Below are 72089 nucleotides of genomic sequence, written 5' to 3'. Positions count from 1 at the left end.
ATAAATATGTGAGAGGAAGCCACAGGGAGGAGGGAGCAAGCTTGTTTTCTGCTTCCCTGGAAACTAGGACACGAAACAATGGCTTCAAACTATGAGAAAGGAGATTCCATCTGAACATGAGGAAGAACTTCCTGACTGTGAGAGCCGTTCAGCAGTGGAACTCTCTGCCCTGGAGTATGGTGGAGGCTCCTTCTTTGGAAGCTTTTAAACAGAGGCTGGATGGCCATCTGTCAGGGGTGATTTGAATGCAATTTTCCTGCTTCTTGGCAGGGGGTTGGACTGGATGGCCTATGAGGTCTCTTCCAACTCTTTGATTCTATGATTCTATGATTCTATAAGGATGTGGTGAGCCACCACGTCCTCATGCTGAGAGGATGGTCTGACAGAGGAGGGCCAGATGAAAGAGCCCAAGGGGGCATATCCAGTCTATGGGCCTAGGGCAGGGTTTCTCAACCTGGTGGTCGGGACCCCTGAGGGAGTCGTGAGTGGGTGTTAGAGGGGTCGCCAATGACCACCAGAAAACAGTATTTTCTGTTGGTCATGGGGGTTCTGTGTGGGAAGTTTGGCCCAATTCTATTCTTGGTGGGGTTCAGGATGCTTTTTGACTCTAGGTGAACTATACATCCCAGTAACCACAACTCCCAGAGGGCAAGGTCTATTTTCCCCAAACTTCATCTGTGTTCATATTTGGGCATATGGAATATTCATGCCAAGTTTGGTCAATGTTTGAGTCCACAGTGCTCTCTGGGTGTCGATGAACTACAACTCCCAAACTCAAGGTCAATGTCCATCAAACCCTTCCAGTAAAAGTAGTAATTTTATTGATTAGCCCTTAGGCCATATCACAATAAGAAACAGAACAACAAGGCCTGACAAGACTTGATCACACTCCATGTAGTAAGTTAAAATAAGATACTTATAATAATACAGTAAATACATATGATAAGACATGATAAAACTGATAAACTGATCAAGCTGAGTATATACATCATATTTCATTATCACCCCTACAATTTAACCCAATCAACCCTACATATGTGGTTCTAAGACATATTGTTTTGCTTAAGTACAGAGCTGTTTTATATGTTATTTTTGGGTCTTGGCCACACATAAAATATGTTGTTCTGATGTGAGAATCCCAATACATTGTTGTTCTGATGTGAGAATCCCAATACATTGTCCCAATACATTACCCTTCCAGTAATTTCTGTTGGTCATGGGAGGCCTGCATGCCAAGTTTGGTTCAATTCCATCCTTGGTGGAGTTCAGAATGCTCCATGATTGTAGGTGAACTATAAATCCCAGCAACTACAACTCCCAAATGGCAACATCAACCTCGCCCAACCCCATCAGTATTCAAAATTGGGCATATCGGGTATTTGTGTCAAATTTGGTCCAGTGAATGAAAATACATCCAGGATATCAGATTCATTTGCATTAAGATTCATAACAGTAGCAAAATTACAGTTCAGAAGTAGCAATAAAAATAATGTTATGATTGGGGGTCACCACAACATGAGGACATGTACTAAGGGGTCGAGGCATTAGGAAGGTTGAGAAACACTGGCCTAGGGTTTGCCCATATATGATTTAAAGCCATGAACACTTGGAACCTTGGTAGTTGATAGTCCTGCATGTTGTTTAATGTTTACATGAAGCCGTTGGAAGAGATCATCAGGAGTTTCGGAGTATGATGTCATCTGTACGCTGCTGATGTTCAGCTCTGTCACTCCTTCCCACCTTTCACTAAGGAGGCTATGCAGGTCCTGAACTGGTGCTTGGCAGCTGTGTAAGACTGAATGAGGGTGAAAAAATTGAAATTGTATCCAGACAAGACAGAAGTCCTTCTGGTCAGTGGTAAGACTAAACAGGGCATAGGGTTACAGTCTGTACTGGATGGGGCAGATGAATGAGATTGCTTACAAGATGTATAAACAACTGTGATGGCTGTATTTCCATTTTTAAACATTTTTTTGTACAAAAAAAGCAATTTGGATTTATCAACATGGATTTATCAAAAACAAGTCATGCCAGACTAATCTGATCTCTTTTTTTGATAGAGTTACAAGCTGGATAGATTCAGGGAATGCCATGGATGTAGCGTACCTGGATTTCAGTAAGGCCATTGACAAGGTCCCCCATGACCTTCTGGCAAACAAACTAGTCCAATGTGGGCTAGGCAAAACTACGCTGAGGTGGATCAGTAATTGGTTAAATGGACAAACCCAGAGGGTGCTCACCAATGTTTCCTCTTCATCCTGGAAAGAAGTGACAAGTGGAGTGCTGCAGGGTTCCGTCCCGGGCCCGAACTTATTCAACATCTTTATTAATGACTTAGATAAAGGGCTAGAAGGCATGATCATCAAATTTGCAGACGACACCAAATTGGGAGGGAGAGCCAATACTCCAGAGGACAGGAGCAGAATTCAAAACGATCTTGACAGATTAGAGAGATGGGCCAAAACTAACAAAATGAAGTTCAACAGTGACAAATGCAAGATACTCCACTTTGCCAGGAAAAACGAAATACAAAGGTACAGAATGGGGGATGCCTGGCTCGAGAGCAGTACGTGTGAAAAAGATCTTGGAGTCCTCATGGACAACAAGTTAAACATGAGCCAACAATTTGATGTAGCGGCAAAAAAAACCAATGGGATTTTGGCCTGCATCAATAGGAGTATAGTGTCTAGATCTAGTGAAGTCATGCTACCCCTCTATTCTGCTTTGGTTAGACCACACCTGGAATATTGTGTAAAATTCTGGGCACCACAATTCAAGAGAGATATTGGCAAGCTGGAATATGTCCAGAGGAGGGCGACTAAAATGATCAAGAGAACAAGCCCTATGAGGAGCGGCTTAAGGAGCTGAGCATGTTTAGCCTGAGGAATAGAAGGCTGAGAGGAGATATGATAGCCATGTATAAATATGTGAGAGGAAGCCACAGGGAGGAGGGAGCAAGCTTGTTTTCTGCTTCCCTGGAGACTAGGAAGTGAAATAATGGCTTCAAACTACAAGAAAGGAGATTCCATCTGAACATGAGGAAGAACTTCCTGACTGTGAGAGCCATTCAGTAGTGGAACTCTCTGCCTTGGAGTGTGGTGGAGGCTCCTTCTTTGGAAGCTTTTAAACAGAGGCTGGATGGCCATCTCTCAAGGGTGATTTGAATGCAATATTCCTGCTTCTTGGCAGGGGGTTGGACTGGATGGCCTATGAGGTCTCTTCCAACTCTTTGATTCTATGATTCTATGATAATTTCATTGAATTTTAGGTAATATTTATTTGTTTTAAATTACCATATTATTGTAGAGGAGAGTGGGGGGAAAGGAGGAGAGAAGGTCTTACTTCAACACAAAGGCAAATCAGGTTCAGTGCACAAGATAAGTGACAGGACCATGGTGATTGCAAGGTATGGGTCTAGCACAAGGAAGCAACAGATCAGCAACAGATTATGCATGGCATCATGTGACAGGGAGCCTGCAAAGGTGATGGTACTGTTCGATGCCAGTTTGCCACCTACATGTGATAAAGTCCTATATTATTCATTTTCTTTCTAACAAGAACAGCTTGGGATTTATCATACACCTCAATTTTGTGTAGATCTAAGAGCAACTAATAGGAGTAAATTATTTGGATGCATCAATATTTCAGAATGAATTTTTTTATTGTGAAGTTTTCATTGTGAAGTTGGTTGGAGAGGTTGAGTGGTAATGTTTTCTTTCTATTGATTGTCAGATTGCATGGATAGCTAGATGCAAAGAAAGCACTCCAGAAATACACAATGAAAGCATCTTGCTATACTTTTGGATATTGTGGCATTTATCTAAATGATGCCTATATTATTAGAATCATTATTGCTTCACTGGGAAGTCAGTGAAGAGGAAACACTGGTATTTATCCCGCAATGTTGAAAAAGTGGCAATGAGAATGAGAGAAATTTGTTCACAAAAAAAAAAGAGTAAGGTTTGACTTAATAAAAAAGATCAAAGTGTCTCTTCTTTCGATTGTGATATGAATCAAATGCACAAATGGTCTGGGAATTCTTAGCAGTATTTGCATATGCAGAAGCAAAAAAGGATAAATCTGTTGTCGAAGCCCAGAAAACTCACAGCAACCCCAGAATCAATCTGTCACATATATTTTAATTCCTAAAATTCACTTACATTTTCCCTCCCAGTGAATATTTTAACAGCATGAACAAGAATAGAAATACTGAATAGAGGTATGCTAGATTGGTTTTACTGGAAAATGCAAATTTGATCTCCATGACTACTATGGGGATAAAATAAGAAACAATGTCAAGAAAAGGGGATAAGCATGACCTTTCCTTTAGACATAGGATACCTAATTATCGAATGTGAAAATTGCCTCTTTTGTATTGTATCTTAAAAGAGAACACCCATGGGAATGGGCCGTTTTTGAGGGGAAGAATCAGGACTTAAAAGCCAAGTGTCACATATGTAACACTTCCCATTGAGGGATCTCGACATGATGGTGTCGGAGTGTATATTAGAGAGCAGGGACACGTCCGATGTTTTCCTATACTATTTGTCATGGTAAATCTGAGAAAACGAGACATGCATTCCCCATAATGCATTCCCCATAATGCATTCGCCATAAAGTTTTCAGTAGAACATGAAAACTTTACAGGAAGAAAATCAAAGTGTCTGAAATGTGGTAAAGGAGAACTCGATGAATATTATGAATTATTAAGAATTTATTTATTTATTTACTTATTTCTCGCACTTTTACCCCGCCCTTCACAACCCCCGCGGGGGGATTCAGGGCGGCTTACAAAAGGCACAATTCGATGCCAACAAAACAATAAGATAAAAATAAACATATATGAACAGTCATTAAAACAATTAAAACAATTATACATCATAATCAATTAAACCAATCTAGTGCTCAACGTTTGCCAGCTCAGAGTCCGTAAATTCATTCCACATTGTCAAATCCATCAATTCTAGTCATCGCTTGTCCTTTGTCTATCTGCCAGATTACCCAAAGGCCTGGTCCCATATTCATGTTTTTAATTTCCTTCTAAAAGAGAGGAGGGATGTCGATGACCTAATTTCCCCGTGGAGTGAACTCCACAGGTGAGGGGCCACCACCGAGAAGGCCCTTCTCCTCGTCCCCACCAACCTCACTTGTGATAGAGGTGGGGCTGAGAGGAGGGCCTCCCCAGAAGATCTTAAGCTCCAAGGCGGGACGTAGAAGGAGATGTGTTCGGACAGATACGCTGGGACGGAACTGTATAGGGTTTTGTAGGTCAAAACCAGCACTTTGAATTGTGCTCGGAACTGGATCGGCAGCCAATCGAGCTGACATAACAACTATCAACTCACCCTCCGCATATGAGGTTCGCTCAGTGATATGGTTTTTGTCAGCAAGGAACCTGCCTGCTGCAGAAATTCATTGACAGATTTGTGAAGTGTACGGTGATACTGTTATGGGTGAAAGCAGTGCATAAGTGGGTACGACAATTCAAAGATGGCCGTGACAACGTCCATAATGAGGACCGCTCCGGTCACCCTTCTTTGATTACAGATGATTTGGTGGCTTCAGTTGAAGCGAGCGAACCTCACATGTGGCGGGTGAGTTGATAGTCTTAAACATTTTTAAAGCACAGAACAGAACCGTACAGGTTAGCTACAGAGCGGAAACTGAGCACAGTTGTTCCCAAGGCATGTCGGTACACAACGCACACGCTCGTTGCGGTATGCGCACGAACTACTAGTGTCTACAACAAAACGGACCTTACTTAAAAAATACCCCTCGTATATTTGAAAGATCCAATAAAGAATGACTGATCATTTATTCTGGTCTATTTTCTTTCACATCTTTTCATTTTAAATTATATTCTATCTGATTATAACATTAATTGTAATATTTATTTTTTAAAGCAGCATCAAAAACTTAATAATACATTTTAAATGTATCTTCTCCTTTCAAGCTATTTTTCTAAAATTGAGTTTGATGAGAAAGAGAAGGAGAGATGAAGCTGTCTATTGAACTGACAACTGTGTCAGAAAGTCCAACAGTACAGACACTGTTGAAAATCACCTTGTATTTCTTGTCCTCTTTCTGGGTCGTATCTTGTATTTACCTTTGTAGAATGAATCATTTCTGGGACTTGATTTTGGAGACACTTTTGCAAAGAGCACTAGAGTCAAACTAGGATTGAACATTATCAGATATATTTTCTTCCAGGCCATAGTATGATTTAATGTGATGAAGTTGAGAGAAGCTCAAGGCAGAAGAAATCTTCTCTATGAGCTACAATTGTCAGACAAATTCAGCTTTAATTTACCAATGGTTCTTACAATTCAGTGCCCTGGGTCAGCAGAATGTCACAAACACACATGTTATATAAAATAGCAATCATGTCAAATGTGCATTCCAACTCAAATATGTAACTGTTTTCCCATTATGCATTGAAAATCAACTGCAAGCTGAAGAGCTTGTGGCACAAAAATATGTATTCCCTAGATTTCTTTAAAATAGATGCCTGTAGGGCAAACCACTTGATTTTTTTTTTCAGAATTTGCATATTTTATCCTATGTAAGTCTCAACTGATTGAATTAACAATTTTAACAATGATTTGTATCACCGGGTGCTCTTTTAATGGCACAAGTTATGTCTGAACATATTTAAGAGTAAAGAATGATGCAAAGATATGTGCTCTTGTCAAAAGTCTTTAGCAGATGATACTAAATTATAATTAAAACAATTTTTAACATAACTTTTTTAAAAAAATGGAGATAATAATGGCTCACAAATTGGAAAAATTGACCAGACCGGGGTATTGGGTGGCAGCCTGTGCTGGACGAGGTTGCACTCCCCCTGAAGTCACACGTCCGCAGTTTGGGGGTCCTCCTGGATTATTCACTGATGTTTGAGGCTCAGGTGTAGGTGGTGGCCGGGAGGGCCTTTGCACAATTAATACTCGTGCGCCAACTGCGACCGTACCTCGGGAAGGCGGATCTGGCCAAAGTGGTCTATGCCTTAGTCACCTCTAGACTGGATTACTGCAATGCACTCTACGTGGGGCTGCCCTTGAAAACGGCCCGGAAATTTCAGATGATCCAACGGGCGGCAGCCAGGTTGTTAACTGGGGCTCCTTACAGGGAGCGGTCAACCCTTCTGTTCAAGGAGCTCCACTGGCTGCCATTCATCTACCGGACCCAATTCAAGGTGCAGGCTCTTACCTACAAAGCCCTTAATGGTTTGGGACCCACCTATCTGTGTGACCGCATCTCCATATATGAACCCACACAATCCCTTTGATCATCCAGAGAGGCCCTGCTCTCGATTCCACCAGCATCGCAGGCGTGATTGGTGGGGACGAGAGAGAGGGCATTTTTGGTGGTGGTCCCTCAACTCTGGAACACACTCCCCAAAGATATCAAACAAGCCCCAACTCTGGCAGTCTTCAGGAGGAGCTTGAAGACATGGCTGTTCCAGTGTGCCTTCCCGGAACAATGATATCATAGCACTTTGTCCTCCATACCACTTTACATTTCTTTAGGTCTGCTAGTGCGCCCTTACAAACACCTTATCTCCTTTCGTCCATGTCCCAACATTATTTCCAATTTTAACTTTATATTTGGCCTTCCCACTGTTTTTAATTGTGTGTTGTCTTAGTGATAATGTTGTATATTTTATTGCCTATGTTTTTTTATTGTGTTGTATTGTTGTTTATTGTCTGTATTGTTGTATTTGGGCTTGGCCTCGTAAGCCGCACCAAGTCCCTTAGGGAGATGGTAGCGGGGTACAAATAAAGTGTAATAATAAAAAAATAATAATAATAGGCTGATAGAAGAGAAATATTTGTTAAACTTCAAGAGAGATTGGAGTTTTACTATCCATAAATTGTGGGACTTAAGAAATTGTAGCATGTTTTTGAATATAGGTAAAGGTAAAGGTTTCCCTTTGACATTAAGTCTAGTCATGTCTGACTTTGTGGGGTGGTTCTCATCTCCATTTCTAAGCCAAAGAGCCAGCATTGTCTGTAGATGCCTCCAAGGTCATGTGGCCAGCATGATTGAATGGAGTGCCATTATCTTCCCACCGTAGTGGTACCTATTGATTTATTCACATTTGCATGTTTTCAAACTGCTGGGTTAGCAGAAGCTGAGCCAAACAACGAGAGCTCACCCCACTCCCCAGATTTGGACCTTCAACCTTTCAGTTAGCAAGTTCAGCAGCTCAGCAGTTTAGCCTGCTGTGCCACCAGGGGCTCTTTTGAATATAGAAGTGGGATTATATAACATTTCTTAATGTTAGTAGAAATAAAAAAAATATATCAGATAGAGGGCCTCTTTGAGTCTCCTTGTGGAGAGAAAAAGCGAGGTATAAATAATAATAATCATAATAATCTGTAGATTAGTCTTTGTGATTACTAATCAGTTTTATATTTGTGTGTACATACATGCATTTATTTGTGTTATTTTGTGTTTATGTGTTTTTATTTTGTTATTTGTAGTAGATATTTCATTCATAATTATTTGATGGAAATAATATTCCCACTCGATTCTGCCTTGGTCTGACCTCACCTGAAATATTCTTTCCAATTCTAGGCATACAATTCAAGAAGGGCATGGAAAAGTTTGAATGTGTCTAGAAAAAGGGTGATCAAAGTGATCAATGGTTTAGAAGCCAATCCCAATGAAAAACTACTTAGGGAGCATTTGAATGAAAAGGTTAAAAGGGGGCATGATAACAATTTTTAAATATTTGAAAGCATGCTATGTTGAGGGTTTTTTTCTGCTTCTCCAGAGACTAGGTTAGGAAAAACTTTCTGGTGGTAAAAGCTTCTGCCTTAAAGTGTGATGAATTCTCCTTCTTTGGAGATTTTTAAACAAAGGCTGGATGGGCATAAATAGTGAATGCTTTGATTGTGTTAGGCCTGTGTGATCAATGAAACAAATGTTTCAATACTCATTACAAAATTAGGGGGTGGGGGGTCATTTCAGAGGTACTTCCAAAATTGGACAGGGTCCGTATCATAACTATAACAAGTTAACTAGTTTCCCATTACTTTTTGTTAATTGTATCAGTGGGAAAACTTCAGGGGCTCCTTTCTCCCTTGTTTTAGAGCTATTGGGGTGAAACTTGCTACAATGGTAGAACACATGTACCACTGCTGGCCCATCAAGTTTCAGAACATTTCACTCATACACAGATTTTTGGGGAATTTTCAAAATCTTTACAAACCACATTTTTAAAACAACTAAAAGAGCTATCTCCTTGATTTTTTTATACAATGACAAAAGCTAGAAAGGCATCCTCCCTCCACTCAAATTTCAGAAAGTTTGATACATCTACTGATTTTTGAGAATTTTTAAAAAGTGCACAAAACATTTTGAGAGCCACAACACCTTTCTCATTCAATCTCTCTCTATATATGATATACAACACAACATATTAACACATAGAACTTCAGTTTGGGGATTGCCTTTCAATCCAGCAAAGATATAACAACAACAACAACAACAACAACAACAGTCAGTCCTCTTTGCAGAATTGTTAACTGTATGACTGGCTGGCTGTTACGACAGAGAGAAAATCCTTCTCCCCTATCCCCTATTGGGGCTTTCTGATGCTGCATTCTGGGAAATGTAGTATAGAACAGGGTCTTTTGAATTCTCTTCCACAGGGTTCCTTGACTTCCCAAACTATATATCCCTGAATTTTCCATTCTCCCATTATTGTTTCCAGCTCATTTAGCTAGTCCCACCCAACTGCTTTCCTCATGGCAAGAGGCAGCCCATCTCTTCCTAATTTAAAGAGGAACAGGAACTCTTTGTCTTCGCCTCACTAGCTTCTACTGAAAATGAAGCTAATTTTGGGAAGCTTCTGAGGATTACAGAATTTAAACAAAAATATTGATTAAACAAAAAAGTTTGATTTTTAAGTTTCTGAAGATATGAGGAGTGTTCATTAAAGATTTCCCCTTACCCACTTCCTGTGGACTGAGAGGAATGAAAGTTGCCACAGTTATTAGTTAACCCTTCTCTACATAGATGCCACCTAGGGAGAGACACTTTTTAAGCAACTGTAAACACCTCGCTTGTACAGCCCGAAAAAACCTACAACAACCCTGTAAACACTTCGCTTGTAGAAGTCAACAGGTTGCTCCAAAAGCCACGTTGTGACTTCGGAAATCAGAGTCTCATTGGACTAGTTTGTTTGCCAGAAGGTCATGGGGGACCTTGTCGAAGGCCTGAAATCCAGGTACGCCACATCCATGGCATTCCCCGCATCTACCCAGCTTGTAACTCTATCGAAAAAAGACATCAGATTACTCTGGCATGACTTGTTTTTGATAAATCCATGTTGACTATTAGCAATGACCGCATTTGTTTCTAAATGTTTGCAGACCACTTCCTTAACAATCTTTTCCAGAATCTTGCCTGGTATCGACGTGAGGCTGACCGGACGGTAATTGTTTGGGTCATCCTTTTTTCCCTTGTTGAAGATTGGGATCACATTGGCCCTCCTCTAGTCTGCTGGAACTTCTCCCGTTCTCCAAGAACTCTCAAAGATAATTGCCAATGGTTCTGAAATGACTTCCACTAGTTCCTTCAGTACTCTTGGGTGTAGTTGATCTGGCCCTGGGGACTTGAACTCATTTAGAGTGGCCAGGTATTCCTGGACAACTTATTTCCCAATTTGGGGTTTGATGTCCTCTATTATAACAATAGTAAGACAAGTATCATAAGCAACAACCAGAAATACTTCAAGTATCATTGGGCGGAGGCTGGTGTGCAAACACATGTGCAGATTCAGCATCTTGTGATAAATAGTAGTGGGTCAGGGGAAATCTTTCATGAACTCCTCCTCTCTCCAAATTAAACCAAATTTGAAATTTTAGAAAATGAAAATGTTTATGGGTTGGATGAAGGCAAACTCAATTAAGTTTCATTTAGGCAAGATAGTAAAACTCTCAGTCAGTGCACTAGAACTGATAGAAAGAGGGATTGATCTGTATTGGATAGGATTACATTTCCCTTGAAATGTCATGTTCATCATATGGTTCATTTTTTCAGGCTAAATCTATTGCTAGTAGATTATCAACTAGTGACATTAGCCTGAGGTGTTTTAGCTAATATGCCAGGTGACGGTTTCAATCTATTGATATTTCTCATATATACACACACAGTGTGGAAATAAATTTATTTTCTGTTAACTAGAGGTGCACTGATATTGATATACTGATATGCAAGTATTCACACATGAATTTTCATTTGAAAAATCAATCTAGGAGAGAACCATCTTCCACCAACCAATTCTGCCCACCAATATCTGCTTCCCTCAAGTAGATAGCAAAGTGATCTTGCCTGAAGGGCTAACCACATGCTAAATCTTCATTTTTTTTGTAAAGTCTTGGGGTAAAAGGCAAGTTATTTTTGAGATTGATTAAAGCTCGAAGAGACATACTGCAAATAAATCAGCAAGAACTTCATGTGTCAAAATCCATTTGCCTACAGGTGTGTATGATTTTTGGGTCCACGTAGCTAAGCCATAAAATAAAGTTAAAATGCAATACTTAACATTTTACTAAAACACAAAATTAAAGCAAGAAAAACAAACTGATCAATGCCCTCAATATTTACTAAATAGAATGAATTCCCCAAAGGACTCTCATTCTCATTGAGTAAATATTAGGCCTGGGTAACAACGGAAAAATTTGTTTCTAAAATCGATTCTTTTTTGGGGTTTTTTGCGTTTCGATATTTAAAAGAATTCCGAAATTTTCCTTAAAAAAAGTTTGATATTTACGAAATTTCGTAAATGGTAAAAAAATTACAAAACAATAACGAAACAATAACGAATCGATTCGTTAATGGTGGCCGCGATCGCGCAATACGCTAAAAAAACTTCTGAAACTTCCCTCTCCCTCTGTTGTTGACTGTTGGTGTGATATTATAATTTTTTTCACTAATTAAACAAAAAACAACTATAAAACTTGCCCCAGACATGCGGAAATAATAACGAAACGACCTCAAACCAATAACGAAACGAATACATAACGAAATACGAAGCATTTACGAAACGAATTGTAAAATTCGTTTCGTTTTTAAGTTGCTCCAGAATGGTTCGTTATTGCTTCGTTAAAAAAAAATAACGAATTTTTAACGAATTACGAATTAACGAAACAAAACCGCCCAGCCCTAGTAAATATCATTCTGAAAGTATTCTTTCTGAATGAAGATCATCCTTTCAATGGCTGTATTTATAAATATTTTGTATCTGCCTTTCTATTTATATGCAGAATTCTTGGTTATATGTACTTTGTCTAGTGCATTATCAGATTTGAAGTTTCAGCTAAGTTTCAGATCCTCTTGAAAATGATGGTTTATATTATCATTGTTTACTGGAAGAAACATTCATAACTTGGTTAACATTGTATTGAATGTGGATAAGAAAGTCCCTGTACTGAGTATTTGATTTTACAAAACACATTAAAATCCCATCTGAAACAATAAAATAAAATAAAAATTGTTCTAGATTCAGCACAAACAACCTGGATCTGAGACTGTTCCAAAACACTAGGCCTGGGTAACAACGGAAAAATTTGTTTCTAAAATCGATTCGTTTTTGGGGGTTTTTGCGTTTCGTTATTTAAAATAATTACAAAATTTTCCTTTTAAAAAGTTCGATATTTACAAAATTTCGTAAATGGTAAAAAATTAACGAATTGATTTCCGAAACAATAACGAATCGATTCGTTAATGGCGGACGCGACCGCGAAATACGCTTAAAAACCTCCAAAAACTTCTGAAGCTTCCCTCTCCCTCTGTTCTCGACTGTTGGTGTGATATTATAATTTTTTTCACTAATTAAACCATAAAACTGGCCCAGACATGCGGAAATAATAACGAAACGACCTCGGAACAATAACGAAACGAATACAATAACAAAATACGAAGCATTTACAAAACGTATTTAAAAATTTGTTTTTTTTAATAATTGCTCCAGAATGGTTCGTTATCGTTTTGTAATTGGAAAAATTAACGAATTATTAACGAATTACGAATTAACAAAACGAAACCGCCCAGGCCTACAAAACACATTCAAAAACTCTGAAGCTACACAGTCCAGAATAATCCCAAAGGCCAGACCTCTACTAATACTCTTGTCTAACAGTTGACCATATTATCCACAGATTCAACCGACCATGTTTTGAAAATATCCCCAATCCTCCACAAAATAAAACCAAAAAGGAAAGCTTGATTTTTATATAAAGGGAACTTTGTTAATACCCCAGAATATATAATAAGGTTTGGGCAACCATGAATTCTGATTTTCCTGGGAATCCTGGAATATAACCCTAGTGGGTACAAAGAGTCCATGGTACTCAAATCCAATTCTTGTTCCCAACAAAAGCAACATTAAATGAATGAGACTTATTAATTGAATAACAGCATAAGTTCCATTCATTCAAGGGGTGTATTCTAATTGGAACTGATATTAGATTTATCCTGCAAAATTTGAAGATTACTTATATAGATTCATATTTTGTGATCAATTCTATAAAAACGAATCTTATAAATCTCCCCCCACTGCATGCTGAGCCTATTTCTAATTCACCCAGGGGGAAAGATCTAGCATTTCCAAACACTTACTGTGATACACTTTTATAGATAATTGACATTTCTTGAATAATAAGTATGGCTTAGAGCTACAGCTATAGATATTTTAAAGCCAAGATGCTGAGTGTTGCGTCATTTTGCTATAATGAACATATTCCCGGCAATTAGATATTTTACTTCTGTTCTGTAATAGCATAATTAGCTGAATGTAATTTTAGAAAGGGAAGTATAAAAATAAAGTGATTTCATTTGTGTTACATTATTAATCCAACCTTCAATGAACACTGTATTGCAAACATTATGTACTTTACAAAGATGAACTTTAATTTATCAATTAGTTTTAAAATCTCAGTATCCATGGACCTTGGAGGCACTTGGGATATACGGTACTTTCCAGAAAAATTCACTTTTATGGATACACCCTTCTTTAAATTATTGGACTTTTTCTCCATAGTAGAGCTTTTTCTACAATTGCCTTGACATTTAGTTTTAGATGGAGACTTTAAGAACATCAGTGCCAAGGCCTAAATTTTAATTAGGTTGGTTGATATTTTAGGCAAGGGGAAGGGCAATCAGACCAATATCATACCAATTAGGTTTTCATGCACATTTTGCTCCATTTTATTCTCCATCCTTTGAATAATATGTTGGGTAAAAAGTGTCTCCCAGGCCAGTTTATGATAATTCCAAGGAAATTTGATATCAAAGCATGTATCTGGAACAGAAAAAAAATCACTTAATATCTGCAAACATGATGTGTGAAGTTCCTGCCAGAAACTCTGAATCACTTCTGCCAGTCAATCACTAAATTGACCACAGAATAGCTCAGTGATGCTACAAGGCAGTGGTTCTCAACCTGTGGGTCCCCAGATGTTTTGGCCTTCAATTCCCAAAAATCCTAACAGCTGGTAAATTGGCTGGAATTTCTGGGCGTTGTGGGCCAAAACCTGGAGACACACAGGTTGAGAACCACTTGTATAAGGCATCTTCCTATGTTCCAGGCCTTCATTGTAGACTATGGTGGAGGAGGAAAACACATGGTTCTTAGAACATATACAAATGTGATGATTTCTGCACTGAATAGATCTCCATCTTAAAAAGAGTTTTGTTTTTTGTTTTCAAAATAAGACTTGACGCTTTTTGAAGCCTGAGGAAAACACAATCTTTCTTTATAACAAAGTGACTCCACCCATTGTTTTGTTTTGATCCTCCTCCAGAAGGGGGGACTGCTTCACCTCTGGACCCCCATCATCCGTCCAAATGAGTGAATAAATGAGACAGTTATAATGTTTCCTTCTTGTACCACCAAATGAGAAAAAGAATTCAGTCTGAATAAGCTGCAACATTCTGAACTTCTTATCTGACAAGAAGAAACAGATACGTGCTCTACCCTTGGTCTGTTTATCTTGTGAAGCATAAAGCTAAATGCATCTTCTGTGAAGTACTGCATATTTTACACTCTTTCACTCTTATAGTGTAGCTCTAGGCAGGCAACACAAACAGGAGGTCCATCTATGCATCTGTGGTCCAATTGTCAATTTTCACCAGATTCGAGCAGCATTTACAGAGGGGAATGTGGTTTGCTGGCCTCCAAAAGGAGGCAGCCAGGTAAAGCCTATATTGTGATGGGCTGTGTAAAGGCAGGGAGAAGCAGGAGAGAGAGCACGGCTTATTTAAGAAGATGCATGGCCCTCTGCTCTCCCTCTCATTGATTCTTCAACCTACCCACTGTTGCACTCCAGAACAGAAACGATACCCTCTGACTTTAAAACACATCACAAGTTGAGTGAAAAACTAATCATTTTTATTGAAGCTGAGTAAAATAGCCAGTAGAAAGAAATGCTTGTAAAAATAGAAAAATTTCAAAATGTAAAAGATCAGTAAAATGCAATAATTCAAAGCAATGTCCACAAAAGATATAAAAACAAACCAAGGCAGTATTTATCCAAACAGGGTCATAGAATCATAGAATCAAAGAGTTGAAAGAGACCTCATGGGCCATCCAGTCCAACCCCCTGCCAAGAAGCAAGAATATTGCATTCAAATCAGCCCTGACAGATGGCCATCCAGCCTCTGTTTAAAAGCTTCCAAAAAAGGAGCCTCCACCACACTCCGGGGCAGAGAGTTCCACTGCTGAACAGCTCTCACAGTCAGGAAGTTCTTCTTCATGTTCAGATGGAATCTCCTCTCTTGTAGTTGGAAGCCATTGTTCCGCGTCCTAGTCTCCAAAGGAATCAACAGGTTGCAAAGATAATCCAGAAGGTGCTAGACCACAGCAAAATGCTAAAAAATCTCTATAAGAAAAAGACCCCTTGAACAGGATTTCCAAGGCATATGAACATGATTTCGAAACGATGCCTGATCTAACAGGCTTTCCCTTCAAGCAAACCTTATATCCCAAAGCCCAAAAAATGGCTTTGTTTCCCCCCACTCTTGCCTCTTATCTGATGAAGCCTTTCTGAGCGACGTAAACATTGAGTTTGTTGTCAATCCTGGCTGAACTCTAGCCATTTATTTTTCAACTCTATGTAATATTTTAGAAGATTTATCACATTCTTAATCTGCCACAGAAGTCTCTTCAAACAACTGTTCAGGCTCCATCTCAATAAAATAGATGAGGAACTTGGAAACATATCGAAAGAATATCTGCAAATTGAGTTTAATTTCCAATAAGGTTCCACCTAACCATCAATAAAATTATGCGCTGAGTAATGAGAGAGAATGCACTCATAAATTGTCTTTCTTATGACTAGTTTCAAGAGCACTGCACAAGTATTCAGTCTATTGCAGATTTATATCTGTGTTTCTACATAAAAATTCCTTCTGCTGTTGCATCACCAGGTTTTAAAAGTGAAAGAGATTTCAAAATTTGTTTATGATAAAGCAGGGTGTGCCATTCCCATGTTTCATGGGACTCGAGAGTTGTCTAGCTATGTTAACATCCATAGAGTCAACTTTTGAGCAGGAGAGGTGTCCAGAGCCTCATTAGGCTAGGGTTTACTTAAAGGATTATTGTCACCTCTTTAGATTCCAGTTTTAAGATACTTACTGTGTCTCCTACCTAGTGGAGTCCAAATCCTCATATAATTATGAACCTTATTATTTATACGGAGTAAATGCTGTATATGACATCTATCATTTTGCCAAGTGACTGCTGTCTTATTAGGACCCAACTTTATTTCAGACTTACCATCACTGAAGTTTTCAAACACTTAGTATTGACCCTGTTATTTGAAATATTTTATATAAGTTCAAATGGGGTACATAACTTCCAAAGTTCCTTTAGCTAAATTTTGTGGTCACAAAAATATTTGACAACAATCAAAGATTTCTGAATGCCACCCATTTTACACAAATCTGTTAGCAACAATGAGCCCTGTTGTCTCAAATGTTCAAAGTATGATATCACGATGGACTTTATCCATTTTGATTTTTAGAGCCTATCTACATGGATCATTTACCCCAAATAAAGCCAGAAGTCAGTCCTGGATGTTCTCAAAATGTTTTGGGGCTTCTGGGTTCTAACTCAGGTTAAAACTAGGTAATCCCATTTTAACCTATGTTAACATAAGTTGGGGAATGCTCTGGAGTTTTCCTTTGGATTTGGTATGAACAGCTGTGCTAATTTGAACCCATTCAGCTCTTCACATCGGCCAATGCTGCCACCCCATTTCCCCTGCACACTGTGGTGTGGGGAAAAAGAATAGCATTTATCTTTTTTGTCATTTGTCACTACAGAAGGTGAACATGGAACTCTGGAGAGCTCCTAGCTGTTACTGGCCATTATTGCTGACATCTCCGGAGCTCTGTGGTTATTGCCACAACAGCGAACAAGAGAGAAGGTATAGCTAACCATTCAGTTGAACTTAACCAGATTCTGCCTGATTAGGCAATAATTACTTTTCCTCTGGGTGGAAAAGTGTTCCTGCCATACATCAAGGGAACCACTGACCGCATAGGGAAGCTGATGAGGAAACACAACATACAAACAATCTACAAACCTACCAAGAAAATCCAACAAATGCTACATTCAGCAAAGGACAAGAGGGATCCTCTCACCTCTGCAGGAGTCTACCGTATACCATGCAGCTGTGGACAAGTCTACATAGGGACCACCAAACACAGCGCCCAAACACGAATCAAGGAACATGAAAGGCACTGCAGACTACTTCAACCAGAGAAGTCAGCCATAGCAGAGCACCTGATGAACCAGCCTGGACACAACATATTATTTGAGAACACAGAAATGCTGGACCACACCAACAACCACCATGTCAGACTACACAGAGAAGCCATTGAAATCCACAAGCATGTGGACAATTTCAACAGAAAGGAAGAGACCATGAAAATGAACAAAATCTGGCTACCAGTATTTAAAAAAACCTCTAAAATTACAACAGCAAAACAGCAGAGAGGAAACAACGAGGCACATCTTAACACCTCTCAACAAAAGATTTTCCCAGGCTCAGGCAGGCCTTCAAATGCTAATGAAGGTGGTCAGTTGAAGCATTCACACCTAGCTCTAACAGAGAAGAGCTCTTTGCCCCACCCCAGCCATTCCACAGATATATAAACCCATTGTCCTATTTCCAACAGACCTCACTACCTCTGAGGATGCTTGCCATAGATTCAGGCGAAACGTCAGGAGAAATGCCTCTAGAACATGGCCCTATAGCCCGAAAAAACCCACAAGAACCTAAGTACATGATCCTTCTCCATGGCTTTATTTTATGAAATTTGATGTGCATACTTTTTAATGGTTTCAGCTAAATTGGACAAAGTGGCATATAAATGATGTAAATAAAATGAAATATATACATAAACATAGTATTTCTTATCTTAATAAATCAAATGTTTTGAAGCTGATAAAAATAGTGTTTTTGTTTTAAACATCACTGTAAACATTAAACCTGTAACAGGAACTGTGGGAATTCTTATTTTCTCTTTGAATGCTGGTCATAATTTGCATTTCTCAAATTGATAAGTAAGCATAAATCGCAAAGGAAGTGAAAAATCAATTAACTAATGAAACCATGCATAGAAGCCCACAGATGGAAATCCAAAGTATTGCCAATATATTCAGCTAAATCTCCTGTTATGCTTCCTGAGATAAGAAAAGTTATTTTACATGCTGAACATTTGCCAAAAGAGAGTAAAGTTAGGTTGCTGTTAAGGGCAAATCAGGCAACTGTGATTTGTAATTACTCTTGTACTTTCTGATTAGCAAGAAGTATGACACTTCATTGTATTAACACCTGCAATAATACATCATACAAGCTTTTCAAATACATTTAGAAAATTTAATTAGAGAAACAAGTATGACACTGATTGAATAGCTTGCATGCACTACCTGGATTTTAAACTACCGGAATTATAGAGCTACTTGTTTGAACAGTACTTTTAATTTTGCAGCAAATTCAGCAGCAGATAGTCACTCCGATGAAAAATAATGCATATTCATTATGGGCAATAACAAGGAAAATGAGATTTTCTAAGTAATATTAATATGGCATACGTGTCATAACTCCAGCTTACATTGGATGACTAAATGTCATTTGTTCAAGTGTCTTGAAGTTTGGTTATCACCCAGTTAACACCAAAGGAACTCTGATAATGACAAGTGTTGGGGGGAAAGTTCTATGGGCTTCTGAAAATATTACAAATAATTCTCTAAATTTTTATTTGTATTACTTTGCTTTTGGAAATGTAAATATTTAATTCCTTGCAATACTTTAGCTTTGTCTTGATAAACAAAATGTGTGGGGTAATTATTATTATTATTATTATTATTATTATTAACCATATTTGTACCCTGCTAGCATCTTCCGAAGGACTCGATGCGGCTTACAAAGGCCAAGGCCACAATAAAACAACAATATAACAATTACATATAAACCAAAAGCAAATCAAAAACATTGAAGCAATAACAGTAAACAATAAAACAACACACCGTGATACAATAAAAATTAAGCCGGGCAAATGTAATGGGTACAGATTAAAAAGTGCTGAGTATGCTGAGTGATATATAAGGATTTTTTGGATAGGTGCAATGTGCAGACAATCTTAATCTCTAATAAAGTGCTTTGGGGATGTGTTGCTGGGGTTTTCCTATTCTGGAAAGGCACACCGGAATAGCCAGGTCTTCAAGCTCTTCCTAAAGACTGCCAACGTAGGGGCTTGTCTGATGTCCTTGGGGAGGGAGTTCCAGAGTCAGGGGGCTACCACAGAGAAGGTCCTGTCCCTCGTCCCCACCAGCCGTGCTTGCGACGCAGGTGGGATCGTGAGTAGGGTCTCTCTGGATGAACGAAGAGAGCATGTGGGTTCATAGACGGAGATGCGGTCACGCAGGTAGGCAGGTCCCAAACCATTCAGGGCTTTGTAGGTAAGCACCTGCACCTTAAATTGGGCTTGGAAAATAAACAGCAGCCAATGGAGCTCCTTGAAGTGGAAGTGATGGGCGTGCAAAAACAATCCTAGGTCATTAATAAGGTGCATTTAAGGACAGATTGCTAGGAGCTTCTTATTCTGGGAAGGCACATTGGAATAACCACGTTTTCAGACTCCTCCTAAAGACTGCCAAGGTTGGGGCATGCCTAATGTCCTTAGGGAGTGAATTCCAGAGACGAGGGGCCACCATCAAGAAGGCCCTCTCCCTCGTCCCCACCAGTCACACCTGCGACAAAGGTGGGAGCATGAGCAGGGCCTCTCCAGATGATCGGAGAGATCGTGTGGGTTCATACACAGTGATGTGGTCGCGCAGGTAGGCGGGTCCCAAACCGTTTAGGGCTTTGTAGGTAAGAACCTGCACCTTGAATTGGGACCGGAAAATGAACGGCAGCCAGTGGAGCTCCTTGAACAGGAGGGTTGACCTCTCTCTGTAAGGAGCACCAGTTAACATCCTGGGTAATGTTGTGAATGTTTTAGGGGGGGGAATAAAACTTATGTTCTGTGATTTGAATGTGGATCTAAGCGGTCATCCATATTTGCTATGTGATTACTCCATGACAGACAAATAAATTATATTGATTGATGCCTTCTATGACAATGAGGTAGCAAGTTTACTCTGGATTTTAATTTTAACTGTACGGTTCCAGCCAAAGAGCTAAATGTGTTTTGAGGAGTCAAGGCAGCATATTGGATAAACCCTTTAACATTCAGGCTACAAGCTGGGACAAATTGGTTGTAACCTTGAACCAAATACTAGTGTCTGCAAAAAGATGATTGTAGGAGTGGAAGAAAAGAGTGGCACTTCAGCATCTTTGCTCTACTGTAATTGTTTGCTTACCATCATTTTCTTTGCTTTTGTTTCTGCTACTGTAAAAAATAAGATTAAATACATTGGCAAAAAGAAAGAAAAAAAGAAAAAAAGAAAGAAAGAAAGAAAGAAAGAAAGAAGAAAAAGAAAAGAAAAGATGGGGATCATAAAATTTAAAGTGTTTTTTTCCTTCAAAAATTGAAATGGGTGCTCTATTTCTCTTTCACTGTCCAAACAATAACCACTGAATGTGCATACAATCAAATAAAAGTGTTCACATAAGGTTGCTGAGTGCAAAAACACTATGGACTTGACAATTACAGTAGACTCTAAGTTAAGCGAATGGGGTTTGAATTGATTCAGCCAATATGGACCACATGGCAAGCGAAATTGGGTGCTTTCGGTTGTTTCAAAGTTGAAATCATTTAAAACACAATCAGAAAAATATTATACTATCATTCTCTCTCTCTTTCCCCCTCTTTCTATATCTATATCTTTCCTTGCTGGTCAGGATGTTATGCTAGATTCTTGCAAAAGGGAGTTCCTAAGGGGAGCCATCAGGAATGCCCTCTCCCATATGTTCATCAAACATTTATTATTTATTTATTTATTTATTTACTGAATTTGTTGACCGCCGTTCTCAGCCCTAGGGCGACTCACGGCGGTGTACAACATATAAAAAACAGTTTACAATAGGCAATATCACAACAAAATCAACATAACTATCAATGATACAATTACACTAAATCATCCGCGCCGTCTCATCGTAGAATCATAAACCAAACTCGTTATCCATATTCCGTTCCGATCATTATTGCCAATTGTTGTAGCACTTAGTCAAACGCCTTCCCAAATAACCATGTCTTTAGGCTCTTGCGGAATGCCATAAGGGAGGGCGCCTGTCTGATATCTACAGGGAGGGCGTTCCACAGCCGGGGGGCCACCACCGAGAAGGCCCTATCTCTCGTCCCCGCCAGACGTGCCTGTGAGGCAGGCGGGATCGAGAGAAGGGCCTCCCCAGACGATCTCAAGGTCCTCGTGGGCTCATAGGCCGAGATGCGGTCAGAAAGGTATTTTGGGCCGGAACCGTTTAGGGCTTTGTAGGCCAGCACCAGCACCTTGAATTGGGCCCGGTAGCAAATCGGCAGCCAGTGGAGTTGGAACAACATGATTTTGAAGGTTGTGGGACTGAAAGAAAATGTTCCCTGAGGATCTAAAATCATGGCCAGGCTGATATTCAGAGATATACAATACAGACTCCTGTATGTTGATCTGGTGTATAAGTCAAAGGCGGACTTTGAGGCCAAAATTATTGATTTTGATACAATCCATGCACAAGTTTAGGGCTATTCCACCTTTCTGCATTTTCACCTTTTTCATTCTATTAGAGAAAGAGGTGGTTCCATTTTGAAATAGTTAAAGTACGATATTTACATTGACCCATGGATAAGTCAGCCCAGGTATTTTAGAGCATTTTTTACTAAAAGCTTTACACTTATACATGAGTATGCAAGGTATTCTTTCAGACAATTTGAGACAGTATGAGTGTTTTATAGTTCATACCAATATATTTGAATTATTGCCAAAATCAGTAGCCTATGGAACTATTCTAACAAGATAATTATATTTCTTATAGCTAGTTCCAGTTTGTCCACAATATTTTGAATCCTCAAAAGAGTCTTAGCATTTTTCAAAGACATGTCCATGTACAGTCTGGTACAGTAATCCAAATGAGATATAATTAAACAATATGTCACCTTGGTCAGACATTTCCAGAAACATTCAGACACTGCTTTTAATGGACAAATTCATTTCACTTTATATCACCCTCACCATAATATGCCGTGTGTTCTGTTTGAAGACATCTCCATATTGTCATAATCTCTTTGTTACTGGCCTTCTCTTCATATCTTCAATCATACGAAGACATCTCCATATTGTCATAATCTCTTTGTTACTGGCCTTCTCTTCATATCTTCAGTCATACGAGCAAGACACACACACACACTTATTTGACATATCACTTTTAAAATTTTCATTATGGTATATTTGTTCATTATCATGTTTTCATAAATTTCAACAGAAGAATTCACTTCTATGGAAAAAGAAAAGACTAGAAGAGAAGGATCAGGTTGTGGGGTCACTCTAAAATGACAGGGTGACAAACCCCCTTCCCTTGTACAAAAGTAAAGGATCATGAGCAATGTCACAGAAGCAGACTGCAAGTTTAACCTTCATTTCAGTCATGTCTACAATTTTACCCCTTCCTTTTTTACTTCCAAATTATTGGGAAATATTAAGTATTGAAAAGAATCATAGAATCATTGAATCATAGAATCAAAGAATTGGAAGAGACCTCATGGGCCATCCAGTCCAACCCCATTCTGCCAAGAAGCAGGAATATTGCATTCAAATCACCCCTGACAGATGACCATCCAGCCTCTGTTTAAAAGCTTCCAAAGAAGGAGCCTCCACCACACTCCAGGGCAGAGAGTTCCACTGCTGAACAGCTCTCATGTTCAGATGGAATCTCCTTTCTTGTAGTTTGAAGCCATTGTTTCACATCCTAGTCTCCAGGGAAGCAGAAAACAAGCTTTCTCCCTCCTCCCTGTGGCTTCGTCTCACATATTTATACATGGCTATCATATCTCCTCTCAGCCTTCTCTTCTTCAGGCTAAACATGCCCAGTTCCTTAAGCCACTCTTCATAGGGCTTGTTTTCCAGACCCTTGATCATTTTAGTCGCCCTCCTCTGGACACATTCCAACTTGTCAATATCTCTCTTGAATTGTGGTGCCCAGAATTGGACACAATATTCCAGGTGTGGTCTAACCAAAGCAGAATAGAGGGGTAGCATTACTTCCCTAGATCTAGACACTATGCTCGTATTGATGCAGGCGAAAATCCCATTGGCTTTTTTTGCCGCCACATCACATTGTTGGCTCATGTTTAACTTGTTGTCCACAAGGACTCCAACATCTTTTTCACACATACTGATCTCAAGCCAGGCATCGTCCCCCATTCTGTAAAAGAGTAACTTCCCCCAGTCAGTATCCTTGGCACAGAGTGTGCAAATTCCATAAAAGGAAAGAACTAACTGGAAAATAGTAGGCAGTTTGATATACAGATATATAGAAGGATTTAACTGAAAGTCTTTTTTGTAAAAGAAAAAAAAAGAAGAGAAGTATAGCAAAAGTTCACGAGAGTCCTTTTTTACATTTCAAAAAAGAGGAAGACTTTACTATAACCTTGCTCCTTATTTATACGTTTTTCTCACCAAAGTTCTAAAAGCCTTTTAGGGTTTTTTGTCTTTGGACTCATTTTTGTTGTTACTCCGACTTGAAAAGCATAACAGTTGAGATCAAGAAGAATACTATACATATTTATCCGTTTTCTTTCTTTTTGTTCTTTTTAAAGGAAAATAGAATATTAAGAACACAATTCTTTATTCCTTTTGTGGTGAAGCAAGTTATTTCTTACAAGTATTGTTGAAGTTCAAGCACGGATGTTTTCAAACTATCCTTGGACTATTATTTTTTTTCCAGTTAGTTTTTAATGCACAATTTTAAGAAGGTGAGATAGACCAAATCAAAAACAAAAAGGGGTCTCGTTCCATTGTTAAGAAAAGAAGTAGTAATTGAAATGTTTTTTAATAGTCTTTATTGATTTTCTTTTACATATTTTTAAAAAAGAGAAAAGAGATTAGATGGGGAGGAAGGAAGGAAGGGGGAGGGGTGGGGGGAAAACAGAGAGAGAGGAATAGGAGAGGAAAGCAGAGGTGGGGCACAAAGGGGGGGAAGAAGGGGGTACTGGGATATTTACAATTCTTCCTTGCTCTTTACCATGGGCTAGGAATCTTCTATTGTTTCTTTGCTAGATTGGTTTCCTGCTCCGAGTGTAGGAATTGTCCTTTCTTTTTCTGTTCATAGCATAGCATAACCTTAGGGAAGGCTGAGCGAAGGAAGATAGATGCTTTTGAGCTGTGGTGTTGGAGGAAAGTTCTGAGAGTGCCTTGGACTGTGAAAAGATCCAACCTGTCCATCCTCCAGGAAATAAAGCCCGACTGCTCACTGGAGGGAAGGATACTAGAGACAAAGTTGAAGCACTTTGGCCACACCATGAGGAGACAGCAAAGCCTAGAGAAGACAATTATGCTGGGGAAAGTAGAAGGTAAAAGGAAGAGGGGCCGACCAAGGGCAAGATGGATGGATGGCGTCCTTGTGGTGACTGGACTGACCTTGAAGGAGCTGGGGGTGGTGGCGGCCGACAGGGAGCTCTGGCATGGGTTGGTCCATGAGGTCACGAAGAGTCAGAGACGACTGAACGAATGAACAACAAAAAAAAGCATAATCTTCATCTTCTCTTGTTTCAAAAAGTTGATTAGTTGTGTTCAGTCCATCTCTTTTCTCTTTCTGTTTTGGTTGTGGGCTAGATGTTGAGTTAGTAGGTCCATGTTGATTGAAATGTTGATTAAGGAATTTCCTCTTTTCAGCACAGAAAGAAATGGTCTCAGAATGAATTTTTAACTTCAGAATTTCTCTCACACACAAGTATCCTCTATATCACAAAGAGGGTAGAAGACTAGCAACTTACTTTGAATGAAAAATATCACTAATAAAACCTTGCCTTGAAGGCACACAACAACAACATAGTAAACATTTGGAATGCAAATGCATACATTGGGAAAATACATATTTTAAAAAATTTACACAAAAATGCTCACAGGGTTTTCATATGAGTCATGTTGATTGCAATTTTTTATTTATTCATTTATTTTATATAGTTTATTTATTTATTTTTATTTATTCAATGTTTTAATTTATTATTATAATTATTTATTTATTCGCCTGGAATATTGTGTCCAATTCTGGGCACCACAATTCAAGAGAGATATTGACAAGCTGGAATGTGTCCAGAGGAAGGCGACTAAAATGATCAAGGGTCTGGAGAACAAGCCTTATGAGGAGCGGCTTAAGGAGCTGGGCATGTTTAGCCTGAAGAAAAGAAGGCTGAGAGGAGATATGATAGCCATGTATAAATATGTGAGAGGAAGCCACAGGGAGGAGGGAGCAAGCTTGTTTTCTGCTTCCTTGGAGACTAGGACGCAAAACAATGGCTTCAAACTACAAGAGAGGAGATTCCATCTGAACATGAGGAAGAACTTCCTGATTGTGAGAGCCGTTCAGCAGTGGAACTCTCTGCCCCGGAGTGTGGTGGAGGCTCCTTCTTTAGAATCTTTTAAACAGAGGCTGGATGGCCATCTGTCAGGGGTGATTTGAATGCAATATTCCTGTTTCTTAGCAGGGGGTTGGACTGGATGGCCCATGAGGTCTCTTCCAACTCTTTGATTCTGATTCTATGATTCTATGCAATCATTTTTGCAAATCCCCATATGTTACCTCAACCCTTAGATTAATTTGGCTTCTGATATGATGTTTTATATACTGTATGACCCTTCCGCTTTGGTTCATGACTTGTGACCTATTGGAGTTTGGATTTATCCTCCTGCTTTTGACTATTAGGTATTACAAAAAATGTTAAAACTATTCTGTGTTAGAACTGAATCCAATTAAGTATTATGTCTGCCACATTACAGGCATATTGATGTCCAGAAGAGGGCAAGCAAAAGGGGAAAAAGTCAAGTCCTGTTATGAGTGACTTAGGGATCTGCATAAATTTAGCTTGAAGATAAGGTTCAGAAGGGTGTCACCATATTTAAATGTTTGAAAAGATGCCAGGTTTTTTCCTGTTGTTCCAAACACCAGCGCATGGAGGAATGGATTCAAACTAGAAGAATCAATTTCAACTGTGGAATACACTACTTCAGAATGTGGTGGAGTCTTCTTTGGATTTTTGGAAACAGGTTGGATGACCATTTGTTGAGAATGTTTTGTGTGCCCTTTAGTAGAAACATTTATTCTGTTAAACATGTTTTATGTCATTTAACTTTGAATGGAAAGGTAATATTTCTTTTTAAAACATGCATTGTTTATTTCTGAATAGAAATGGCTCTTCTAGACAGGCCTTAATTCTGGGAGGAACTGTGTTATTTAAACCCAGTTCCTCCTGACATTAAGACCACTCACCCACCTCAAACCCTCTTAATTTTCTCAATTTATTTTTTGAATGCCTGGACAGGGAAAATGGTGGAATCAGCCATGGTAAGTTGCCTCTCTGACTTGGCCTTCATACTTTCAGTTCTCCATGAAGTGACCCTTGCCTTATCAATACTTTATATCAAAATCCGTTTTTTTTCCTTACAAACTTGTACATGAGATCAAGGTACTATATATTCTCATATATATGAATATATATAGTACCTTAACATATTTAAATTTCAGATTTAAAATCCCGGGTATCCTACTGGTTATAACAGACATTATTATTAGAAAATAATTTCAATGAATAATATTCAAGATTACTAGATGCAGAAAGTTTTATCCTCCAACCTCCTTTAAATGGGGACATTTCCCATTCTATGAATTCATAGTTTATGAATTCATAGCCTATTCTTTTACTGAATTGGAGTTTTCTTTTTTGTAGCTCAACTTTTTGGTTATCAGTAACTTTTTCTTCCCAAAGGTAGCAACGTTTTAACCACAGTATCCAGATTAATGCTATCATTATACTAGGTCTGTATGCAATAATCTTCTGTGTTCTTTGTATAGTGAAATATACAATTATGGAGGATGGTAAAGATACTTCTTGAAGACTTATATTTCTTGTGTCTGTTCCCTATTACTGCTTTCCATCTTTGGAGGAAGCGGTATTATTTCCTTTTTTTGTTTGTTGTTCATTCATTCAGTCGTCTCCGACTCTTCGTGACCTCATGGACCACCCCACGCCAGAGCTCCCTGTCGGCCGTCACCACCCCCAGCTCCTTCAAGGTCAGTCCAGTCACTTCAAGGATGCCATCCATCCATCTTGCCCTTGGTCGGCCCTTCTTCCTTTTATCTTCCATTTTCTCCAGCATACCTAAATCAGAGATTGGACAATAATGGTCCCAATCTTTCAAAAGTTGAAAGGTTGCTCCCCCCCCTAATCATTTACTGTAATTCCCTAGTCTTCTGAGGACCCATCTATATTACCATATAATGCTATTTGAACTGCATGATATGGTTAGTGTAGATGCATATAAGTCAACCTATACAGGAGTCCTCAAGTTACAAAAAGGATAGCTACTATAGGTTCATTCTTAAGTTGAATTTGTATGTGTTTCAGAACAGGGACTTTTTAAAGTATACCTCTAGTGATACACACACACTTTGAATAGCATAGGGAAGAGTTAACATCCCCGTGGTGTTTGTTTTGCTGTTTGTGCCCCTGTTCAGAAAATTTCACCTTCCTTTCTGTTTCTGTGATAATTGGATTTTGAAAAAATGTGGTTCGTTTTAGAAACAAGGATTGTGATAAAGCTATACAGTACCTTAACAGCCAGCTGCAACACCAAATGGTGGAGGTCTTTTCTGTTCCATTGGTGATCGGAGTGTAGCAGGATATCATTTCCAGCTTTCTTCAGTTCGTTTGTGATATGCACTGGTATTAAGGAATTGTGATGGGGTCTTGCTTTTGAATGTTGTTCCACATATTGCTGGTGGGAGGAAGCCAGAAACATCCTGTTCAGTCCCATTAGCAAAGAGAGCAGCCATTCTTCCCTTAGCACATCTTACCAAATTAAGGAATATTTGGTAAGTTGGATCAGAAGATGATAAGTATTTAGGTATTCTTAACAGAGGTGCCAAACTGACACAGAAAAAGGACCATCACATATGTTGATGTTCCTATTGCTGGACTCCATTCACAAGTTATTCCCAGTCTACCACCTTCCCATGAGAAACCCATCCCTTTTATTGTGGGAGAGAACCCATCAATAGCCTCTGGCCTTTCTATTTTTAAAACTGAACTTTTCTGGAACAGCAGAATTGCTCTCTCTCTCTCTCTCTCTCTCTCTCTCTATATATATATATATATATATATATATTAGGGCTGGGCGGTTTCATTTCGTAATTTTGTAATTCGTTAAAAATTCATTATTTTTTTTATAACGAAGCGATTTTGAACCATTCAGGAGCATCTTAAAAACGAAACGAATTTTTCAATTCGTTTCGTAATTGCTTCGTATTCGTTTCGTATTCGTTTCGAAATCGTTTCGAAATCGTTTCGTTATTATTTCCGCATGTCTGGGGCAAGTTTTTATGCTGTTGTTTGTTTAATCAGTGAAAAAAAATTATAAATATCACACCAACAGTCAACAACAGAGGGAGAGGGAAGCTTCAAAAGTTCCCCCTGTCCCATATGGAGGTTTTTTAACGTATTGCGCGGTCGCGTCCGCCATTAACGAATCGATTCGTTTCGTATTCGTTTCGAATTGTTTCGTAATTTTACGAAATTTCGTAAATATCAAATTTTTTTAAAGAAAAATTTCGGAATTCTTTTAAATATCGAAACGCAAAAAAACCCAAAAAACGAATCGAGTTTAGAAACAAATTTTTCTGTGGTTGCCCAGCCCTAATATATACACACACATACATACATGCAAAATAAATCAATAATTCAAGACAATCAAAGGCAGTTTAAAAACATTTTAAATAATCTTAGCCTAGTTAAAGCAAATCTATATCAAGTCACTATAAATAAAGGATGACTAGCACTATTGCAAATTATAAAACAAAAAACAACATTTTTGTTGGTCTTCCTGAAAAACTCTTTAAATCAATTTCCAGAATGGGCTGTGAAGCATCAAAGAGCAGATGCACAAAAACATACTGCAATAAAGGCTTTGTTTGGGGAAAAAAGTCAAATCCCATCTGTGCATAAACATAACAGTTTAAGGTGGTTTACAGCACTCCATTCATTATGATAATAGTTACACCTGACCCACATTTCAGTATATCTGCCTCAAATATGAACCTAAAGCTGTTTCCCAGTCCCTTAAAAATGCATAACAAACAACTGCAGGTGGACTTAGAGAAATATGTACCCATTAAAGGTGTGCATTTTTTTCATTAATCCTTGCAATTCGGATTAAATTTGTTGAATTCATTTCTTACAAGGTGATATTCAATACATGGGCATGGCTCAGCCAAAAATTGAAGAATCAAAACTTACCCTATACTTTTTCATTTTAGTTTTGTAACTCTTGGAAAGCTCCCAAAGTCAGTTTCATATTCAGTGCAAAGAAATCAAAGCTGAAAGCAAAGGCAAAGGCTACCTTAGTGCCTTGCTTTCCTCCATAAATTAATGGACTCTTTCCATTAGGAATGGTGGTGGGGGGGGGGGAGGAGCAGTGATTTCTGGGAACAGCATCAGAAAGATTTGCCTCTCTGTAGCCAGAGTTCCAATAAATTATCAGTTTTGTTCCTGGGTTATAAAGTTTATTAAACTGCATAAACTTTGTCTTTGTGTGAGGGACATCATATTATTGCACATTTTGCTCTAGTATAGTAATATTAATAACACCAATAACATCGTCGTCCACCCATTTAACACAGTTTTTTGGCACAAAAACAAAGTTCCCTGTGTAGAACCACTACTTTCAAAGTAAGGACTACACAATTAACTCGTAACATGTTGTTGTTGTTGTTGTTGTTCTTCTTCTTCTTCTTCTTCTTCTTATTATTATTATTATTATTCAGAGGCTGGATGGCCATCAGTTAGGGGTACTTTGATGGTTTCTACACTACGATTTTTGTTCCTAGGTTATAAATGCCATTTTCTAATTGGTTCTATAATAAAAACATGGCAAAAGTTTATTAAAAAACTAAAAAAAATGTCTTTACACCAGGGACATTGTGTTATACCACATTTTGCTATACAGTCCACCAATTTAACATTGTCATCCACCCATGTAACAAAGGTTTTTTGACACAAAAACAAAGTTCCCTGTGTAGAACCACAACTTTCAAAGTAAGGACTACACAATTAATCAGGAAATAATATGTTCAAACTTGTAACATGTTATTATTATTATTATTATTATTATTATTATTATTATTATTATTATTATTATTCAGAGGCTGGATGGCCATCAGTTAAGTTTTACTTTGATGGTTTCTAAACTATGATTTTTGTTCCTGGGTTATAAATGTCATTTTCTAATTGGTTCTATTATAAAAACATGGCAAAAGTTTATTAAACTACCAAAACTTTGTCTTTACACCAGGGACATTGTGTTATACCACATTTTGCTATCCAGTCCACCAATTTAACATTGTCATCACCTATTTAATAAAGTTTTTGCTGTAAAAAACAAAGTTCCCAGTGTAGAACCACTACTTTCAAAGTAGGGACTAAACAGTTAAATAGGAAATAATACTTTTACATATTTTCTTTATTATTTAAAAATGTTGTTTATAAAACAATTTAAAATTCCCCTAAACTCTGTGGATAAGTGAAACATTTTGAGATTTGGTGGGCTAAGAGTGGTAAATGTGTTCTACCATCATAGTGAGATTCACCCCAATTGCTGTAAAAATGAAGGAGAAATGAGCCCCTGAAGTTTTCCCAATTATAGCAATTATGCACAATTACAATAACGAAATAGTAACAAAATTTCATTATTCTCATTATAGTAATGAATTTTTCACTAACTGTACTTTAGAAACACTTTAGAAACAAAGCATCAGCACCCCCCAGTTTTATGATGATTTTTGAACCATTTTTTATGGATCGCACATTCCTAGTAACTTGCAAAAGTTGGTCATATGAAAATGTTTTTGGCAGTTGATGAAAAGTTGCATAGATAAGCCAGCATACCAAATATGGACAATTATTTTTTTCCAATTCTATGTTTTTAATACATGCTGACTAGCATTTTACTTATAGAGACATAATGATGTGCAAGTCATATGGGAAAATATATGTCATAGCTCAACAAATGTTTTCTGCTGACTGCAGCTGAAATAAGGATTTATATTCACGTTCTGATTGAGAATTGTACATTGAAACTGCACATTTTGCATTACAATTGTTCATTGAGTGTTGTGCAGTGTTATTATTCTGCATGGTGGTTGTGTAGTGCTGGTATAGCTTTCTCTGCATGGAAATATTTACATTACAGTGAGGAATGGTAGACTGTAGCCAAAGTTCACAATTCCCTCCCTTCATCTTGTTCATTTACAATAAGGCATACCCCATACAGGAAATAAAAAAGAATTATCTACATTATATTTCTTCTAAAGCTCTGGTCTAAGTTACATTTTTACCTCGGACAAAGGACAAATGACATTTTCCTTCCTTCAAAACAAAATGTATAGGTCTAATTAGGAATAGAGCAGCCCCTCTGAATAAACATTGACATGTAAACCCAATGATAGGTACAGTATAAAATTTCCATCAGTCAGAAATGACTTGAAGATATTTTTGAGTTATGGCAGTTCTGACAACAACAAAAATCCTTGGAAGATGGATATAGAAAAATGACTTAGTAGAAAACAATTAGTGGAATCCTGATGGTGCTTTCCATATGTATAAGTTTTATTATACATGCAGTTGTGCTTTTTTCAGCCTTGCATAACATGTGTATTCAGTTCACAGGAGTGTCAGCAGTGTTCTACATTTGTAACTTTTGTGTGTGCAGCAGCAAGTCTTTGAATGGTGTGTACAATTTCATTCACTGAGATCACTGTAGTAATTGGCGTCCATTCCTCAGTGCACACTGGGACACAAACAAGTCATGCTGGCATACATACAGAAGAGTGGGGAGGTGCATGTATAGACAGGGGCGGCTCAACCATTACGCAAAGTAAGCATTCACAGTATAGTTGAATTTGCCCAATGGTGCTCTTGAGGCGCTCTTGGGGGAAAATAGACCTTGACATATGCGAGTTGTAGTTACTGAGATGTATAGTTCACCTACAATCAAAGAGCATTCTGAACTCCACCAATGATGGAATTGAACCAAATATGGCACACAGAACTCCCACGATGAACAAAAAAATATATATCAGTGATTGGTGGGGGGGGGGGGGGCAAAATACTGTTTGCTTACTGTTGAAAATTACCTAGGGCCGCCTCTGTTGATATATATGTAAAACCTTGAACTAATCTAATCTAGTAGGTCTGCATTTAACACAGAATGCTTTGTGCAATACAATTTGTATGTATAATCTGGAACCCTGTTTTTCTTACCGGAAATTAAATATGTCTTGGTAGCCTGGACAAAGCATTCCATAGAATTATGCAGGAGATCCTAATGATGTCCAGGAAGTGTTCTCTCAGATTCAGTGTGAGTATGTGGTCAATTTCTGGCACAAGTTCAAATAGACATTGACCATAGAATCGTACTAGTGGCCTAGACAGAACTCCTCAAGGCACTGCTAGATCTTCCTGAATATATCAATGACATAAAAAGTTCTTTGAACATAACTGGAAAAGCATGCAATGAATAAGTGGGCCTGCTGTAGTCTTCCCCAGAGAACCTAAAATATGTATCTTTTGCTATCCTTCAAGAATTACCAAACTGATGTTCATGAAATTCTTCTCAAGAAGGAGACCCATAGTAATTAAAAACATCATAAAATCCTCTGAGGTGTTCAATTTATTTATCCTCTGAGATATTTACTAGAAAGTGCTTTACTGATGTGTTTATTATGTGGATATCAGCATCACTGGTTAGTGAAGGCTGGATGCATGATTAATCAACCTGCCTTTTCAGACCATTACTGAAACACCTGCATCTCTTCCGAAGTTACCTGGTCTGTACAGCGATTACTAAGAATATATATGAGGGGTATTTTTTAAGTAAGGTCCGTTTTGTTGTAGACACTAGTAGTTCGTGCGCATACTGCAACGAGCGCGTGCATCGTATACCGGCATGCCTCGGGAACAACTGTGCTCAGTTTACACTCTGTAGCTAACCTGTATAGTTCTGTTCTGTGCTTTAAAAATGTTTAAGACTATCAACTCACCCTCCGCATGTGAGGTTCGCTCAGTGATACAGTTTTTGTCAGCAAGGAACCTGCCTGCTGCAGAAATTCATTGACAGATTTGTGAAGTGTACGGTGATACTGTTATGAGTGAAAGCAAAGTGCATAAGTGGGTATGACAATTCAAAGATGGCTGTGACAACGTCCATGATGAGGACTGCTCCGGTCGCCCTTCTTTGATTACAGTGAACTCTTGGTTATCGGAGCTAGTGGCAAGTTTTTATGAAGAGGGTATTTTAAAATTGGTTCAGAGGTATGATAAGTGTTTGAACAAACTTGGCAACTATGTCGAAAAATAGAGTGAAGTATGTACTTTCTGAAAGTAAATTTACTTTTTTGAAATAAACTTTTGTTGTGTACTTATGTTCAAACGGACCATACTTTAAAAATACCCCTCGTGTGTGTGTGTGTGTGTATATAGTATATATACTCTGTGTGTGTGTGTGTGTGTGTGAGAGAGAGAGAGAGAGAGAGAGAGAGAGAGAGAACAAGCTTTTGAACATACGGAGCTGGGAACATTGTCCTGTCACTAATACTGAAATGAAGTTCTTGATGGATAAACTGAGATATGTTCGCCTTAAGACATTTGTCCCAAGGGAAGTCCAGCAGTCCTACTAAAAATAAGATATCAGATTATTAGAGAGAGAAGGAGAAATGACAGAGTAAATAACCGATGAAAGTGATGGCTGTAGAGGGCAGAAGACCATAGAAAGGTGGCAAAAGTTTTTGAATGAAAGAGAAAAAAGGAGGCTGTTTAATGAATCCGATTTGTATTGGCCTAACCAGGGATCATGGCACATTGACAAGTGATGCGTAAACATGACAGATCTGCTTGTTCCATTTTTAAAGTACTTTTCCTCCTGAAAAAATGAAGAACTTCATGATAAAGTCCTCAAAAAGAAATTCAAATGTAACCAACACTCTTTTGTCAAATTAAATAGGATAGGCACAGATATTCTGAGCTAGAGAGCCATATTGTACCTGTTGACTAAGGCCGATTTCATAGGTCTTTAATACGCACCCAATGGGGTTTAAGAAACCCCATTGGGCACAGATTAGAATCCATACATCTCCCCCCAACCCCCCGACCACCCACATATGGGGGGGGGGGGTGTTTAAAAGTCCTGCCAGACCTTCCAGTAGCACATCCAGACACAAAAAAAAAATCCCACCCCCCAAAAAAGGGCTGAAAAATAAAAAATACTTACCCAGCCACCATTAAAGAGGTGGAACTCTCCTGGCATATAGAAATGATGTTCCAGGAGAAGTAGGGGTGGGTGGGAGGATAATTGCTCTGGCACCACTTTAACAGCAGCTGGGTAAGGTTTTTTTTTTTTTACTTTTTGGTTCTTTTTTTTTTTAAGGGGGAGTTGGGAGGGGATGCTGTTTTTGGTTTCCCAGGCTGCAGGAACCCAGAAATCCCAACACAGCTGTGTGGATTGGGCCCAGAAGTCACGCGACGCGATCCCCAGGCCTGATCTACACAGGGCCCACACCTGGGAAGACCCAGGTATTACAAAAGACCTGGGTCTTTCCAGGTGTCAAATTAATTTGGGACAAAGCAGGGTTTTCAAACTCAAACTTCTAGTAACTTAAACATTCAGGGCTCTGTGTCTGAAGGGATCCAATCTGTCATATTAGATTTCCCTATATTTATAGATTTAAAAACCCTCTGCACCTTTTTATTCTGAATATAAAGATATTTGTGAGTTTTCGGAAGTGGACCATATTAAAAGCAATCAAGCTTTGCTTGTTGACAATTATGAAAATGTCGGAACCCAGATACCTTAAAGAGCCAGACACAGGAGTATATCCAAAACAATTAAATCAAAGTAAACAGGACTCAGAGACACTTGCTTCAGTGCATCTGGTCAAAACTCAAAGTTTGCAGCAATTTGCAGCTTGAAAAACAAACTTGGAAAATAAACCAGATTAAACTGGCAAAAAATCGGGATTAAACAAGAGTTCTTTCAAAACACACCAAAATTACACAGTTCAAAGATAATGAGCAAACAAAGAGCTGTGAAGAGAAGCCATCGTCCAAAAGCAGTCCAAAGTCAAAGAAATCCCAGATGAAGATTCCAAAGTCCAAAAGGCAGTGTTGTCGTCAGAAACAGTCCAAGGTCAAGGAGAGGGGAAATCCGCACTTACGAGAATCCAAGCCGGTCGGTACATGAAGAAAGCAGCAACCTGCAGTTCCAAGACCCAAGCCCAACAAGAGAAGTGGCAGCGACAAGACCCAAGGAACGAAACCAACACTTTGCCTACAGCAAAGTTCTATCACTCCAGTGCCTTCATTTATCTTATAACTCATCATCCGATGATGAGCTGCCCTCCACCCCCTCCTCATCACTATCAGCTGGCTGAGCCTCAATAGCTGAACACCAACGCCCATCCCTCCAACTCTTCCACCTTTTGTCAAGACTTAGATCTCCCCACGATTCCATGGTATCACCAGATTGCCAATCCCCACCAGAAAATCCCTCAAAAGTGTCACTGGACGTGGGTTGCATACACACATTCCTGATCTCCTGAACTTGGGTCCAATCCAATGGTTCCTCTTCATCCCCACTTCGGGAGATGGTAGCGGGGTATAAATAAAGGTTTATTATTATATTATTAAGAATGGCTGTCTCACAATATTTACAGGCTTGTAAATTTCCTACTTCTGTTATAAATGGAAGAACAGGAAATCCACCTACCCAGTGGTGTGTGTGCGAAACTCTTTTGAGAGATGTGGCATTGTAACCTACTCTTACTCTATTTCATCTCTGTTGTCATTGGTTTTTTGTGATTGGTGAGAAAAAAGAGAGCCTTTTTCACTTGCTGCTTCATAGCAGCAAAAACAGCTTGCTACTCATGAATAATAAGGTGCTTTGTTCCATAATTGGCAACAGTGTCTATTAATGTAAAGAGGCTTTACGGAATTTTCATTCCAAAAGTACCTGCATGAGTAGTTAGCAACGATGTATTACTCCCACATTCAATTTATTCAAGTGCAATTTCAGATTTAAAATCCTGAATACCCTACTGATTCTTACAGGCATTATCATTATTAGAAGATAATTAGAATGAATAATGATCAAGGTTGCTAGATTCAGAAAGTTTTCTCCTCCCAACTCTTTTAAAGGGGTACATCTTCAATTCCATAAATTCATAGTTTATGAATCTATAACCTATTAATTTTTTGGGACTGGAGATTTCTTCCTTTCTTTTTTGTAGCTCAATTTTTTGGTTGTCAGTGACTTTTCCTTCCCAAAGCTACAGTCTCCAGATTAAACTACTCCGAGTCCTCTTGGGGAGATGGGTCAGGATACAAATGAAGTTGTTGCTGTTGTTGCTGTTGTTGTTCTTGTTGTTATGTCCTCCTTTTACTAGAGCTACATGCAAAAAATATTGTTGCCTGAGGCCCCATCCCTACTGACATGTAATGCAGTTTGAAACTGCCTTATATGGCAGTGTATATGCGGTCTCAGTCTGTCCCAACTAAATGAAAATTTTAACAACTCATTGAGCTGTTTTATTTGGCCATACTTCTTGTTTTGCTTTCAAGTTATTTCCAATTTATGGTAACCCTAAAGGGAATCCATTGTGAGGTATTCTTGGCAATATAAATTCAGAGGGGGGCTTGGTTTTGGCTTTTTCTGAGGTTGAATAACTGTGACTTCTCCAAGGTGGGTTTTATTGCTGAGTAGGGATTCAAACCCTGGTCTCCAGAATTGTTATCCAAAGCTCAAACCATAATAATTTACTACTCTTTCATAAGTCCTTAAGTTTCTTAAGACCTGGCTTTTTACTAGAGCATTCGATCTCTGTTGATTTTTAATTTTTGTATGTATGTATTTTATCTTTTGTAATTTAGCTGTAAATCGCCTGGAGCATTCTCAGATGGAGGGCGATTAATAAGTTATTAAATGATGATGATGATGATGATGATGATGATGATGAAGTCCAAGAGTAAGTTCCCTAATGGGGCTTCCTCACTCTGCTTTATGGTAGTGTCTTCATTTAAAGACAGAGTTTCTATACTTCCCCTAGATATACAGCAAAAGGAATTTCATCAAGTGTAGTTTGCATCACAAACTATCCCTGATAAAAATAACATGTACACACAGCGTACCTATCTGGACGTATCTCCTTCTACGTCCCGCCTAGGAATTTAAGATCTTCTGGAGGAGCCCTTCTCTCGGCCCCGCCCGTGTCACAAACTAGATTGGCGGGGACAAGGGACAGGGCCTTCTTGGTGGGGGCCCCCCGCCTGTGGAATTCACTCCCCGGGGAAATTAGATCATCATCATCCCTCCTCTCTTTCAGAAGGAAATTAAAAACATGGATATGGGACCAGGCCTTTGGATAATCTGGCAGACTGACAATGGACAATGACGACTAAAGCTTTGGAAACGTACTATGATAAGCAGAATGAATTTTTTAATTACGGACTTGGAAAAATGATGGCCACCGGGCTGGCATTTTATTGTATTTTTATTGTATTAATGTAATGTTTTAACTGTTATAATTTATTGTTACTATGTATTTTACTGTGTGAATTGTAGGCATCAACGTATGCCGGTTCAAAGCTGCCCTGAGTCCCCCTTCGGGGGTTGAGAAGGGCAGGGTAGAAATACCCGAAATAAATAAATAAAATAAATAAGTTAAGAAAGAAGGGAGGGAGGGAAGGGGGAGGTTATCCTCTTAGGTTTGCTATACACAATTGTTCAGACAAATACAGTTGGCATTGAGATGACCTTCTGTGCAACAAATCTGTAAGGTTTCAGAAGGATAGGTGTAGAACTTTACATGTAAAAGAGCTTTTTGTAATTCACTCCTCCCATCATAAGTTTTCAGGCAATTTCTATGGAAAAGGCACACATCATAGGGGTGTCCCCAGGCAAAAAAGCTGCAAAGTTTCAGAAAAGTTGGTGCAAGAGCAAGCAAGTGTGGTGCTTTAAAATCAATTATGGATTTTTAAATAGTGTGAACTGGAATGACCCTGATAAATTGGCCATCTGCATCTCAAATCACAAACTCTTTTCTTTTTTACCACCTCATCTCATCTATACTGGCCATGTTATCCTGACTGTGATGTTCTGCCTATAATTCCTTATGAATGTCACCATTTCAAAGAGAGAATTAATGAGGTCTCTGCTGATTTTGTTCAAGGCAGTAGGTAAGATTCATGGAATGTTATTTGAACACATTTGTAGTGCTCTCTCTCTCTCTCTCTCTCTCTCTGTATTCATGGTGCAATACAGATGGTGGAAACGAACCCAATACTTGAAAAAAACCCAACACATTTACACAGGAGCTTTGTAAGCTTAACAGTGACATATCCAAGTGTGACTTAAAAGCAAATAAACACCTTGTCATTCTTGGTTTTGGTTAGCTTATTATTGCTTTAATAGAAAAGGACATAAATACTTTGCTACCTCGATTAACAAAGAAGATGTATTCCTGCACATTACTTATTGAACAGAAACTTAACAGATGCAAAAATTACACGGAAAGAATAGGCATTGAACATTACAAAGCCACAGAATTTGAGCAGTGAAGATAAAAAATAATAATATAAGATGGGAATTTATTTGAATGATCTTGTGATAATGATACAAAACCCATTGAAAGGGTGGGGAGAATCTCATCTTTTGATGAGGAACTTTAGGATATAAGTGGGTTTTGTTTGCATGGATCTTTGCAGAAGGCAAAGTGTCTCTTTTGGGGTGTGAATCTTTGTTCCTACCACAATTCTCGAGCTTGGGTCCTTGGACTACAGATTCCTGCGTTCCTGTGTTCCTGTGTTTTTCTCTTGTGTAACCGTGTCCGACGACTTCTACTCTACTGCTATCGACTCCGGACCATTTTGGACAACACTTTTGCTTCCTGGACTAATTTTTCTTGTTTACATCGTGCCCTGACTCTGGAACGTTTTTGGACTCTGTTTTTGCCTTTCCCCAACGTGTTTTTGGACTATTATTGTACTTTGTGAGTTTCAAGCGGTTTGCTGCATATTTCTGTTATACCGGATTATATACCAGGATAATCCGGATTATATTTAAATTGCGTTAAACTTTGGTGGAATTTGCCCTAGTTATGTAGTATCATTGTAGAGAAATTGACAGGAATAGCTCTTGTAGTTTTTTTTTAAAAAAGCTATTTGTTAAAACTTTTTAAAATTTCCAAAAATCAGTGAATGAGTGAAACTTTCTGAAACTTGGGGGGCTTACAGTGGTTAATGTGTCCTACAAGTGTAGAAAGTTTCATTTTGATAGGCATAAAAATGATGAAGAAACTAGCCCAGGAGGTGTTTCCATTGGTTTGAATGGGCAGATTAACAAAACAAAATATTAACTAGTTGTTGGTATTTGAATTAGAAACAAAATCATTACTCAAATTTAGAAACACATATGAAAGAAACAGGGGGCATACTAAATTCGTATTCCAAAACAAAACCGATTTTTGGTGTTTCACACACCTCTAATAAAAACATTTGGAATCTTTTAGAGACCAATTCAAGGGTTCTTCCAAATTGCATCCAGGAATGACTTTTTTCTTTCTCTCTCCAGTCTCAGTTTGTCCATAATATCAATTCTGGCTGCCAAATCTGTGCCTTTTCAAAAACATGCAGGAGTGCTTATCTGTTCTTTTCTCGCTCTTCAAACATGTTCAGCGCAAGATTACAAAAACAGTTATTCCTGACAAAACCTGAAGAATAGAGACCAGACAACAGAGAATGGATGAACTAAGGGCAATTCCTAGACTAGACCCCTAGTCTCCTATGGGTAAAAACCCCAAAGCCTCTGAAGAATAGAGACCAGACAACAGAGAATGGATGAACTAAGGGCAATTCCTACACTAGACCCCGAGTCTCCTATGGGTAAAAACCCCAAAGTCTCTGAGATGAATCCCTGAAAGTCAGGGTTGCTTCAAGGTCCTGCTAATAAAGGAGGTGTAAACCCCCAGGCCACTTTGGACCCTGGTGAGGGCAAAAGATCCAGAGTTCCACTTCAAGAACTGGAGATTTTTCCCCAACCCCAAGGTTGCAGGACACACGGGAGCAATTCTAAATTCCCAACCTATTCAAATGTGTCAGTAGCTGTATCACCAAATCATATCACTGCCCCCCAATAAGCTGCATTAAAACCTATTTAAAACACCAGACTTAACAAATTATCTGATTCTCCATGACAGCGTACAACATGGATTTATCAAAAACAAGTCATGCCAGACTAATCTGATCTCTTTTTTTGATAGAGTTACAAGCTGGATAGATGCAGGGAATGCCATGGATGTAGCGTACCTGGATTTCAGTAGGGCCTTTGACAAGGTCCCCCATGACCTTCTGGCAAACAAACTAGTCCAATGCGGGCTAGGCAAAACTATAGTGAGGTGGATCAGTAATTGGTTAAATGGACGAACCCAGAGGGTGCTCACCAATGCTTCCTCTTCATCCTGGAAAGAAGTGACAAGTGGAGTGCCGCAGGGTTCCATCCTGGGCCCGGTCCTGTTCAACATCTTTATTAATGACTTAGATGAAGGGCTAGAAGGATGATCATCAAGTTTGCAGATGACACCAAATTGGGAGGGATAGCTAATACTCCAGAGGACAGGAGCAGAATTCAAAACGATCTTGACAGATTAGTGAGATGGGCCAAAACTAATAAAATGAAGTTCAACAGTGACAAATGCAAGATACTCCACTTAGGCAGGAAAAACAAAATGCAAAGATACAAAATGGGGACGCCTCGCTCGAGAGCAGTACGTGGACAACAAGTTAAACATGAGCCAACAATGTGATGTGGCGGCAAAAAAAGCCAATGGGATTTTGGCCTGCATCAATAGGAGCATAGTGTCTAGATCTAGGGAAGTAATGCTACCCCTCTATTCTGCTTTGGTTAGACCACACCTGGAATATGGTGTCCAATTCTGGGCACCACAATTCAAGAGAGATATTGACAAGCTGGAATGTGTCCAGAGGAGGGAGACTAAAACGATCAAGGGTCTGGAGAACAAGCACTATGAGGACCGGCTTAAGGAGCTGGGCATGTTTACGCTGAAGAAGAGAAGGCTGAGAGGAGATATCATAGCCATGTATAAATATGTGAGAGGAAGCCACAGGGAGGAGGGAGCAAGCTTGTTTTCTGCTTCCCTGGAGACTAGGACGTGAAACAATGGCTTCAAACTACAAGAAAGGAGATTCCATCTGAACATGAGGAAGAACTTCCTGACTGTGAGAGCCGTTCAGCAGTTGAACTCTCTGCCCCGGAGTGTGTTGGAGGCTCCTTCTTTAGAAGGTTTTAAACAGAGGCTGGATGGCCATCTGTCAAGAGTGTTTTGAATGCAATATTCCTGCTTCTTGGCAGGGGGTTGGACTGGATGGCCCATGGGGGTCTCTTCCAACTCTTTGATTCTATGATTCTGTAATAAGCAATATCCTCCCCCCCCCCCTCCAAAAAAAGAAGGGAAAAATTAGTACCTGGCTCTGAAGCAATAAAGGCTAGCGAGAGGGTGTAAGCCCCCAGGTTGCTTTAAACCCTAGTGAGGGCAAAAGGTCCAAAAAACCAGCCCCTGACTATAAGGAGTCAAAGAAGAGGCTGGATGGCCATCTATCAGGGGTGATTTGAATCCAATATTCCTGCTTCTTGGCAGGGGGTTGGACTGGATGGCCCATGAGGTCTCTTCCAACTCTTTGATTCTATGATTCTATGATTCTAAGAGTGGATCAAATAATTCCAAAGGAAATGTGGAGGACAAGCTGTCTTTTAAGCACTGATTCAGCTCTGCCTCTTCTCACCTCACCTCCCTCCTCAGGAAGCCAGTCAAATGTTCTTCCCTACCTCTGTTGCTCTATGGTGTGAGAAATTGAAATGTTTAGCTTACCTTGACAGACACACATGGTTAGAGTTGTATTGATTAGAGGAGAATCCTGCTCTTTCCCCACTCATTGTATTGTGTTGATTACTCCAGGCATGCTTAGCAACACAACACCAAAAGTTTGTGTTTCTTCAGCCCTCCTTCACCATCATTCTAATACTGATACTGAGGATATAGAGAAAAAGAATTTGTAAAAGAAATCTACTTTATCTGATGTTTTATTAACTAAGAAATCCCCAAAGAGTATAGAAAAGGATATATATTATTTCATTGGATGCTTTGTTAGCTTCAGATTGTGCCCTCTTGAGGTAAACATTTTTAAAATTTAAATGAAGTAATAAAAATTTAAAAAAACTTATTTCAGTCTTCATATGAAAAAAAAAGTCTTCCTAAGTAGAGAGAATGGAGGGGTATGATGTTAGATATTACAGAGTTATTTATTTATTTATTTATTTATTTATTTATTTATTTATGTATCGTGTCAGGAGCAGGAGCAGACCAACAGTTGCATGACATGATCAAAGGTCTGGAGAACAAGCCCTATGAGGAGCGGCTTAAGGAGCTTGGCATGTTTAGCCTGAAGAAGAGAAGGCTGAGAGGAGATATGATAGCCATGTATAAATATGTGAGAGGAAGCCACAGGCAGGAGGGAGCAAGCTTGTTTTCTGCTTCCCTGGAGATTAGGACGCGGAGCAATGGCTTCAAACTACAAGAGAGGAGATTCCATCTGAACATGAGGAAGAACTTCCTGACTGTGAGAGCCGTTCAGCAGTGCAACTCTCTGCTCCAGAGTGTGTTGGAGGCTCCTTCTTTGGAGGCTTTTAAACAGAGGCTGGATGGCAATCTGTCAGGAGTGATTTGAATGCAATATTCCTGCTTCTTGGCAGGGGGTTGGACTGGATGGCCCATGAGGTCTCTTCCAACTCTTTGATTCTATGATTCTATGATTTTTTAACAAACAGGCAAACAAACAAAACACAAAGTTTGCAAGCTTAGTAGTAGATTAAATGTCCTTTGACAAGTAGCTGGCCACTTGGAGTGCCTCTGGTGTTGCTGCAAGAAGGTCCTCCATTGTGTATGTGGCAGGGCTCAGGTTGCATTGCAGCAGGTGGTCTGTAGTTTGCTCTTCTCCACACTCACATGTCATAGATTCCACTTTGTATCCCCATTTCTTAAGGTTGGCTTTGCATCTCATGGTGCCAGAGCGCAGTCTGTTCAGCGCCTTCCAAGTCGTCCAGTTTTCTGTGTGCCCATGGGGGAATCGTCCAACCACGGAAAAATTTGTTTCTAAACTCGATTCGTTTTTAGGGGGTTTTTGCGTTTCGTTATTTAAAAGAATTCCGAATTTTTTCTTTAAAAAAGTTCGATATTTATGAAATTTCGGAAATTACGAAACAATTTCGAAACAATAACTAATCGATTCGTTAATGGCGGACGCGATTGCACAATACGCTAAAAAAAACCTCCAAATGGGACAGGGGGGACTTCTGAAGCTTCCCTCTCCCTCTGTTGTTGACTGTTGGTGTAATAATTTATTTTTTTATCACTGATAAAACAAACAACAACCATAAAACTTGCACCAGACATACGGAAATAATAACGAAATAATAACGAAACAATTATGAAACAATTACGAAACAATTACGAAATAAATTTTAAAAATTCGTTTCGATTTTTAGTTGCTCCTGAATGGTTCAATATCGCTTCATTATAAAAAAAAATAACGAATTAATAACGAATTACGAAATTAACGAACGAAACCGCCCAGCCCTACTCTTTTGGTATCAGCCATTGATTGAGGTTCTGGGTTTGAGCCTGCCACTTTTGGACTCTCACTTGCTGAGGTGTTCCGGCGAATGTCTCTGTAGATCTTAGAAAACTATTTCTTGATTTAAGTCGTTGACGTGCTGGCTGATATCCAATACAGAGTGACACATAGAAACATCATTGCATAAGATTTTAAAAGAAACTAAATCAAGAAACTAAATCAACTTACTTAATTACTTAGGCGATCCCTCGTTCTCCGAGGATGATTGTCTTCCAACATTCTTGTGGGTCTGTATGTGGCTGTGGTGCCCTATTCTTGCTCTGCATCTTCTTCCGCAGTGAGGGCATTGGTTTCCAGGTGGAAGGCGGTCTCGGTCGGGGTTGGCTTGACGCGCCTTCCTCTTGGCACGCTTCTCCCTTTCACCCTCCATTCGTGCCTCCTCAAATTCTGCAGCACTGCTGGTCACAGCTGACCTCCAGTTGGAGCGGTCAAGAGCCAGGGCTTCCCAGTTCTCAGTGTCTATGCCAGAGTTTTTAAGGTTGGCTTTGAGTCCATCTTTAAATCTCTTTTACTGTCCACCAACATTTCGTTTTCTGTTATTGAGTTCGGAGTAGAGCAACTGCTTTGGGAGACGGTGGTCGGGCATCCGGACAACGTGGCTGGTCCAGCGGAGTTGGTGGTGGAGGACCATCGCTTCAATGTTGGTGGTCTTTGCTTCTTCCAGCATGCTGACGTTTGTCCGCCTGTCTTCCCAAGAGATTTGCAGGATTTTCCGGAGGCAGCGCTGATGGAATCGTTCCAGGAGTTGCATGTGACGTCTGTAGACAGTCCACATTTCGCAGGCATATAGCAGGGTTGGGAGGACAATAGCTCTATAAACAAGCACCTTGGTATCCCTACGGATGTCCCGGTCCTCAAACACTCTCTGCTTCATCCGGAAAAATGCTGCTCTCGCAGAGCTCAGGAGGTGTTGTATTTCGGTGTCGATGTTGACTTTGGTGGAGAGGTGGCTGCCAAGGTAGCAGAAATGATCAACATTTTCTAATGTTACACCATTAAGTTGTATCTCTGGCATTGGGGAGGGGTTGGCTGGTGTCTGCTGGAACAGCACCTTGGTTTTTTCAATGTTCAATGACAGGCCGAGCTTCTCGTATGCTTCTGCAAAGGTGTTTCAAGTGGCTTGTAGATGTGCACATTCTTCTGTAGATGTGCACATTCTTCTGTGCACATTCTGTGCACATTCTTCTGAATGTGCACAGAAGACATTGTCATCAGCATACTGGAGTTCTATAAGAGATGTTGTTGTAACCTTGGTTCTGGCTTTCAGTCTGCTGAGGTTGAATAGCTTGCCATCTGTCCGATAGATGATTTCCACTCCAGTGGGAAGCTTCCCATCAACAAGGTGAAGTATCATAGCGATGAAGATGGAGAATAAAGTTGGGGCAATAACACATCCCTGTTTGACATCGGATTCCACCTTAAATGGGTCACTTTGGGAGCCATTGCTGTCCAAAACTGTTGCCATCATGTCATCATGGAGGAACAGCAATGGTAAGCTTGAGCTGAAGATGACCTAATGACTAATTGGTATATTCTAGAAAGAAGCCGTTTGTATTATAAAAGTAAAAGGAGTTGGGAAAGCAAATACCATTTTAAGGTCTGATTAAGGTAGTATGTTAACATGATAGAACATATGGTGTGGGTGTCAAATATGGAGCACACATTTTCTGTAGATGATAGCTGCCATGGAAATTGTACAGGTGCTCTCAACTTTCCTATGTCTGCTTCTCTTTTCTACTACTTCTCTGTCTTTAGTACTTTCTTTCTTCTTCACATTTTTTTTACTTTCCTCACTGTCACCAACTAGACCTTCCCTGACTTATGCTCAAAATGCATTCTCTGAGAAAATGACAACTTATGTTGTTATTGCCTTCTTCTCAACCTCTTCTTGAACTATTCAGGAGACATATTTGACATGCTCATACACCATATGTAGCTCCCAAAACATAATCTGGCAACCATTTATACAAACTAACCATCTTTGCAGCTGCCTTGTGTGAACCATCAGTGACACCATATTGGTAAAACTGAAACATGGGAAATAAAAATGATTGCAGAAGTTTATAACAGCTTGGAAGATTTATTGGGGCTGCAGCTGGAAGTGTTACATCATGTCAGATGATAATTTGGCAATATAAATTATGAGTTGCAGGAGAATGTTAATTAAGAATTGCTAACTGCATAGGAAATCATTATGTCTGACAGTGAGCAACTTCACGTGTCAGTTTTTTGATTTTCGTATCTGTAGAACCTAGTGTTATGGCTTGGGGAAAAATGATTAATTACTGTGTGTTGGCAGTAATTTAACATTCAGAAGAACTAACACATTTCCTGGTAAGATACTTAAAAATAACTGAGCTTCACTATAGCTATCAACAACAGGGAACCTTTGGGCAACATTACATCATGATCAATAGCACAGGAGAAAACATCTAATGTGGTTCACCAATGCTATATAAACAGGAAATATAAGTAAATAAAGAAATAAAGGGAGCAGAAATAAGTAAATTTCAAAACTCTCATTTTGGCAATACATTTATTAGGTGTACAATCTTTGATGCAACATGTGTTTACTAGGGCTGGGCGGTTTCGTTTCGTTAATTCGTAATTCGTTAATAATTAGTTAATTTTTCCAATTACAAAACGATAATGAACCATTCTGGAGCAATTTTTTAAAAAAACGAATTTTTAAACACGTTTTGTAAATGCTTCGTATTTCGTTATTATATTCGTTTCGTTATTGTTCTGAGGTCGTTTCGTTATTATTTCCGCATGTCTGGGGCAAGTTTTTTGTTTAATTAGTGAAAAAATTTTTTAATATCACACTAACAGTCAACAACAGAGGGAGAGGGAAGCTTCAGAAGTTTTTGGAGGTTTTTTAGCGTATTTCGCGGTCGCGTCCGCCATTAATGAATCGATTCGTTATTGTTTCGGAAATCGATTCGTTAATGTTTTGTAATTTTTTCACATTTACGAAATTTTGTAAATATCGAATTTTTAAAAGGAAAATTTTGTAATTATTTTAAATATCGAAACAAAAAAAAACCCCAAATACAAATTGATTTTAGAAACAATTTTTTCCATTGTTACCCAGGCCTAGTGTTTACAAGTTTTTTAGCTCTTCCAATTTCTTCAGCTTACAATGCATTCACAAAATCAGGCAGTAGACTGAAAAGTGTAAACAGGCTTGATCCTTAACTTACATAACCTGCATTCTGCTGACTTCAATATAAAAAGGGGAAGGGTGTACAGACTCACACACAGATCTGATATTTGGTTCCAACGCAACGTGTGCCTGGACTTCCAGATAGGGAGAAAGGCAATAGAACTTAATTCTTATTTGTAAAAATATAACTTCCTCATACATTCACCTTACTTTTAATTACTCCTGATAGGGTTGGGCGGTTTCATTAGTTAATTTCGTAATTCGTTATTAATTCGTATTTAAATTAGCTTACGATCCGATATTGAGCCATGCAGGAGTAATTAAAAATCGAAACGAATTTTTTCAATTTATTTCGTAATTGTTTCATAATTGTTTCGTAATCGATTCGTAATTGTTTCGAAATCGTTTCGTAATCGTTTCGTAATTATTTCCGTATGTCTGGTGCAAGTTTTAGGGTTGTTGTTTGTTTTATCAGTGATAAAAAATAAATTATCACACCAACAGTCAACAACAGAGGGAGAGGGGTTCAGAAGTTCCCCCTGTCCCATTTGGAAGGTTTTTTAGCATATTGCGCAATCGCATCCGCCATTAATGAATCGATTCGTAATTGTTTCGAAATCGTTTCATAATTTTACGAAATTTCGTATATTTCGAATTTTTTTAAAGGAAAATTTCGGAATTCTTTTAAAAAACAAAACGCAAAAACCCCCTAAAAACGAATCGAGTTTAGAAACAATTTTTTCCGTGGTTACCCAGTCCTAACTCCTGAGTTTTTATCCTGCAGTTCCTTCCTTTTATAAATCCATTGTAATTAATTTAATCCCCTAAATAATAATTTAAGCTTCCTCTTTACTGTTGTTTTGTGTACAGTTTCAGTCTCCTCTTTTTTTGTGATGCACTCAGCTCAATCCAAAAATAGTATTTTCTTCAAATCAATCTTTTGTTCTGAAATCCATTCCTTAATAATTCCATTTTAATAAATTCCAGTGTCTCTTCCCCAATAGTATTCTAAACTTCACCTCTTGCATCTTGGAATACCCAAAGAGTCAGATCATTTCCCATATAAAAATCCTGAAATCCCAGCACTTAAAATGCTGAAGTGACATGCTGGTATTAATATGGCTGACTGGTTTAACTGCTATCATAAGTTGAGCACTTTGGTGATCACAGGTTGATCATGACAGCTTAGGTAGAATCTAGAATTGCTGGAAAATGATAGACTCTCAATCGAAAGATAGGGATGAAGAACAATGTCTGCTTCATTAGAACAGTGGTTCTCAACCTGTGGGTCCCCAGGTGTTTTGGCCTACAACTCCCAGAAATCCCAGCCAGTTTACCAGCTCTTGGGATTTCTGGGAGTTGAAGGACAAAACATCTGGGGGCCACTGTATTAGAACAGGGTTGCTATGTGAAAGTTAACCTGAAGGCATTTAACAAGTTACTTAAAGATTCACATTGCAATTCTCAGCAATATACATACATCTAAAACTAGATGCCTATCTATCATACTGCTATTCCTAGGAGATGCAAAAATGTGCATATATATATAGATATATAGATATATAGATATAGATATATACATATATACACGAGGGGTATTTTTTAAAGTAAGGTCCGTTTTGTTGTAGACACTAGTAGTTCGCGCGCATACCGCAACGAACGCGTGCGTCATGTACCGGCATGCCTTGGGAACAACTGTGCTCAGTTTACACTCTGTAGCTAACCTGTATGGTTCTGTTATGTGCTTTAAAAATGTTTAAGACTATCAACTCACCCGCCGCATGTGAGGTTCACTCAGTGATACGGTTTTTGTCAGCAAGGAACCTGCCTGCTGCAGAAATTCGTCGACAGATTTGTGAAGTGTACGGTGATACTGTTATGAGTGAAAGCAAAGTGCGTAAGTGGGTATGACAATTCAAAGATGGCCGTGACAACATCCATGATGAGGACTGCTCCGGTCACCCTTCTTTGATTACAGACATCGGAGCAGGCGGCAAGTTTTTATGAAGAGGGTATTTTAAAATTTGTTCGGAGGTATGATAAGTGTTTAAACAAGCTTGGCAACTTGGTTGAAAAATAGAGTGAAGTATGTACTTTCTGAAAATAAATTTACTTTTTTGAAATAAACTTTCATTGTGTACTTATGTTCCAACGGACCTTACTTAAAAAATACCCCTCATATATATTGCAGGGAGAGGGTGGATACAAACAAATATTGTGTAAGGGTAGAGTAGATTGTGCCCTTCTTATCTGCAAATACCCAGTTCCAGGTTTGCTAGTGATATACTACATTGGTGATCTGCACAATAATTTAGAAACCCATTTTTTAAAAATCTACATGAAGAAATGCAAAAGTGAAGGTATTAGTTATTACAGGAAGCAGAACATTTTTAAAAAAATGTTTTATTAGTGCTTACAAAACCTGAACACTATTACTATTATTATTCCTTTACTCCCTTTTTTTGGTTCAGTTAACTCATTTAAAAAAACCTCATTATTTTGTGTAATAGCTTTTACTTGTCCTCCCCCCACCAAGTTATTAAAATCAACTGAAAACCATTGCCAAAGCAGCCTTGTTAAATTGGGTTAGCATATTCTTAACAGATTCCTAGTGGCATATTAATCTGTATTGTTATGTTATTTGCTATTGAATTACCTCAGGAAGCCTTTGGGGAAATGAACAAATGAGATGAGAAGAAATAGAAGTCTATAGCATCTTTGTCCTATCCAAATAGTAAATCAATACAGTGGAATGAGACTGTGCAATGCAAACGATGAGGTGTAGAATGAAATAGAATGGATGCCCAAGGGTATCCAATCCCACAAAGTCTTTGTATTATGATTGGGCCCTAGTTGGTGCATTTTCTTTGTAATCAAAACACTCAATCACAAAATGGGATTTATATTTACATGCTAGTGCCTGGAGTTAATACCATCAATTTTACATAACACGAGAGCAAGAGAATTCATTCATTTGTTTATGACATCATACTTCATCACTCACACATTTCCTAGTCTAATTGTTACTATTGGTTCGCCTTGGGTTATTTCTGTAACACTAAGGGTTACTCAATTATTGGTAGAAATTATGCTAACTGTTTCTTATATTTTGAAAGGAAACTAGATTGGGCAACATAAAACCATACTAATAACCCAGTAAAATTGAAATGATCTGTCACGAAGAAGAGAAATTATGACAGGGCCATGAATAGTATGCATTTTAAATAGCAACAACAACAACAACAACAACAACAACAACAACAATATGCAGACAAATTAATGTTGTTCTTTTTTATTTCAAGAGCACCTACACTATTGTGCATAAATCAAAATGAAGACCCAGAATCTGTTTACAGATGACCGATCTGAGAAAGGGAAGAAAGGAAGATCATTTTGGAATTTGTCCGAATCAAAACTGATGATTCCCTAGCTAGTGTTGAGTGGTCTTTTCTTCTAATATTTTGCTAGCATCCTGTAGAAGACTGCCTGCCAAGCTTTCTTCTGTACAAAGAACAGGACTTCGTTATAACTAAAGATGTAATTTTTCATTAATTATCTCAATGAAAGAATCAACAAATATCTTAATTTTTTTTTATTCCCATGGCAAGATTGTTTTAAAGAATATGTACAGTTTTTTTAAAAAAAAATCATTTTTATTAGTTCAAAAATCTGTAGAGTTTTTTAATGTAATTTTTATTAAAAGGTTTTTTTGTGAAATACAGTATTTAAAAAAGAGAGAAAAAATTGAGAAAATTGAGAAAAATAAAGAGTGACTAGGGAGAGAGAAAAGAGAGGGGCAAAAACAAACAAAACAAACAGAAAAGAGAGAAAGAAAGAGAGGAAAGAAAAAAAAGAAAAGAAAAAAAGAAAAAAAGTGAGCGAAAAATTTTAAAAACCTCAGAGACAGGTGGTATACGTCTCCTTCGTTGACTTCCTTTATATCTTCCAAGTGGATTTTCCTTTTCCTTCTTCCATCTGTGGTTTCTTCCTGATTTTCTCTTCTTTTTATATTATTGTATTCCTGTTTCCTTGTAGAGTTTTTGAGGATGTTTTGTAATTCACAAGTGTTTGTGTGTCAAATTTGCAAAAGAAAATTTGGATAGAAAATAGTACTTTCAGTGCAAGGCTTCTAGAAGTGTTTTGCTAAAAAATTACATTCTAACTTCTCACATAATAATAAGTCTAAACTGTGAAGATTCTCATCAGCCTAGGATTATACTCATCATGCTTTCTCAATTCTCAAGAAACACATTGTTAATTGTGCAATCCGGGTAAACTGTGATCCGTTTCGATGTCCCAGATTTTGGTGGGGATCCCGATCTGTTTTTTTGGGAGCCTTCTTAATTTGGGAGGAGTTTTTGATCCAGGAAGTTGAAAGATTTGTTTTCTATCCAGCCCATTATTGGGTGGGGGGGGGGCAGAATTCCTAGGCTCCCCTTCCCATCATTTTAGGCATTGTTTGTCCTTATATACTTCACTGAGACCTTGAATAAAAGCAACAGAGTTAAGATACCACTCTTTCTGCGATTGTTTTCCTTCTGTCTGTAGAGGAGACCGAGTTTAATGCTTCATTAAAGCTGTTTCTACTCTAGAATCATAGAATCAAAGAGTTGGAAGAGACCTCATGGGCCATCCAGTCCAACCCCCTGCCAAGAAGCAGGAATATTGCATTCAAATCACCCCTGACAGATGGCCATCCAGCCTCTGTTTAAAAGCCTCCAAAGAAGGAGCCTCCACCACACTCCGGGGCAGAGAGTTCCACTGCTGAACGGTTCTCACAGTCAGGAAGTTCTTCCTCATGTTCAGATGGAATCTCCTCTCTTGTAGTTTGAAGCCATTGTTCCACGTCCTAGTCTCCAAGGAAGCAGAAAACAAGCTTGCTCCCTCCTCCCTGTGGCTTCCTCTCCCATATTTATACATGGCTATCATATCTCCTCTCAGCCTTCTCTTCTTCAGGCTAAACATGCCCAGCTCCTTAAGCCGCTCCTCATAGGGCTTGTTCTTCAGACCCTCATTTTAGTCACCCTCCTCTGGACACATTCCAGCTTGTCAATAGAAGAGACAGTTGTGTGCGTGGTACTTTTTCCATGCAGTATGTAGCTTTCCAAAACATTTTAAGGAGGCTTCCCCACTTTCTAAGGAAGGAAGAGCAATCGATCTGGAGCTGTCTTACCTTGGGCTTCCTTTAAAAGGCCTGGTCCTCTCTTTTCTCTTGATTTGCAGTCCCTGGAGTGATGTTTTTCCCCCACTGACAGTGGCTGCCTCCCTCCCCACTCCACTTGGAACTGAAGGAGCCGGTTTTTGACAGCCACTGTTCTGATGCAGCCGGAAAAACATGGAGGCTAACCCCTTACTGTTATAGCCATCCGAACAAGCCGCACGAGCTGGATTAGCCAAAGAAAACCATTCCAATCCATGCACACGCCTATTGACAATGTTTCAAATATTGTCCAATATTTTTTACATCCCCAGTGTGAATTCTTTTCCCCACTCCCAAAAGTGATAAGTTTAACAGTGAACAGAACCTTTTGCATAGTTGCTTCCTGACTATGAAATAATCTTCCCAAAGAAAAAATCCAACCAGCTCAGTTTTTGCATTTAAAAGATGAATACCACTTTTGTCCCATCATTCCTTTACAGGTTGGTATATGTAGGAATGTGGACTTGTTTACTACATGAAATGTCATAAATATGTATTTGTTTATTTCATGACTCTGCTGTTCTGTGTGTGCATGTATGAGTGTGACTGTAATTTAAACCGATTTATACTCTTGTTTTATGCTATGCTGTTAGCTGCCTTGAGGGCTTCACGTAGCCATATTTGGTGACTTGCAAAGGTTTTGTAGTGAGAGAAAAAACATGAATATCTGTTATCCTGCTAGATTATTGTGACCTGAATTTATTCTTTTCCCCTCCAATTGGATCTTTTTCTTGGGGGTTGCTGACTGCTATCTCTTATGAATACTGATGCTAAAGTTAAGCCCTGTAGATTAATTCCTTTTCTGTCATGCAGCTAACATTAGACATCCACTATTGGATCAGGGAATGGGACATTAGAACATTATTCAGTAAAGGAGATATTTAAAATGCTTCTGAATTTCTGAACTGCATCTTTGTTAGGAAAAATCAGGCTGATTAATAGCTTAAACATACCAGAATTAGTATACATGATGAACATCAGTCCTGACATTACTCTTGACACTGGCCACTGCAGCCACTTCTCCAGGCAAAACACTGTCATCACTTCAGCTCTTCTTTTCCAGGGCATCAATATGAACCAAAATATTTTTTAGTAAGACTCACCTTAATCCCAGGTGTGAATTCCAGTTTAGGTGGGACCACACAGTTTAGAGGAAGTGACAGCTACTGAACTAAATATATTGTTAGCTGCCAGAAGTTATTAATGTCACATCTAAGTATTTGTTGTGACAAAAGTGTTGTATTAAAATGTTTACAATCTCAAAAAAATAACATACCTGCAGTTTTGTTTAATATCATTTATGTGATCTTCCAGGGATATCTTCTGTATGTTTATTTGGCTATGTGCTCAGTCTGCCCTTTTAATTTCACTGTCAAGTCCTGGCAAAAGCATTTTCTATTCTCATAAAAGATTTATTCCTGCAGTGCTTTGTCTCTTTGCTCAGCACTTTAATAAAAATGAGGAGTAATGTTCTCAGTTGAACCAAGTCTTGAATGGCTATAATGATTAGTCACATAGGAAATCTGAACCTGGAAGTAAGGTATTATGGCATTTTATATATTTGAATTAAAGGAAAGAAAGACAGTATATTGTGATGGCTTGTGTGTTGGTCTAAGAGTGTATTTACCTTGTAAAGTTTGTTTGTTTGTTTGTTTGTTTCCTGCCTTTCTTTCCTTAGGAACTCAAGGCAGCTAACAATAACAAGACACAATCAAATAATTTTCAAAAACAATACAATTAAAATTACTTTTAAAAGCTAAAGATCCTAACATCATCCCGCTCATAACATGGCTAGCAGTCTGTCCTTCATCATTACCCAAATGCCTGGTAGCAGATATGTTGTTTCTCTTGCCTGCAAAAAAGCAAGCAGGGATGGCACCATCCTGGTTTCTCTACGGAGGAGATTACAGAGTGTGGAAGAAGACACAAAAAAATCCTCTCCTTTGCCCCCACTAAAATATGAGCTGCTTGTGATAGAGAGAAGAACTTCCGCAGATGATTATAGAGTTCAAGAAGGCTTGTAGAGAGAGATATGGTTTTAAAACATGCCTTGAGGTCGTTATTGGATGGCTGCGTGCCAGCAGGTTGAGGGTGAATCCAGCAAAGACGGAGATCATATGGCTGGGTCAACAGGGCAGTGGGGATATGCAGCTGCCTACCCTCGATGGCGAGGCGCTACGCCCGTCATCATTGGTAAAGGGTCCGGGAGTCCTTTTGGACCCTCTGCTGAGGATGGAGGCCCAGGTGTCCGCCATTAGCAGAACTGCCTTTTTTCATCTGCGGCAGGCTAGACGGCTGGCCCCCTACCTATCCAGGGATGACCTAGCTACGGTGATCCAGGCTACGGTCATCTCAAGACTGGACTACTGTAACTCCCTCTACATTAGCCTTCCTCTGTCGGTGATCTGGAAGCTCAAGTTAGTACAAAATGCAGCTGCTCGGCTTCTTGCGGGAATTCCGATGAGATGCCACATAACACCAATCTTACTACAGCTGCATTGGTTACCAATTGAGCACCGGATCACTTTCAAAGTGATGGTACTCACCTTTAAGGCCTTGCATGGTCTGGGGCTGATGTACCTGAGGGACTGCCTCACGCCCTACCAACCCCAGAGATCCGTTCTGAAGTCCAAGATTTGTTGGAAATTCCCAGTGTCAAGACCTTGCGTCTAACAGCAACCAGATGCAGAGCCTTTACAGCAGTGGCACCATTAATCTGGAGTACTCTGCCACCTGAAGTCCATGCCTTACAGGACTTATCAGCTTTCCGCAGGGCATGTAAGACATATCTGTTTCGACAGGTCTTTGATCTTTGATATGCTGTTTTTAAAATTTTTTAAATTGTTTTAAAATTGTTGTTATATTTTAGCCATTCTTGTAAGCCGCTCCGAGCCCCAGGGGAGTGGCAGCATATAAGTTTGAATAATAAATAAATAAATCTGGACCCAAGCTGTAGAATTAATGCAGTTTGACACCACTTTACTTGTCATGGCTCAATGCTATAGGATCATGGGAGCTGTGGTTTGATGCAGCACCAGCTCTATTTGGCATGGAAAATTAAAGTAAACCCAAGATTACAGTATAAGCACCACGAATTATAGTTTTAAGACACCAGGGTTCATAAATTAATAAAGCATGTTTCAGATTATGGTTTATGACTGATTTGAGCCCTCAAGTCCTCAGTTTAGGTGAGTTCATACAACATAAGAAGCCAAATTTCAACAAAACAGATAATGGATTGTCATGTCATGTGAATATGGTCACCATGTATAAAATATATAAAATATATAAAAAGTAAAAGATGCTCAAATGTAATGTTTGAAGTAGGCTTTGGATAGAGTCAAAGAAAGTGTTTAAACTATGACGAATCCACTTAGGATTTCACGCACCTTTCATTTTTTTATCTTAGGAGATGGATTTATGAAATATAATAAAGTAGGATTTCCCCAAAGAAAATCAGAACTGGGGAACATTTTGGAGAAGGAGAATAAAGGAATAATTTCCAAATGACATAGATCATAGAATCAAAGAGTTGGAAAAGATCTCATGGGCCATCCAGTCCAACCCCCTGCCAAGAAGCAGGAATATTGCATTCAAATCACCCCTGACAGATGGCCATTTTAGAATACAATTGTATTTTAGAATACAATTTAGAAGACAATGAAAGAAAAACAGTGGTGATTTCATGGGCTAAAGATTTAGGGTAAAATATTGATTTGGAAAAATGGGAAAATTTATGGAAAGGAGCTTTTAAATTTTTGATAACTGGGTCCATTAGAACTTATACAACTCCAGATGTGATAAGCAAAATAGGTCAATCCCATTGGGGGTAATGCTAGAGATGCAAAATACATAGTTACCTTCTTCCACACTTACTGGACTTGTAGGCTGGTACTCACTTTTTGGGAAAAGGTAATCAAGGAAACAAAATAATTACTAAAAGGGATAAGAAAAACCCAGATATGTGCCTTTTAGGTTTATTTGGTGAAAAAAAAAACAGCAAAGAAGACATAGAAATTTGTCAATACAGTTTTGTAGTTGCAAGATTAATAATAGCAAAATTGTGGAAGAGGAGAAAAGATCTATTTATAAAGAACTGAAGAGGAAAGTTATTAGACTATATCTAAAATTGCCAAGCTGTCCTATGGCATTAGAGGAGGAAATAATGAAGACTTTGTTAGAAAATGGAAGCTTGCATTTGATTATTTAGCAAGGCAGACAAAGGTAGATTTTAAAATAGCAGCAAGGGGAAGTGATTAATATAAAGATAAAAGTAGATTTTAGATATTAGTTTCACATTAAGTGGTGTCACAAGAAATTCAATGTGCAGATTTGACAAATATGAATTTAATAATTAAGTGTGGGAATGAATGGAAGGATGGTTGTATTTTGGAAACACCAGGATATTAAGGCCTGCAGTGACTAACTACCTGCTCGCTGCTTTGTGATTAAAACCTGTTAATGATATCTGAAGAGTAAACTCTAATAAGAACTGGGACAGTGATAAAGGAAATGTTTGCAACCTTCCTTACATTAAGAAGGAAGTCAACATAAGATCAACACCAATCAAAAAGATCAACAACTGGCCAGGAAACTGGGATAGATCCAGGATGGAAGACTTCTATCATTAATTTACAACTTTGGGACTACATCAACAGAATATTCCTATAAAAGACTCAGTCTAATAATGATCCAATTGTGACCGACCTGAGGAGTCTGGTTCACCCACTATGCTCTGCTCCATGGGAAGGAGAGAGATAGTGTACCTATGGAGAGTGGCAGATCTGCCACTCTCCATAGGTACACTTTGGGGCTTCTTTCTTGGGGCTTCTTTCTCAAGAAAAGAGGAAGAAGTGTGCTTTTGGAGTCTTAGATTTTGTGCAAGGAATCAGGTTCTGCTGTATGGAAAACAGAGATCTGGTCCTTGGCATTGTTCTTAGGGAAGACATTTTGGCATTTCAGCGTTTTGAAGTTATGGCGTTATGGAACTTATGGAACTATATGTTGGCAGGATGCAGGAAATCAGGGTCTGGCCTAACAGGTTCTTCTCCAAGGAGGGAGAAAAGGATATGGTAATATTTTGGATGCATGTGGATGAATGTGTATACATGTGTGTGAATGTTTAGTGAAAATGTAATTCCCCTTTGTTTGTTTGTTAACCAATGTAATTGTAAATCCAATGTAGTTGCACAGAATCTGTATGTTTGTATGTCCAATGACATTCTTTGTCTAAATGTTTTTCTGTAGTCTGATATACCTTCTCACACTGGAATTTGCAATAAAAAGAACCTATACTTCAAAGTCATTGAAAAGTCATTCATGACAGGAGGCTTGTTCACGGGTGGGGAAGGGGGAGTGTGGTAGGCAGGTGTATTTGTATTATGTGTATTGATGTATTTCTTTTCTTTTCTTTTACATTCTCTATATCACCTTTACACAATATTTTTTTTAAAAAAAGAATTGTAATGTGATACTTGGGCACATAAAATCTGATAAGAAAAAATCTCCCTATCCTCAAAGTCAGTAGCAATAGTTGCATACGATAAAAAATGATGTGTGATTTTCAGGTAGCACAGGGCATCTTCCAAATTGAAAAGGTTCACAAGGAAAAATGTTTCCATGTGGGTGACAAAACTGTTAAGATCTGAATTAATTATATTCTGAAATGCTAAATATTTTAATAAAATGAAAGACAAAGTTTTCCCATAGGCTAGGGTGAACTGTTTCCCAGAAGCAAAGAAATCAGAAAGAAGTGCAGACTACCCAGTCTACCAACTCTATCAAAGTCATTAGAGTTGGCTATTGGCCACTGTTGTCAGACCATGACAGATGTGTCACTTTCCAGAGTTTTTTGTCTCCTACTTCCTGCTCATAAACAGCAGGAAATTGAGAGCCATGACTTTACCTCACTCTGAAGGGTCTGAAGGACTGTATGTCAAAAGGCTCTGGAGGTGACCTCTGTCATGATAGCACAGATGCTGCAGAATGGCTCCTCTGCAGTGCTTTGTTCTAAATAGGTTATCTATGGAGCAGGGCACTGATGGGAAAATGAGCAGCAGGGATGGGGAAGATGGTAGAGTGTCATAAGTACTTTTTAAAAACATTAAATAGGTTCTTTTATTCCACTTTCAGTGAGACACGTTGCATTAGGTACTTTCAGAGAAAGAAGTAGACACAGACTACAGTACTGGATTTTATAATAATTATTAGGCCTGGGTAACAACGGAAAAAATTGTTTCTAAAATCGATTCGTTTTTTGGGGGGGGTTGCGTTTCGTTATTTAAAATAATTACAAAATTTTCCTTTTAAAAAGTTCGATATTTACGAAATTTCGTAAATGTGAAAAAAATTACAAAACATTAACGAATTGATTTCCGAAACAATAACGAATCGATTCGTTAATGGCGGAAGCGACCGCGAAATACGCTAAAAAACCTCCAAAACCTTCTGAAGCTTTCCTCTCCCTCTGTTGTTGACTGTTGGTGTGATATTATAAATTTTTTTCACTAATTAAACCATAAAACTGGCCCAGACATGCGGAAATAATAACGAAACAACCTCAAAACAATAACGAAACGATTACAATAACGAAATCCGAAGCATTGACAAAACTATTTAAAAATTCGTTTTTTTAAATAATTGCTCCAGAATGGTTCGTTATCGTTTTGTAATTAAAAAATTAACGAATTATTAACGAATTACGAATTAACGAAACGAAACCGCCCAGCCCTAATAATTATATTAGTTACATAGACAAAAGGGGATATTGCATCAACATTTACACATACATTCTAACATTCAATCATTCATTTATTAAGCATTCTTACAATTCTTCTTGTTGAAATTGATCAGCTTCTTGAGAAGAGGCGGCTGTTCATGATGGTGTCCAGAAATGGTGTTCAGTTGGTCTGACACACACTCTCTGAGGGAGAATGGTCCTTTTATGTAGTATTTTCTGTTGATGTGGTTCTGAAAGTTGTAAATTACTGACAGACAGATTCCATCAGTTCCTGGACAGATGTTGATTTTGGTTAATTGGCTTTCCTTATCAAGAAGGCTTGTAAACATTTCTGTAAGGAGCCACAGTGCTGACTTCCTTACTTAAAAGAACCATTGTCTTTGGCAATGTAAAGAAGTTGTTTTTCTATCAAGAGTTCATCAAGTCAGAATGTAAACAGTTAATCATTTGTCTCAAGTCTCATCAGCAATTTTTAATTTAGTCCATGAGTTCTTCACCTCTTTCTTGTAGTTTTCCAGGCCTCATTCCTTAGAATGGTATCTTCAGCCCAATTGGGCCGCATTCGTATACCTTTCATACAATCTCACTCAAACCATACAGCATATATTATCATGACAAGAGAGGGAAGGGAACATGCATGTCCTCCTACCCCAGGAAATTGGACATATTTCCCTAAACTACATAAAGTCATAAACCATTTCAATAAACTGGCAGCATTACACATAGCTGATATATTTTAGAGGCTATCCACCATTTTTAAATGTTTATTTTTATTTTATTTAAGTAAACATACATTTGCAAGTGTTTGTTGCATATAGTGCAATACTTTCCTTTATCTCATAATATATTTCTATTAAGGGGTCACAGTCTACCATCTAAATATTACATAGAAAGATATCATAGATTCTTACTTTACATCCACTTCTTCCTTGTCTACAGTCTTATAGGATCCTCTATATACATTTCTAATTTAACTTTACATTAAGGTGTTGAATCATTGGTTGCCATTCATTAACGAAGTTGTCTAATATTTCTCCTCTTAATAATACAGTTATTTTGTCCATTATTAACATATCTATAATATATTTCCCATTCTTCTAAAGGAGGTATATCTGGGGTTTTCCAATATCTAGCATATACTATTCTAGCTGCCACTGTTTTGTAAAACAATTTTTTTCCAAATTTTCTTTCTAATTCTTCCTCGGGCATATTCAAAAGGTACATTTGAGGTGTCATTTTGAAATTTGTGTTTAACATTTTTTCAAGATATACATGGATCTGTTTCCAGTAATTTTTTTTACTTTGCTACAAGTCCACCATGTTTGGTAGAGTGTACCTTTGTCTTTCTCATATTTCCAACATTTGTTGGAACAATTGTACATCTTAGCTAATCTCTCCTGAGAGAGATACCATCGCAAATGCATTTTATAAACATTTTCCTTTAGGTTTTGACATGCAGTGTATTTCATTCTTCTCTTCCATGTCTTTTCCCACTATCCACCATTTTAAACACCATTTTAAATGGCTATCCACCATTTTAAACAGAAGGCACAACCCACTGGAATTTTATTCTGTAAATCTTTATTAAAATTAATTTAATTTCACATTAAAATTAATTGTTCCTATCTAGCTCAATTGGGCATATACCTGTAAGGTAGGAGTGGGGCTCCAAACCATTGTACATCAAAAGTTAATCCAGTTACCTTTGCCCATGGAATAAACCTCTAATCATTAATGTAATCATTGTCAAGCACACTTGGTAAATGGTACCCAAAAGTTCAACTCAAAAGAGAAAATGCATTATCAGCCAATTTATAATCAAGCTGTATATCCAAAAAAGAAACTTTTGGCCACACACTTTTTGAAATTATATTACAAGAAAAACTATTTTCATATTAAGAGAGGTGTGGGTAGGCTTTCCAGCCACCTACACAAGAAGGAGATATTTAAAGAATGATTGCTTCATTTTTCTTGAGACTGTGAAGACTCTCTGGGACCAATTTCTACTGTTTCTGCTGAAAAAAGTTCCTGTCTTAAATAGTGTATGAAGCTGCACAGCCATAAAGAAAATTATTGGTGTACATCATTGCAACATATAACTACACTGGTTGACTCCAGCCTCACAGTCTGTATTGGCAAGCTACTCAATGTTTAAACTCGTGCCAATTTCCTGTTTTTACAAAAGGGAGTTGAAGCAAGTCCTTCTGGTTCTGGATTAATTGTAATGTGACTGGTATCTGCTTATTTGAATCTTGAAAATAGTCTCTGAAAGTAGATGCAGTCCAGAAAAAAGTTGATCATTTTATCCATTGAGAGATTGGTTCTCAAATAATCAGTGTGATCAAACAGAACAGACTCCTTCTTGTGTTTCATTTCCCTTATTGCATCATGGAGCTGATTGTGTCAACAACAACAAAATTATGTGTGTTTACCTCCCCTAATTGATCTTGGAGATTACAATTCTTTTGTCCACCTGTTTTTCTCATTTTATACACAGGAAAGAGTGGACGATCCTTAAATATTTTAACCCTAAATCCAGTTACTGGTTTTCATTGGAAAACTCTTGCATAATCAGTGGGAACTTCACAGATTGATGTTCACAGAGACTCCACTGATTCAGTGGCTTTACTGTGGTTGATACTAGCAGGTGGATTAAGATTCTGTATTCAAACACTACTGAAGACATTATTCAAACAAACTCCTTCAATCAAAGAAACATCTCCATTTTGCATTCTTCATGGAAGCTTGTCATGTGATCTTATCTAAAGTCTCCTGTAGAACATCTGACATGGCCATGATAGGGTCTGTCGCATCCTATCTTATCTTGTCCTGTCCCATTCCCATCCCCTGGATCCATCACAAATACGCCTGTTAGTCAGCTACTCAAATAGCTGATCCCATGGACTAAAACAGCAAGGTATTGACATTATTTTAGGTTACCTTCAAATGTGAATGAAATACATATGGTTTTTGGTTGTTCGTGGTATATGGGAACTGGAAAAGATGGGAATAATTTAGCACAAGAGTAGACAAGCTGATATCACCCTCAAATTTCCTCCCAGCTTTCCCTGGGTAGGACACCTGAACCCTGATGTTGGGGTTCAGCCTGTGTGTGAACCTGAACCTGAACCTGATTCTCTGATTGTATTTCCTGATGCTAATGTATTTCCTGGTGCTAATGAGGATATTGATTCTGAGGTCAATGTAGAAGAAACTCATGCAGCCTTGGAAAGTGAAAGTCCAAATCCCCATGAGAATATTTCAGAGCCAAGCGGTGAACTTTCACTCCCTTCTGGCTCTTCAGAGAATCTGACACCTGGGCTCTCTAATGAGTATAGGAGAGGGCAGATTTGGCAGAGCAGGAGAGAATCGCAAGGTTTTGCGAAGGTCAGCTAGATTGAGAGAAATGCAAACAAGGCCTTCAAAGCCTTCAGTCATGTCACGTAATAGATTTCTCGGCTTTAAGTGCCTCCCGCCTGGATGCATCTTCAGACCAGGCATCGTTTCAGATTCATGTGCAGACTCTTGCAGTTCTCCTGCTTCCAGTGGCTTTGTTCCAAGGAGTTTTTCTAGTGCTTCAAGTACGGTTAGTGGATTGCTAACAGGTTCCAGGATTTAGCAGTGTTACTGTGGATTTTTTATCTTGTTCATGGACATTTCTTGTTGATTTTTACTGTGGCTTTTTACTTTGCATATTTTCCTCTGTTTTTGTACTCATCTTTCATCAATAAAAAGGATTGTTTTTCCTGAAGTCAAGTGTGGTGGACAACACCTGAGGAGTACCTAGAAGCTAAATTGCTCCCCAGCTCTATAAACAAACTATTAGTCTGTACTTTTCTGTGCCTCAGCTTTTTGAATATCATTTATGGTTGGATTAAAATAGGATTAGTCAACTGTGACTGTACTGGTATTTTTTGGCTTACACCTTGCAAGATCAATAGATCAAGATCAATAGGGAGGGATTATGGCAACAAATTGCTTATGTCACATTAAAATGATGTTCAGATTTGATAAATGTGAAACATAATATATGAATTCATGAACTTCCTGCATGGACAGCCAATCCCCTGGTTATTTGGAACTGTCACCTTTGTCCTCTTGAGACTTGCACCCTTTGTTTCAATGGAACTGGACACTTATGTTAATCAAGGACACATCTGCCTACCCACATCACCACTTGCCCCAGTTTGCAGACTGGGACAAGCAAGGCCACTTTTCAGCCAATCAGGGGAGGGAGTGGGAAGTTTGAATAGCTGTCAGATCTACACAAAATATCGTGTATTTTTCTGTGAATTTGTGCATGTACCTTTTGAAGTGTATTGCTTGTACTTGCATGCTATTTGGTCAAATCATGATAAACCTCAGTAACCCTCAACCCAGGGTGTTTGTTCTCAATCCTGGCTGAAGGTGCATGGAAGGAATGGGAAACGATGGGGAAAGATGTTTCCTGCAGCCTTCAGTGAGCAGACACTCTCTTTGTGTTATCATCTATACTGTATTCTTTGCTCTATATTCATGATAGCTGGCAGTGACTACCAAAATGATTTCCAACATTCTACAGTATTTTCCTCCATCATAAAATCACTTTTGAATGTCTATGACTAGCAAGGATGACATTTCCCAACCAGGTCATATTTATAAGTTTATCTCTGGAAATATTTTGAATAATTTCAGATTTAATTTTTCATCATTCATAATAATAATATTTATTTATTTATTTATTTATTTCACTTGTATACCACCACTCCCAATTTGGCTCAGAGTGGTTTACAACAGTAGATTAAAACAATACAACCAACTTTAAAGTACAATAAAAACGAGAACCGGCATAGTCCCGAGTTATTCACCCATCGAAAGCTTGTCGGAAAAGAAAGTTTTACAGGCTTTCCGAAAAGCAAGTAGCTCTCGGATGGTTCGGGTTTCAACTGGCAAGGCATTCCATAAATAAGGGGCTACAATCGAGAAAGCTCTCTGCCTAGTACAGGACAGATGATAAGTCCAGATGTTGGGGAAATTTTGGTCCTTGGACTGAAGTAATCTCTGGGGTTGGTAGGGGGGTAAGCGGGCCCTCAGGTACGCCGGCCCCAGACCATATAAGGCCTTAAAGGTTAGTACCAACACCTTGAAAGTGATCCGGTACTCAATTGGAAGCCAGTGCAGCTGTTGTAGAATTGGGGTGATATGACACCTCGCTGGCACCCCCACGAGAAGACGAGCCACCGCATTTTGCACCAGCTTCAGTTTCCAGATCACTTACAAAGGTAGGCCAATGTAGAGGGCGTTACAGTAGTCAAGCCTCGAGATGACCGTCGCCTGGATCACCGTAGCCAGGTCGTTCCTAGATAGGAAGGGAGCCAGTCGCCTAGCCTGACGCAGATGGAAAAACGCAGATCTGCTCACAGCAGAGATCTGGGCCTCCATTGTGAGCAGAGGGTCCAATAAGACACCAAGGCTTTTCACAGAAGGTCTTTCAAGAACAGCAGTTCATCTTGAGACAACTTTTGAAAAGTCATATAAACAACAGTGTTTTGTCATTTAAGAGGTCCTTAACAAATTGAGAACAGGGGTGGGAATCATGTGGTCGTCCAGTGTTGTTGGACTGTACTACTAAGTATACTGACTAGGGATGCTGATATTAGTATTCTAATGTCATCTGAAGAGCAACAAGATTTTCCTGTCTGTCCTATAACAAACCATTTCTTCTGATCTCCTCTATTAAATTTCCATGATATGGGAATGATATCTATGAAAGAAGAGTGAAGCACAGAAATCCAGTCTGATATCTTTATAATAAAAATCCTTTGTAAATAGAAGCCCAGTATTATCTTTCCAAAGTGCCTTGTGTGCCTGTCAAAAACAAACAGTGGTGAACTTTTCCTTGTGGTTTTGTTTCCTGGGAGAATGTATTTTATGCTCTGTTTAAAAACATCTCATTTTTAATCCTGCTTTCTTAAAGTTTGCCAACAGGAATAATAAATATACACATTTTTAAAACTTAATAATGATACTTTTCTGCTGTTTTCATCATTTCGACCCATAATTTTAGACAAACAACAAAAAGCTTTACTGAATCTGTATAGCTGGAGAGATAATAAACAGATCCAAAGAGGGATGATAGCAGATCATGACTGACATTTGCAGTATGAAGCCAAAAATGTCTGCATTGAAGCTCTCGTGCAAAAACTCAAAGATGAAAGATAATTCCTGGCATTTTCAAAAACACTGGGAGAGACACAGAAAAGTATAGACTGTTTGATTTTTTTACATACCATATAGCATTAAGCTTTTGTTGTAAGTCTTACTTTACCGGTGTCAGAATTTTTTAAAACAAAGATCAACATACTTTAATTAAGCACACACATACATACCATATAGAATCATAGAATCAAAGAGTTGGAAGAGACCTCATGGGCCATCCAGTCCAACCCCCTGCCAAGAAGCAGGAATATTTCATTCAAATCAACCCTGACAGATGGCCATCCAGCCTCTGTTTAAAAGCTTCTAAAGAAGGAGCCTCCACCACACTCCGGGGCAGAGAGTTCCACTGCTGAATGGCTCTCACAGCCAGGAAATTCTTCCTCATGTTCAGATGGAATCTTCTCTCTTGTAGTTTGAAGCTTCACTACCTCTGAGGATGCTTGCCATAGATGCAGGCGAAATGTCAGAAGAGAATGCCTCTAGACCATGGCCATATAGCCCGAAAAAACCTACAACAACCCAGTGATTCCGGCCATGAAAGCCTTCAACTATACACCACTAGATTCCTTCGCCAAATGCATATTTGGCAAAACTTCAGGACAGCTTTATTATCAATAGAAATTTATAGCTATCTCCCATGTCCCCATATGAGAAACCGAAGCTGACAGATGGGAAATCACCCTGCTCCCTGAATTCGGAAGTACTGCCGACACAAGGGTTTGACCCATTCCTGAAAGTGAAAATTATGATTTTCAAAAGGTTAATGGAGGTGTGTGTGTTTGTGCTAATATTGTATCCTCTATGTAAATGATTAATAACTGTAAATTATCTCACCAGCAGCCATGAAATTAATAAGGGAGGTCTTTATTAGGGCTGGGCGGTTTCGATTCGTTAATTCGTAATTCGTTAATAATTCGTTAATTTTGTTGATAACGAACCATTCTGGAGCAATTTTTTTAAAAAATGAATTTTTAAAGACGTTTTGTAAATGCTTCGTATTTCGTTATTGTATTCGTTTCGTTATTGTTCTGAGGTCGTTTCGTTATTATTTCCACATGTCTGGGCCAGTTTTATGGTTTAATTAGTGAAAAAAAATTATAATATCACACCAACAGTCAACAACAGAGGGAGAGGGAAGCTTCAGAAGTTTTTGGAGGTTTTTTAGCGTATTTCGCGGTCGCGTCCGCCATTAACGAATTGATTTGTTATTGTTTCGGAAATCGATTCGTTATTTTTTTACCATTTACGAAATTTCGTAAATATCGAACTTTTTAAAAGGAAAATTTTGTAATTATTTTAAATATCGAAACGCAAAAACCCCCAAAAAACGAATCGATTTTAGAAACAAATTTTTCCGTTGTTACCCAGGCCTAGTCTTTATGAGTATGTGCTATACAGATTGAGACTTTCATGTTGGCTCTGAATCCTGTGGATGAATCTGTGAGTACAGTAGCATACATAATTGTGTTCCTGCTGCTAGTATTTACTCCCTACACTGCCTACTTACACAGGGACATACTGTAGTATCAGGAATGGGAATCCTTGGGATGATCCTAACACTGCTCCTGCAGTGAGTTTCATCACTTGAATAGAGATTTTGTTTTTCCAGCCACGTTGATGCTTTTAGGTGCATTCAGGCATGTACACAACAATTCCCCCAGGTCTTCCTACTCAATGCACAACAGTGATGAATAGAGCCAGGAGGAATGGGGATATCAGAGTGGAGACATCATGCTCTTAAAGCAAATGTCTGATAAATTTCTTAGAAACAACTAAGGAGAAAGGAGCCAGTAAATATATATCTGATACTCCAGTTTAAACTGAAATTCAAAGGGTGTGAAAACTGAAAAGGGTGTGAGGATCTCTGGGGCAATAAAGATTATTGATTAATCCACTGACCATATCAACAGTAAAAGACAAAAACATGAGACCCTTCCATTTTGCTTCCCATGTCCTTCTGCTTTGACCCGTCATATAGTAACTTTTCCTTCCTCTAATATAATATTGGAGAAGGTAATCAGCTAGATATTAATACCAAGTTTTTATATCCCATTTCTTGTGGTCCTTCCAGCCCAGGACCACTGAGGCTTTGATTGCTTCTATCATGTGTTTTATTATTTCCTCACTTTCTTTATATTCCCCTTTACTCTCCAATTTCTGGGTGAAAAATTGAGTCTTGTTCCATTCTATATTTATCCCTAATAGCTCCTCCATTTCCTTCCTGATTATTTCATGAAACCTTTGGATTTTATCGCATTCCTACCACATGTGGGTGTATGTTCCTATTTTTCCGCAGTAATTTTGGCCATCTGATGAAGTGGTAGCTAAGGCTGGCCATCTGATGATGAGGTAGTAACTCAAGTTGGCCATCTGATGAAGTGGTAACTCAAATGATGTTCATAATCTGCTCATCTCACTTTGCCTTGTTTTCTTACTATCAGATCCTTTGTTGGTCTTCAACTGGAAGACAGAAAGTACAGCGATTCTGAAACTGCAAATTCTGCTACACAATGGAAAAATCCCTTCATCTATAATTTCCAGTCAAGCAGAAGCCACATACAGTCTCTCTTGAGTGGGAGTGAGGCTGCCCGCTCTACGGTTATATCTTTTTTTCCCAAAGCAAGCTTTTGCATATTTCACCTTAAGAAAGTGAAACAAGAATAGAGAAAGGAAGTCCATCATTTGACTTCCTTTCTCCCAGCCTTTGTCATTTTGAGCATACTTTTCAATGTCTTTCAATGGGCCTATATCCTATATAATGCTTATATCCTTGGGGTATGACTATATCTGGCTATACTAAGCAGGAGGAAGGGGAGTAAGAATGAAGGAGAGTTTGTTAGGTTTTACAATGTATTGTAATGTAATATAGCTGAGTCATGCACTGCTAATAGGCTTCTGTTGGAAATGCTGAGTCATGCAGTTACTGTATATAGGGAATCATTTGGGGAATGTGTTCTGGCCTGGTCCAGGTGATGGTGAATGATGCAATCCTGGGTTTGGGTTAAGCTAATGAGTTGGAAACTAATCAGTGATTGCTATGTGTAAATGTACATAATTGTATATAAGGAAGTCATGTACAGTGTATTCTCTCTCCTTGTTCTGTGATGCTGTTTGCCAAAGGCTCTGTGTAATTTATTAAAGGAACCTGTCTGCTAAGACAAGATATAACCGTGTGCTGTGGTAAGTTTGTAGTGTCATCTAGATTGGAGGGGAAAACAATAGTAAAACTGACAATGGCCGGGCATGTGCTCAAGTGACTGTGGAGAGTTCCAGAGTGACTGCAGTTTGTGGGAGCAGTTGACTGAAAATATTGTGCAGGAAGAAGCTACTGGAAAGCGCTGAAGTTGTGCAACTGATCTGCTGCTGAATTGTGAGATAAAGCGTGACAGAATTCCACCCTGTCACATCACTCCAGTGCCAGCATTATGGTACAGAATAATAATAATCATCATCATCATCATCATCATCATCATCATCATCATCATCATCTTTATTTATACCCTGCCACCATCTCCCAAAGGGGACTCAGAGCAGTTAACATAAGACCAAGCCCAGATATACATTACAGCACAATAAAATACAGAACAACAAGAAATAACATCACAATAGAATAAACAAAATGTTCAAGTAAAATAAACAGTACAAAATAACGCAAGGAAGAAAAACACAGTGGGCGGGCCAAAGGCATGACATAAAATGATAAAACTCTCGATGAGATAGCAGTGAAAAAGTATATTTGTGAGAGAGAAGCTTGTAGGGGGCTGGAACAGTGGAGTTAGGCCTTCAGTAGGGTAGGGGTAAGTGCAATATGAGGACATCACTGTGGTGAAAACAACGGGAATGAAATATATGGTCACAGAAGTGGAATGGCCACATCACACAAGTTACCTGATGGGACTATTGTGGGATTGGGAGCTATAAATGGGGTTTGTCCATCACTTTGGGGGTTGGGTTAATCACATAGAGAACACATACTGGTAGTGGGCTGCACGTAGCTGATTTCCCTCCCTTGTGCAATAAACTCCTGGATTGGCCCCCTTCAATTGTCCTTCTGCTATGAATCAAGTAGCCTTTCGTTTTATTTTGACATGCCTTTGATAGCTTATCTGGATGAAATTGTTAGGTCTGTTTAAATCTAGTTTTAGATGTATTTTAATGGCTTTTATGTTCTCACTGCATTTGTTTTCTCTCAGTGTTCTTTCTTTAAATTTCTGAGTGCCAGAGGGCAGGAAGGTGGGATATAAATTTAATAAGCTTATAAAATGAAATGATTTGATATGAAAAACAACAACTCCCAAATGGTTCTAGGAACAAAGTGGTATGTCACTAATTTCCATAAAAGACATCTATGAAAGATGTCAAGAGACCATTTACCACTGAAATATTGTGGAATACTTTCAAAACATAAATTGTAATGATGTTTTCTTGCACTTAAAAAGAATTGCTACAAAGAGATAGGTCAGCTGGAACTTCTGCATATCTCATTCAAAGGTTAGAAGACACATGGTAATTAACAGTGGGGAGGGTTGCAATTGTGGCACTAAGTAGCTGAATGAACATTAATATTTTTCTATGAAGCATATTTCTCCTTTCATGTAACCTATTTTATAGAAAGTCTTTGAGAGGACCGGAAAGCATAGAAAATGCAGTAAGAATTCTTCTTGAAAAGTATAGCATTTTCAGGTTTTGTTCTTGTTTTGTTAAAAAAAAACTTCAAGAGGATAGATAATTAAAATTGGTAATGTGACAGAAATTTCCATGTACACTAAAGAAACCGAATCTTCTACTATTTTGGACACTTCTAATGTTTTGTTGTCCCAATATCAGTAAATGCCAGGATCTGTTTAATCTAACCATTTGGTTCCAAACAAATCTACTACTAACAAACAGCAAAAGCAAACTACATATTGGGTTGTTGTAGGTTTTTTTGGGCTATATGGCCATGGTCTAGAGGCATTCTCTCCTGACGTTTCACCTGCATCTATGGCAAGCATCCTCAGAGGTAGTGAGGTCTGTTGGAACTAGGAAAAAGGGTTTATACGAGGGGTATTTTTTAAGTAAGGTCCGTTTTGTTGTAGACACTAGTAGTTTGCGCGCATACCACAACGAGCATGTGCGTCGTATACCGGCATGCCTCGGGAACAACTGTGCTCAGTTTCCACTCTATAGCTAACCTGTACTGTTCTGTTCTGTGCTTTAAAAATGTTTAAGACTATCAACTCACCCTCCGCATGTGAGGTTCGCTCAGTGATACGGTTTTTGTCAGCATGGAACCTGCCTGCTGCAGAAATTCATCGACAGATTTGTGAAGTGTACGGTGATACTGTTATGAGTGAAAGCAAAGTGTGTAAGTGAGTACGACAATTCAAAGATGGCCATGACAACGTCCATGATGAGGACTGCTCCGGTTGCCCTTCTTTGATTACAGACGATTTGGTGGCTTTATTCAAGCGAGGATTTATGAGGAGGTATGATAAGTGTTTGAACAAACTTGGCAACTATGTCGAAAAATAGACTGAAGTATGTACTCTCTGAAAATAAGTTTACTTTTTTGAAATAAACTTTCATTGTGTACTAATGTTCCAACAGACCTTACTTAAAAAATACCCCTCTTATATCTGTGGAATGACCAGGGGGAGACAAAGGACTCTTGTCTGCTGGAGCTAGGTGTGAATGTTTCAGTGTTTCAACTGACCACCTTGATTAGCATATAATGGCCTGACAGTGCCTAGAGCAAACTTTTGTTGAGAGGTGATTAGATGTCCTTGTTTGTTTCCTCTCTGTTGTTGTGCTGTTGTAATTTTAGAGTATTTTTAATACTGGTAGCCAGATTTTGTTCATTTTCATGATTTCCTCCTTTCTGTTGAAATTGTCCATATGCTTGTGTAATTCAATGGCTCCTTCTTTGGAAGCTTTTAAACAGAGGCTGGATGGCCATCTGTCAGGGGTGATTTGAATGCAATATTCCTGCTTCTTGGCAGGGGGTTGGACTGGATGGCCCATGAGGTCTCTTCCAATTCTTTGATTCTATGATTGTATGATTCTACTGCTGTAGCCAGTTACAGGGAAGGAAAGAGCTTTCATGACTCTTATTCTCCCCTCTAGGGGCTGTACCTCTTGCAGGTATAGTTCACAGAGTATTTGTCCAGCAAGCAGAATGAGGTACATGGTATGCATCTTCCTTTAAGGAACATTAACCCAGCTCAAGGAGCAGGAGGAAGAGGAAAGAGAAGGAGGACAAAAGAGGAGGAGGAAAACAGTATGGTGGTGTCTCATGGAGCTTCAAGGGCTCTGCAGATCACACTTTGGGA

Source organism: Anolis sagrei, chromosome 4 (genome assembly GCF_037176765.1).
Source record: "Anolis sagrei isolate rAnoSag1 chromosome 4, rAnoSag1.mat, whole genome shotgun sequence".
NCBI classification, from domain to species: Eukaryota; Metazoa; Chordata; class Lepidosauria; order Squamata; family Dactyloidae; genus Anolis; species Anolis sagrei.
The sequence above is the reverse complement of the archived record's forward strand: the minus strand, read 5'-3'. Positions refer to the sequence as shown.